At 42.2% G+C, this 72,089-nt stretch overlaps 2 protein-coding genes across 5 annotated transcripts; one reads left to right on the top strand and one right to left on the bottom strand.

Annotated features, from left to right (window-relative positions):
* The first annotated feature begins 10,928 nt into the window (after positions 1 to 10,928).
* SLN (sarcolipin) lies at positions 10,929 to 13,739 on the top strand. Its single transcript, XM_051609069.1, has 4 exons — positions 10,929 to 11,338; positions 11,482 to 11,553; positions 11,658 to 12,035; positions 13,073 to 13,739. The coding sequence occupies exon 4, from the start codon at positions 13,182 to 13,184 to the stop codon at positions 13,275 to 13,277; it is 96 nt and encodes a 31-aa protein (XP_051465029.1). The 5' UTR covers positions 10,929 to 11,338; positions 11,482 to 11,553; positions 11,658 to 12,035; positions 13,073 to 13,181; the 3' UTR covers positions 13,278 to 13,739.
* Positions 13,740 to 30,746: 17,007 nt separating this feature from the next.
* ELMOD1 (ELMO domain containing 1) lies at positions 30,747 to 71,746 on the bottom strand. Of its 4 annotated transcripts, none has more exons than XM_051609030.1 (12): positions 71,592 to 71,746; positions 55,126 to 55,220; positions 47,179 to 47,324; positions 46,994 to 47,022; positions 45,377 to 45,474; positions 40,999 to 41,128; positions 38,738 to 38,871; positions 37,463 to 37,531; positions 37,170 to 37,193; positions 35,232 to 35,282; positions 33,587 to 33,720; positions 30,747 to 32,108 (listed from the first exon to the last, which is right to left on the bottom strand). In XM_051609030.1, exons 2-12 carry the CDS (start codon positions 55,140 to 55,142, stop codon positions 31,936 to 31,938), a joined length of 1,005 nt encoding a protein of 334 aa, XP_051464990.1. In that variant the 5' UTR covers positions 55,143 to 55,220; positions 71,592 to 71,746; the 3' UTR covers positions 30,747 to 31,935. The 4 variants fall into 4 exon arrangements, with proteins under 4 accessions (XP_051464990.1, XP_051464971.1, XP_051464980.1 ...); XM_051609011.1 differs by lacking the exon at positions 71,592 to 71,746 and adding an exon at positions 71,229 to 71,268; XM_051609020.1 differs by lacking the exon at positions 71,592 to 71,746 and adding an exon at positions 71,079 to 71,156.
* Between the last annotated feature and the right edge of the window lie 343 nt (positions 71,747 to 72,089).

The following is a 72,089-nucleotide window of genomic DNA, read 5'->3' as shown; positions in this document are numbered from 1 at the left end:
GCGTTTATGGGCTGAAGAACAGAGGGGTGTTGTAAGGGAAGGAAAGCAGCACAAATAAACCTAATTTCAGAAACAGTCTCTGCAGACTGAAACTGTGGTGGGTTTTCTATGCTCTGGCCTACTATAATTTAAAATCTGTAATAGTCTGAACTTTTGCTGCAGAAGGGATTTTGGGATTAAGTTGGTAAAAAACAGTTATTTACACAATTGTGTTTTTATTTGTAGTTTTCTGCCTCCACATACATGCATTACCCTGACATTTCCAAACCGGATTTGTTTTGCCTGGCTAGAAGTACTATCCCTGGCCAAACAGAACAGTAAATCCTCTTCCAGGTACGACTGCTGACAGAATGAAAACTGATGGTGGGGTCAGTCCTGTTAAAAAATACTCATGAGTGGATGCAGAAAGCTCTGTTCTCTTCATCTACCTCCAGACATGCTCACCCCTGTTCTTGCTGGACATGGCTCCTGAGTGCTACTAACCCCTCTATAAGTACTTTGGGCCCAACACCATTTTCTAAGACATTGTGACTTGGCTGTCACCAGTTTCCCTGAATTTGAATAGGTCTCTGCTTGGCCCCTTTTCCTTGCAACTAGGTTTAATTCACTGTTTTTGTTAGAGCACTGCCATGGCAAGACCTTCTTTTTCTTCCAAGTCAAATGCCTTGGAAGAGAGTAGGCAGGCAAGGGCACACAGAGTCATGCCTCTGGGGGATGGGGAACAAGCAAGCTCCTTTGCTCAGAGTATCTGTTGCATCCTACTCCCCCTTCTATACACGTAAACACACATACTTCTCCATTGCTCCTTGGCTGACATTTCCCCAGCACCTCCCCTTCTCTCAGGCTGGTCATACCCAAGCCACGTGCTGGCAAACCTCAGAAAATAATTGGCACAGAACCAGGTATTTCTTATTCTAAGTAGGACTGCACATTGAAAACACCATGAGCTAGCAAGGTTCAGGTACCTCATTGCCCCGGTAATCATCAACAACATCAACCCTCACCAGTGTGTCAGGGTGGAAAAACTGAACTTTGACTCAAGGTAATGAAGTAACATCCCTCTAATGCTTCCTGGGATAATGAGTTTTGTGTCTGACCTGGCACGGATTGACACTTCTCTCCAAGAGCATAGTGAGCCCCACAGGAGCAGAGGATCAGAGCACGGTTCTCTGGCTGTTCCTGCTGGATTAAGAGATACTTTTATTAGCCAGGGTTGACACAGGTCAATGTCATGTCATTCAGCCCGAGCAGTTTATCAGGTGTCAGACAGTCTGTAGGTCTTATGGGCAAAGTACTGATTTTGTTAATATTATCAAGCCAAGCCAAAGAGTGTACTGATTTGCGGCCCTGCCTGACTCTCTCTGGCAGGGAGGACTAACCATGTAGTAGAAATTCCTGCTTGCTGCTAGTTTAGCCAGACTTCCTATCTGGAAAGAGCCTCCTGTGATCTGCAAAGATCTGGAAGATGGCAGGTAACACCTCTTCCAGTCAAGTGGATCTGGAAGAGACTTCAGAGAGGCAGATGCCAAAAGAGCATTCAGCCAATGCTTTCAACACAGCACTTTGAAGCAGAGCATCTTGTCACCATGTCTGGAAGCATTTTCACTGTGCAAAACGGCTAGGGCAGAGCAGTGCACCCAAGGGCCAAGGGAGGGGGTGGGCCTGGCTCCAGCTGCCATAAACACCAACTGCGTGCTGATGGGTCTGCTGCTCACTGCTGCAGGACTATGGCTGTGGCCTGGTCTAGAGAAAGTAATGCTGACAGCTGGTTTGGTAGCACCCAGGTTTGATATTAGTGGTTTCCTAATCAAGCGCTGGTTAGTTTCTTGTGTCAAAGAAGGGAAAGAATGATAACGGGTTAGTAGAAGGTATGATCCTCTCAAGGAAAGGTATGATAGCTGGGCAGGAAGTGGATGTCCTTGGATCTTTTTCCCTTTATCATATCACAGTGAAGTCTGTATGCATAAATGTAGGTGTCTGTGTACTGTTCACTTGCTGCTGTCTGTCTGCTGTTGTATACCCTCAGGTAATGAAGCCTCCATCTGCTAGTGCCAAGATGTGTTAATTGGTTTTGTAGAAAGCAAAAAGCATTTTTAACTGCTCATCAATGGTGCAAAGTGTGATTACGAAGACAAGAAGAGGGCAAGGGATATTTGTCACAAACAGAACACTTAACCTTACTGTTGTAGCTATCTAGTGTTAAAAGACTTTGCTCCCAATCCTTTACTGGCCAGTAGTCCTGTTACAAGTTGTTCACTCTAAAGGCTTGCTTTGCTCTTGCAAAGAGCCCAGACAAACATATATCTAGCAAAACAGATTGGGACAGTGACCTCCAGATGACTAATTATAACAGATCTCGATTTTGACTAAGAGGATGGGAATGCTGGGGGAGCCTAGGCTGAAGGTGCTGGTTTGGGCTGTTCACAACTTGTCTGTTCAAACTTTTTTTTCTGGGTTAGATTCTGACAATCCCTAAAGCTCAGATGCATTTGGTAGCCTAGAGCAAGTTTCTGGGTCCTGAAGAGGGAGGAAGTTGCTGAATTGTTTAGAGTATCTGTGTCTGACTTCTCATTTATTCCATAACAGTACAGTGCACTGAAAAAGAACAGCAATGTCTTTTCATTAGTTAGATACCAAACTCTGGTCTGCATTGCTGTGATCCAAGGGACATTTCAGATTTCATTCCGCTAACCCAGGGTCAATGACTGGTGTGATGAGAAAGTCTTAAGAGACCTCTTGACTCTCTGGCTGTGTAAAAACACCTTGAAGATGAAGAGTGAATCAGTGCTGAGTGGGGTCTGCTTCTGCCTCCCCCAGCCCATTGTGCCACTGCAGCTCTCTGGGCTGACTCGCACTACACAAACCTGGGTAGGAAGGAAAGTTGATTAGAACATGGCTATTTAAATTGAGATTGTGTTTGCTATTCATAGTTCACACTTTTGTCAGGAATTAATGACTTCTTCGGGTTGCTGTGGTTGCTCAGTACTGTCATGCAAACCCAGCTCAGCCTGTTGTTGGAATGCTGGATGTGGGCAAGTTGAAAAATAAACATTCAAACACTGCACTAATCATGCCAGAGCTCCTCTGACTGCCTTAGGCAGAAAAAAACATCCTGCTTCTGCTGAGGGGTGTCTCTCACTTGGTTTTGGTTATTGTAATAAAATATTTTAATATGAGGATCATGGTTTTTCTCACTTCACAGAATCACAGAATGTCAGGTTGGAAGGGACCTCAAGGATCATCTAGTCCAACCTTTCTAGGTAGAAACACAGTTTAGATGAGAAGGCCGAGCACCCTGTCAAGCTCGGCTCACAAGTATCCAATGTTGGAGAATGTGCCACTTCCCTGGGGAGATTATTCCAATGTCCAACTATTCTCATGGTAAAAATTAGTCTCACTTGAGTGAGACTAATTAATACTGACCTGGTATTTGCCTCTCCAGGTCTTTACAGCCAACCAGGAATGGTTAGCACTTCTCTGTGGCTGCCACAGCTTTGTCATGAGGATTTGGGCATGATATTATCTGTCTCAGGAGAAATAGTGCTGCTTTCTTGAAATGCAGCACCTGCTCCATGGCATTTGTGTTTGTTGTTCTGTGGTAAATGTGAAGCATCTTCTCCCATGGAAGAAGGAGGGACTCCACACCATGCTTGGGGTAAGGACATCCATGCAAGCGAGTAGCCCTCCAGCTTGCACATTCTGGCAGAGATGGGCTGTCAGCTTTCAGGAACAGGTAAAAGACCACACCAGCACTGCAGGTTGGGGGTACCAGGATGTGTTGGCACAACAGCTGGTGGCTACCTAGTAACTAAAGGCAGAGTGTCCTTGCAGGCAGTATTTACAGGCTGCTTTATAAATGTCTCTGGAGATTGAAGGACTTGCACGACAGCTGTGTGAGTTAGAGCTGAAACCTCCTCACATAGTGATAGTGCTGATATGATTGTTCACAGAGATAAAAATTGTGTTTCTACATGGTGCCAGGACATAGTTTGTTAAAGACTCACTTCTTTTCATGTAAGAGAATTAAGCCAGACTGTGGACACACAGGCACCTCTCTCTGGGGCAGAGCAAGGGGAGAACCTGCCTGACACCAGCAGCAGCTCATGGCCAAACTCTGACTAAGAAATAATTTTATAGTAACTCGCCTCTTTTTTGCAGAGCTGAGCACCCTGTGTTTGCTGATACAACCAGTTACCAGGCTGCAACCCAAAGGCTGTAAGTTAACAGACTCCCTTGTTGCTTTGTGCCCCATTCCTGTTCCAGGATGGTGGGCTGCCTGCTGGAGACTTTCAAAACGTTTATAGCTACAAGGGCATCAATCAGTCTGGGTGCAAAAGCACTGAACATCAATGTCTGAGTACAGAAAACCAACTTCTCTGCCTATTACTCTTATCCTGCTGTACCAAAGTCTTTCCTCCACCACCTGTTGAAATTTCCTCCACCACTCAGAAATGAGTAAAAAAACAATGGTTGATTGTATTTCTGATTTGAATGTGCTCCTCCACTACAGCTTCTATCATCAGTCCCTCTCATGTATTTCTCTACTAGTTTTCAGATTGTTTTTCCTTTGGACAAATGCTGACTAGATTTTTTATTCTGTTCCCTTAACATTTTGAATCTGTAGGCAGAAGTCTGCTGGTTCAAGCATAATCACCAGAAATGACACCCATTGCAGTAAGGACTTTTTACTGATATGGCAAAGGTCACGACTCTTCTGCTCCTGAAGGTGCTGCCAGAGCAGGGTCCCATAGCTGAAGGATTTATCATGCACCTGCCTGCTCTGTCTGTCCAAACAGCAGCTCCATTCAGCAGCACATTTTAAACAATGTGGGAGAGTATGGCCTCAGTAATACACATCTCTGTAACCTTGACCTAACTGCTGAAATTAGTTTTACAGACAGTTAAGCTCAAAAGCCCCTTGATAGCTTCTGTCAATACTGGCTGGACAAGAGAGTGTGGTGAGAGAATATCCCAGTGCATAGTTGTGAATCCCCTACTAGCTTTTAGTGATCTTCCAGGAGAAAATTATTAACTGCCAGGTTAGTTGCTTAGCATCATCAGGAGAAGTTGCCTTTTAATGCCTTTCCTTAAAGTCCAGTGAAAGATAAAGGTTGTGCCTAAGAATTCAACTCTGCCTCAGAACAAGAGGGAGCACATACAAGCTGAGATGTAAAATGCATCCATTTTTCTCTAACTTTCCACAGCATTTCTGTGTTATTTCACCTCTGATATTTAAGCTCCTGATTGCTATTCACTGTCTTGATTGTTCCTGGGGTAAGTGGGTCACTGCTGTTGCTGGCGAATTGATGTTTTCTTCATTCTTGACCTGACATTTAACATAGTTTGGAGACAGCCAGCTGAAAAAGACTAAAACTGAAGTCTCCTTATCTTTATCCTTCTTGTTTTACCTCTAATTTGTGGTGCCTTACAAGTAATTTCAAACTGTCTGTGTGTTCAGGGCTGCATGTTATCTTTTATTGGTCTAACTGCATTGCCATGTAGGTTTGTAGCTTGACTCTTAGTACCACAGCTTTTATCCAGTTAAAAATGTTGTACAGAAATAAGAGGAGTATTTTCTGACTCTAAGCTTGTGGTGAAGCCTGAAATTAATAAAAATAAAAATGAAAGCAATAAAATAAACCTAATAACAACATGATAAGTACAAGTCTAAAAACAGATGAACTCTGACAGAGTTCTGTGACCTGGCAACAACTATAAATGTTTGTGTGACTTGTGGCCCATACTTTGGTTACTGTAAACTTCTCTGAAATATTTTTCCTTGTTATCTTGGCCTTTTCTGGTCATATTCATCTCACATAACTGGGGAGATAAAGAAGTCTAAATATCTTCCAGAGAATGGCAAATGTCTGTTTATGTAAAATAAATTACCAGTTGGAGAACTTGTTCTCCCCACTGACTGTAGTGGGATACTAATATTGGAAGACATTAATCCCATCCATCAGACATTGAAAAATAGTGATGGTTTCCTGCCTGCTACCCATTCCCTGTTGTGTTCCTTTTGGGATCTGGCCTCACTAATGAGTCAGGGTGAAGCAAAACTAAATATGAATGAAAAAATTGTGAGAGAGAGAGCTGGGATCATTAAAACGTGGAAGTCATATTCACCAATACTTTCAGTGATTTCTATAAGAATGAGATTGGTGAGAAACAACCATCAACAATATGGGGCATGATGTTCTGCCTCTGCTCTCCACACCCAGAATAAAACTCCCTGAGACCTGAAAGACCAGCAGCAGCAGGCAGTTAGCCCTCTACCTTGTGCGTCAGCTGCTGTGCAGTCTTTTTCCCATCTGTCCTGAAGGAGAACAGATCTGAATCTAGATCTTTGTTTCCCACGTGTGTCTATCCTGGTGATCCTGCTGGAGGAATGGAGGCATAGTTTGCCGTAGTTTGAAGAAATTATGCTTTAGGATCCATCTAAGGATTTGTTCAACAAGCCCAGGTGTCAGGTCCTGCACTTGGATCACAACAACCCCAGGCAACACTACAGGCTTGGGGAAGAGTGGCTGGAGAGCTGCCCAGAGGAAAAAGACCTGGGGATGCTGGTTGACATCCAGATGAACATGTGCCAGAAGTGTGTGCAGGTGGCCACAAAGGCCAACAGCATCCTGGCCTGCATTGGGAACAGATGGCCAGAAGGAGTAGGGAAGTGATCATGCCCCTGTCGTCAGCACTGATCAGGCTGCACCTTGAGTACTGTGTTCAGTTCTGGGCCCCTCAATACAAGAAGGACATTGAGGTGCTGGAGCATGTCCAGAGGAGACCTACCAAGCTGGTGAAGGGTCTGTAGAGCAATTTTTACAAGGAGCAGCTGAAGGAACTAGGGTTGTTTAGCCTGGAGAAAAGGAGGCTGAGGGGAGACCATATTGCTCTGTACAGCTTCCTGAAAGGAGGTTGTAGCAAGGTGGCGTTGGTCTCTTCTCTCTAGTAACAGACAGAACAAGAAGAAATGGCCTCAAGTTAAACCAAGGAAGGTTTAGATTAGATATTAGAGGAAACTTCTTCACTGAAAGGGTTATCAAACACAGGCTGCCCTAGGAAGGTGGTTGAATCACCATCCCTGGAGGAGTTTAAGAGAGGTTTAGATGTTCTGCTTAGGAACATGGTTTAGCACTGGACTCTGTAGATTTTGGTTAATGGTTAGTCATGATGATCTTAAAGGTTTTTTCCAACCAGAGTGAGTCTATGATTCTGTGAAAGCACCTAGTTTACTGTAGATGATAAGATGCATGCAGATGCAGTTAATAACTTCTTTTGTGACTGGGTGCTCTGAACATCTAATGATTTCCTCTTTGCTTCTGCTGATTTGATGTTCCTGCCTATTTTATGACCTTCAGTTTGGTTTTACACTTTAGTAAGCCCCAAAGGACATATTGTTGCTAATATAAATGTCATAGAAACTGTCTGCCAGATTCTCTTGTTCCACTGGATAGGCAGTTTTGCATAGCAATAATACATGGTGTTTCTGGGCAGGAACACAGTGCCCTGTTGGTTTTGGAGGATGAAGAGTCCTATTCCTTGCACTGTGGAAGAAACTCAACAGTGCCACCCATTCAGCTTTCAAAATAAAAGGCTAAAAGTCTTACCTCAGAGAAGAGACTAAAACCACCTGTGTCCAGCTAGGCTGCAGTGTCTCTCTGCAGCCTCAAGAAAGGTTTCTGGATCTCAAATGATGACAGACTTTAAGCTTGCTTTGACCCATAGTATCCTCTATCAGCTCACTCAAGCAACAGCCTGCTGACCCTGTGGCTGGTGTGAATCCTGTTCTTGGGAACCCAGGTAGGTTCATCTGCTATCTGGCCAAGCCCAGCCTTCCTAGCTGCCCAAAACTCCCTTTGGAGGTAGTGAGTACCATCTTTGGAGTTTAGGGGCGATACATCAGACATCTAGAATAGGTGGATGACTTGTATGTATTAAGTGCCTGGTTTTCCTTAACTAACTCTTTCAAGGCAGCCTGTGCTGACTGGTTCTGCGGGGGGCTCTGTGCTGTAGTCATGCAGTCACCAAAGAGAGCTGTGGGTCTCACACCTTTCTGGCAGGTAGGATCCTGCTGCAGCTGTTGTGAATTCTGCTGGGAGCCTGAAAATGAGATGTGGCAATGTTCAGGCTCCTTCATATTTCTTCTGCTCAGTAGCTTTTCACAGTGGTAGTATCTGTTTACAAGTCCTGTAAATCACCAGATTTAAGACCTGCTGAGAAATTTTAAGTGATGGTTGTCCTAATTTCCTATAGTGAAACATGACAGTTAAGTGTGAAAAACTGTGATTACTAGTAAAGTAAATTGCTGCAAACTTGGGTTAATACAGATAAGACATTAGTGATTTAAGTGTGTCTTCTAAGAGGATATTCATTATTACACTACAGAGTAGGTGACAATTTAAAAATGAACCAATTACTAGCAGATCTGAAAATATATATCCTGCACTTAGTGAAAAATGTAATGATGAGAGCAAAAATGAACACAATCTGCTCTAATTATGTCAGAACGCCTTTGAAAGATTATATGATACTTGATTAGTAGGGTGAGAAGAACTCAAGGTAGTCACAGCAACTTTAAATATAGACTAGAACCTTAAATTTGAGTATGTAAGGCATGAAGAGGGAGCTTTGGCATGGGCCATGTGAAAGCTGAGAGCATCCCCATCTGTCAGATAAAAGAAGAAAAAAGTGCCAACAAGAAAAACTTTTGGCATGTTATCTAAACCTCTGGGTTAGCACTTAAAGTAAAACCATTTAGTTAATTCTGCTTGTCTTTCTCTTTTCCTAATCCATATTAGATCACCTGGTTAAATAAGCCATCTTTTAAAAGATACAACCCGTAAGATCTTTGGGGTCTCCATTCAAGAACAGCACAAGTATGGTTTGTTGGGGTGGGTCAGAAGTTTCAGCCTCTGGCAACTGCAGACTCTAATCTATAGCATATTGAAGTCAGGTATTCAGACATTGGTTGGATTTACAGTTAACAACAAAGCACAACCCACAGCTCAGGAGTGTTTATTAGTACCTCCTGGTCAGTACTAAGTCCTTTTTTATTTTTATTTTTCACAAGCCTTTGTATATATATAGATATTCTGTCAGATGACATCAAAAGTAAATGTAACATAGTTTGCCTCTTCTAAAGTTACTAGGGACTAGCTCTGTCAATCAAAAAATGCTTCTTGGCCAGTTTGTCTCAGTTTGAAGGCAAGAGACAGTATCACTTGAGCTGCCTTCAAATTGCTGATAGGTTGAGGGAAGTGACTTTCTCTGCTGTATGGAATATTTAAGTTTGCTATTTCATTTCTGTAGTGCTGAAAGTATCCCGTGTAGAGAAGCTGAACTATGAACAAGTTGCCTGGTCTAGAACCATTCATGGAATGAGCTCTCAGAGCTGCAGGAACAGACCCTTGTATTGAAGGGTCTGTACTGACAGTATGAGCAAGAGGGAACCATAAACCCAACTCTGCAATCCTAGTCTAGCAATCCTGATAGGCTGAATCCCAGGAATTTGAGGATATCCAGGCAAAGAACATGTTACCTTTGCTCTATTTCTATATCCTTTTCCTGGATTCCCCTACCAGCTATTATGTTGGATTAGGTGAACCTTTGTTCTGGTCCGTTAATGAATTCTTGTGATCCTACATGCTCTTCCATGATCTCCTGTAAGATCCTCAGCACCAAAAATGAGGGAAGCATTTTTGCCTGTAGAGAGAAAAGAATAATATGCAGGAGTTAGGGTGTTTGGTGTGTGTGCTGAATAGTGACATTTATAGCACTGTTTCCCTAATTTGAAGAAGGGAAGTTTCCAAGCTGTCATGGATGAAGTCCAAGGTGAAGGGAGTGAGCTGAGACAGAGTAGGAAGGAGCTCCCTGTCAGTGTGGAAGTGAAGGTGCTGGCCTAGGGACCAGAGCTGAGGGATTTCAGTGAAAGTCATGTTTCAGGTTTTCTGTTGGCAGAGTGTAAAATAAATCACAAGATCTCCAAGATGCCCAGCCCAAGGGTAGCATTTGGGCACTAATGTGCAACATTTAATACCTGGGATCAACGGCACTCAAATGTTTAATCCTTTTCCTGCTGGATATTTATGTGGTTCAAAGTGAAGTGGATTAGTCATTGCATGAGAAATCTAGAGATTTCTGCTTCAGAACATGCCAGGGAAGGGAATAGCCTAGAGCAGTTTCATAGCAGATGTGTACCCTGCTTCTCTTGGGCAAAGGGGGAGCATTTTTTATCTGGATTTCCCAAATCCCTTGTAAATATGCGACAGGTTTGCCCAAGTTTTCCTCCAGAGGATGGGCTTTCGTGCCTCAGCCCAGAAGCACATGCATTGCAATAGGACCCTGCCAACCTGCTTAGGCATCTGACACCTGAAATATGCACGGGTTAAGCCTTTGCTCTTTCATCTGTATATTTTAGCAGAGGACTCCCACGCAGCATGTTGACTTTTGTGAACATGCTGCCTGGGTGTCTAGGAGGGCAGTGACAAGGCAGTCAAGCCAATGAAAGGGAACATTTCTATGGCTCTGATCCCCCTCCTACCTCCAGGGATTGCATGGGGAGGCTATTTAGGGACACCATCCAGCAAAACCCAACCAACCCTTCCCTCCACTCCCCTGGTTACCCACAGCTATTTGTTTTGTTGTGTCCTTCATCAGGTTGGTTTCCAGCCAGCCAGCCTCTCTCACTGGGGACATTGCACCGCGGTGTGGGTGCCAGCGCTGGTGCAATGGGTGAGGCTTGGAAGCTGATGGAGGAGAATGGTCACAGCAAGCTTGGATACGCTGAGCTACACTGCCTCCCAGCATACCCTGATATAAATACCAAAGGCACCAGAATCATTAAATGGTCTGCATACTACGTGTGATGTGGCGTTTGGCAGTGAGAATAAGGCCAGCGCTGTGGATAGCTTTACACACTTAGACCTGGTCAGGATCCTCATGCTCATCTGGCAGCACCGTGTTACAGAAGTGACCTCTCTGTCTTCAGTGGAAATACTCATGTTATGCATCTGAAGCAAAGGCTCTGAGCTGAGGGAATCCACAGCAGCACAAGCCTGGCAGAGTCTGCTCCTGGTTCAGTCCAGCCTGCTCTGCTGAGACGCTCTTTCAGCTGTATCTGTTTAAAGGAAACAGCCATTTCTTTCTGCTCAGGTCTATAACAAGTTCTAGTGATGCCTTGGGCAAAGAGAAGGTGATGTGGGGATTACAGCTATCTAGGCCACAGAGCAGTGTGCTATCTGAGAAGGAATGCTTCAGGGGAACAAAAATACCTCTCTGTATGCTCTGGCAGACGAAATATTACCATAGTCTCAAAAATTAGTGAGTGAAGAATATGCAGGTGAGTCAGTGGTTCTTTAAAGCAATGGATTGTGCTTTTCTGCCCTCTTAGTCCCAGATTTTCTATCCAGCAAATGATTCTGGATTTCAGTATTCTGTATTTAAATGCAAATAATATTTTGTTCCTATTTACTGTCTTTTAAGTGCAAATAACCTTAAGAAGCTGTGGGGAATATAGCTATACAGAACAGCAACAGCTGGACTGAACTTCAGAAGGTAATGTATTGACAGGGCTCCATACATGGGAAATGATCTTGAGAGATCCTGAAATCTGCATAGACTTTGTCAAGTGGCTCTTTCTTTCTTTTTACCCTCATCAGCCATGAAGGCACCAAGGGGCCAAAAAAAATTTTTGCAACATCCCATTGAGTCCCAAGGGCCACACACAGCTCTGCTCTCAGCACAGCACCACAGCCAGAGGACTGCAAGAAGCAAAGCAACTCACAGAGCCCACTGCATGCACAGCCTTCACCAAATCCTCCAGCCCAGCTTAGCCCTTTGAAAATATTTTTGGGATGATGTCAGCACCTGGGTTGCCAGTGCACTTGTGGCTCTCCTCCCTCAGCCTACTTTAGTTCCCACACAGGGACGGGGCATCCAGACCAAGTGGGAGAGAGGCAGAAGCTGAAAGGGAAATAATATCTGCAGTGATCCAAAGTCCAAAGGCAGAACCACTGGGCTGCATTTATCTCCTCAAGGTAAAAAAAAAACTTGGCTTAGTTATTAGGTCAGATTTTCTCTTGTCCAAAGACATAAGAGGCTGGCAAAACAACTTTGGAATGTAGGAATTGTCAACTACATGCACTGGGCTTGTAATATTTAATCTGCAAACTATAGCAGTTTCTGTTTAAACTGTCTTCATTTGGTTGTGATCCTAGGGCTTCTTTTTTTCCACCATAGATGTTACAGCCTAATCTAGCTTCTCTGCTAAGATTCTGGTCTCGAGACTGAAATTCTTTGTCTAAAGCTTATGTCTTATTTGTTTAAATATTTTACATTTTACTTATATGGCATATAGGTAGGATTAGTGCATGACATTAATGAAAATTTATTATCATTATTCTGTGTGAACTCCAAGAACATATAAAGTAAATAAAACCATCAATCAACAGAAATTTTTTTGAATACCACTTGAATGGGTTTTTTGAAGTAAGAGTTCTATAGCAGCTTGAAAGTGCAGGAGAATCAGAAGATGCTTGAGAAACTGCTATTTTATCTACAGGATTAAGTAAAAAAATTTATGAGGTTCTTCAGAAATGAAAGTGTCTAACTTAAGGTTCTCCTTGTACTTCTAGTGGTAACAAATAATTCAGTTTTATGAGTCTTTATAAGATAATAGTTTAGACCTAGTTTCTTTGAAAAAATGAAAATATGCAAACAAAGAATTTAAAAAAGTCTAACCAGTAACACACTTAAAATGTATATCTGTGGAAAATAATAATGGGGGCTTGGGCATTATTTATTTGAGGTTGATCGTATAAAGCAGCTTTAATTTCAGGCACTGCTCACTCCTGCACTGTGTATTTTGGGGTGACACTGAGAAAGCTCCTTGTCAGATGCTGTAAATCAAAGAAGGTGACAAGCTGCCAGAGGTAGCTTTTACTTTTTGGTGTTCCCAGTGTTTACTAACCTCTAGCCACTGAAACAACATTTATTTACACAGATATAAATAGCTTTACTGAACTTGCCACCTGTGTGCATCTGTTCTTCACATCTTTTTCTTTTTCCTTGAAAGACCCTGTGACCTGAAGGTTGAGCTCAAGGACAGTCTCAGCAAGTCACTGAAAGAGTTTTCCCTTTGCTCTACCTGCCGACCTCTGCTCTCCTCTGATTACTCCTGAAAAATGGAGCGATCCACACAAGAAATTTTCCTCAACTTCATGATTGTCCTGATTACTGTATTGCTCATGTGGCTCCTTGTGAAGTCTTATCAGGATTAAAAGGCAATCAGAAACCCTGGGAGATGATTTAAGTGTGTCTCTGCAAACATAAGCAACACTTACAGCACGCTGCTGTGATTAGCTTTCAGTCAAGTGAGGATGTAATGAATTTTTTTTTACTCTGTTGTGTCTGTTGCTCGTGCTCATGTTTGTGATGGGTCTGTGATGCTGTAACTATTTTATTCCGCAGTGATCCACCTGCAAAATGTAAAATGCAAGATCCTTAGGAACTGTTCAACATGGCTGTCTCCTCGGGTAGTTACTGTGGAAGCTGTAGCCCCCTGCTCACCATGCTGGCTGGCTTGGTGTTGGTGTCAGGTTCTTGAGGTTGTAGAACTGCAGCTCCCAATGTCACCATCTGCATCAACCAGCGTAAGAGGCAGAAACTCACTAAGAAAAATGCAATGTTAAACCTCTACTTTCACATGCTCATTTCAATTAAATAAAGAACTTGTACAACTATTTTTGTAGCATTCCTTATCTCTCTCCCAGCCTGGCTGCTGTTCACTGAGAGACCTGCTGATAACTGCAGTCGAGTCCACAGTGCAGGTCTGGTGGCTTGCCTGCTCCTACCACCCTCATTTAAAAAAAAAAACAACAAATGGCTGTGGAGTGGAAATCTTGCAGCTTAACAGATGTGAGGCCACATGCATGAGCTGCTCAGGCCACTTTTCTGTCCAGAGCAACTTACACTCTTGGTGCCTGTGGATGTGGACTTCAGAGAGAACCTCTGTCCATCAGGCATTGTCAATAATTGCATTTTCCAAAGCTGGATTTCAGACGGGGATTCCCAGGATCCTATTTTTGGCCAAGCCATGCTTGGAGCAGTGCCTGCAGGGACAAGCCCAGGTCAGTGGTAGCTCAGTGTCCTGCTGGCTCTGAGGCCCTGCTGCGAGTCCAGGGGGCAGGTCCTCGGGGTGCCCTGTGGTGCCAGGCGCTGTGGCGCGGCCGCGCTCTGCCTCGGCGGGACAAGGGGTGGGTGTGTCTGGGTTGCTGTGATGATGTTGTCACCTGCTAAAAAAGCCTTGAGCCAGCTTGAAGAGCCCACAGTCCCTGGGCTTGCAAAACCAGTAATTAAACTCCTCCCAGGCATTCCCCATATGTTATTTTAATGGATTCAGAGAACCAATATCTTCTACAAAATACAGCTCTCTGTAGGCAGATGTGTGTCATTCTGCTGATTCAGGTCTCCCTCCCTGCCAGGAGCTGTCAAGGAGCTGGCAGCATTGCAGGGCTGTGCTGTGAGTTACCCAAGGCAGCTCTCGAGTGTGGCTGGAGAGAGCAGTGCTGGCCATGGCAGTTGGGACTTATGCCTGGGTTGTAAGGAAGATCAGCAAACTTGTTAAGTGTGTGTGTTGCTTAAAGATTGCCAGTTAATGACCTGTTGCTCTCTGTCACTTATGCTGTCCATCCAGGTTTGCAGCCACCCCCACTGCAGCTGGTGCCACCTATCCTTCCAGTCAAGAAATCCCCACTCCAGTGCAATGACAAAGGACATCTCTTGTTTACTGTTGGCTGCAACTGGACAAGGTTCCTTCCAGTACTTCCAGGGATGACAAATTTTCTGTGAGAAAACTGATATATTGACATGAACTTTTGCCAGCAGTGGATGCCACCTTTCTCTGCAGCTCACCTTGCACCAGATGCTGCTGTATTTTCACTAATCTACACAGTCAGTTTGTGTTACTAGGCTTGGCTGAGCCACACAGCAGTAGCTGGAGGAGGACATGGAAAAATCTATTTTTAAAGACAGTGAATACTTGATAATTCAGTATTAAAGATTCTCATCTTTCAGCAGTTGTGACTCCCCACCACAGCTGAACATGGTGTCTTCATCCAGCATTATCAAACCTTCCCTGTGGCTCAAAAATAGATTTGCAGACCCTCTCATGCATTGTGACTTTCACAAGGTACCTCACTGCTGTGAGCTGGTCTCACCTGCCAGGGCTGAGGTTTTTCTGTCAGTTCCAGAGCACATGGTCACTGCTCAGGGAGAGCAATGTCATGAGCAATTGACATGTTTGAGCTCACCTCAGGATAACAATGGAAAAAATAGAGGTGTGGGCTTCACTGTCTGAACCAGAAGCGGTTCAAAAACAGCTCAAGCTGACCCTAGTAATTTTCAGGTAGGAAAAAGAAATGATCTAGAGAGCTTGGGCCATCTCCAGCATTTAACCATCAGTCTTTTTGAGAGCAGGCAATATGATCTAGGTAAAGCACCCCAAACAAGTGAGAATACCAGTCTAAGTGGTTCTCTTTTCAGGCTTTTATAAATTTAAACCAGCTTTTGAATGAGACAATTATGTACAAATATGTTCAGATATGTGCAAACCCCTATTGCCTCCCCCCTACCCCCAGCAACTCCCACAGCATCTCCTGAGCTGCCAACAGTCCTGAAAAATTCCCAACTGCTTCCTGAGAGACCGCAGAGTGATGAGGGTCAGGAGAGCTCGAGCCTGGGGGTCGGTGGTGCTGGATGGATGGAGTCCTCCCTGGACACCCGCCATGGATGGAAGAGAAGGGAAGAAGAAGCAGGAAGGAAGTTGTCTTCTGTGATCTCTGACCTTCCTCTGAGCTTATGTAGATATATGGAATGGAATATGTCTGGCCAATTTTGCTGTCTGTCTAACTCAGCCTCCTACGGGGGGTCATAGATCTCCCGTAGTGTCTGAGCCGGCAGAGTGAAGGTGCAACCTTGAAGACTCAGCAGTTAGAAAAACATTCCACTGTTCGTTATCATTCATAGCTGGAACACTCTGCTACTAGTTAAAAGAAAGCTTACTGAAGGAAAAAAAAAAAAATCAGTAAAAGGAAAATTGACTTCATCCTGGCTCAAACCAGGACACATTTCAGGTGTGCTGAGCTGGGAGGAAGGGTGACCTCCCTTGGCCTGCTGGCAATGCTCTGCCTGGTGCAGCCTAGGAAGCTGTCTGGCTTCTGCTGAAATGGCCTATTGCTGGCTCATGATCAGCTTGTTTTCCACCAGCCACCTCAGGACAATCCCTGCACAGCTGCTTTCCAGCCTGTCTGGGTGCCCGGGTTATTCTTCCCCAGGGGCAGAACTTGGCCTTTCTCTCTGTTGAACTTCATGAGGTTCTTGTCAGCTCATTTCTCCAGCCTGTTGAGTTGGACAACACTCTGGTGTACGATTAAAAGTATTTACTATGTAAGTTCTCTTCTATAGCTGCAAGGTTTTTTTGTTTTATATATGTAACATATGAAAGATGTATATGTATATATGTATATTGACGTTTGAGCTGCTATAAGTTTTACACGAAGTGTGCACAGGATACTAATGCAGCATGGAGGGGATTGCCAGGTTGACACTATACTTAGCCTGTTTCCCTCCTATCTTGCCTGCTTTGTTAAAGGCACTCTGTGTGGCACCTCAGGAACTGCCAACAACAAATAAAATGGTGGTTGCTCATGACTTTGACCTGACCTGAATTAGGCAATTTTCATCCTGACATCTAAGTATAGATGAATTAGTCTTACCCAGAACCAGAAGCTCAGCAGCAGCTTTTCCCTTCACTTTACTGGGCTTTGGATCAGACCATAGCTACCTAATTTTAGATGTTCAGTTTTCAAAAGTTTGGCTCCAGGCCTGGTAGCTTGGAATTGCTAAGCACTCAGCACTCCACTCGACAGAAACTAGAGACACAGGATGTTCAACATGCTTTTGGGAAAAATCAGACCACGAGTTTGTGTGCCTGGATGCCAACTTAGAAACCAAATTTTAGGCACCAAGATTTGAAGCTTTGGCTAAATATTAGAAAATTGTTTAAAGGGGTTTGTCAAAATGCTTCTATCAATCAGAAGTGTTTTCAGTTGAAATAGGTTTCTGTCTTTTTTGCAAGAAGAGTGGGGTGTTTTTTGCAAAGAAAATGAGAATTTGTTTGAAAACCAACTGTCTATATTGCTTTTGAATGGTGTCATTACTATCATAAGCTATGTGGCTTGTGCCTCCTTCATCCCTTATGGTCCAGGCTCCAGGTAAGGCAGGTTCTCTACCCTATGTGACGTGACCAACCACTCTCATGATGTTGTCACCTCCAGGTCACAAGGTAGGAAACTGTCATACAATGAGACAGAGCAAGGAGAATGGGGGAAAAAAAAGCAACTGAGGCTGAGGAACCACATGTGCTGCATTTCTAAGTGGGTTGATTGCAAACCACTTCTTACTGACATTTTTTTGTTTTCCAAGATTCACTCAAAATTCAGTTTTCTGTGAATAATTGGCACACGTGTAATCTGTGTGTGCTGTGTGCTCAGCAGTTGATACAGAAAGAAAGGAAGAAAATGGGACAGAAAATCCCGAGTTTCTCAGCCTTATCAAGACAGCATTCATATGTATTCACATAATACATAAGTTTGCCCTGGAAAAATAAATTTGGACCAAATTTCTTTCTGGACCAAACCAAGAAAATGTTAAGCATAAATAACTTCCTTGCTATATAAGAAGTCCAGCACAGCTCTATATATAAAGTTGCATTTGTAAGTGTCCCAAAGAGAATAGAAACCCTTGAAATTCAAGAAGAATTTTGCACAATAATTACCTGTATTTTAGTGGTGCAGTGAGCTAGGAGGGATCAAGAAGACTGGCAGCTGTTGACACTTTGGGATGTCATTGCAGGGGCTCCTAAATCATTCTTCACCCACACAGCTGAGCTTGTTTGCCCCTTGTGCACCAGGTTTACCCACAGATTAACATCTCGCTGGTCTGAGCTGGAAGAGCCTTTGGCACATTTCCCAGGGCTGTACACAGCTGGTGCTCAAGCCAACCAACTCTGACCTCTTAGCTTAACAGTTCAGCTGTCAGCTTCTAAAGAGGGATGACAACATTTTCAAGTAGGCTCCATTATGCTTATCAGCTAATGCTAATCTCTACTCGAACCAGGGTGATCTGTGAGGGAGTGTAAAGAAGCATAAATTCATGCACAGTGAATGGGGATGGTCAGCTCATGCCAGTGTGCTCTCTGTACTGCACTTGTACTTGCCAGTTCTTTGCTGTAGTGGGTGGATGAGCAATGTGAGTAATAATTTGGTCTTGGCAGCAGTTGTTAACTAAATGTGTGCCTGTGCTTCCTTTTACTTCAGCTTGTACAGCAGGGTCCAGAGGGGTGTTAATATGGTGTGTGGATGTACCTTGATCTCTTTGCTTTGTTTATATGTCTCTTCTCATACCCAGATAAACAGCCAGAGCTGTTTCTCTCTTCCAAATTACTGTTCTCCTCATGTTGCTCCTCTCCCCTCTTGGGAGACAGGCAGTGGCTTATATCTCAGCCTTGTGGCCGCAGTGGTACGTGGTCTTCCACAACTGTGTCCTACCCTGTGCATGTCAGCTCTGCTCAGTTGTCCCTGCCCATGTCTACAAGGGTCTGAAATGAGTATAGATCAGTTGACCTGAAGATCAAATCAGTGGGGTCAGAATAATCACACTGACCCAGGTACCTAATAGCTTATTGTGAGGGACTTAATCTCCGGTAGAGATGTGCCTTGGGAGAAGGGCTCCTGGAGAAGATCCTGCCTTGTGTTCATATAAATCTGCACATTTCTACATGCATTTGGCCTAACTTTGGCCTGGTACATTACTGTGACAGCCTGTCCTAGACGTGTCCTCCAAAACATCTAGCGTGAATGACCCAATTCCTTAATAAGAAGTATGGAACATGCTGAGCAATAAATAATCTACAGTGGAATTTGCATGTCCCTCTTCTTCCTGCAGTATTCAGTCATTTTGCTGTTCAGCTTCTTGTCCACAGACATCTCTTGGCATATCTGAAAGCAAGGACATAATTTTTAAAATACTTGCAGTGAGGTTTCACTGGTGACTGCCAGTTTCAGTAGGATTAACCTGAGCCTTTCAACTAGGTTAGGCTCACATCTGCTTCTGTGTGCTGTGAGCCATTTTCCCAGTGGACTTCAGTGGAGCTGGGCCTGGTTATATCAGACAAGGATTGGCCCCTTTGCGTTTCCCCAGTTCTGACCTGCCCTTTGCAAAAGCCTGTTGCAGCATCACCTGGAAAACATTCCACGATTAGTTTAGATCTTTCACTCAAAGCTAGTCTTGAGTTTAAGAACTGCACTGTAAGAGATCTTACATCCTACATTTATTAAACTACATTACCTGACACCTTAATGAACATACAATTTAGAAATACTAATATTCACACTTTAAATCCATGGCTGTATTTTATAGAATAGCTTTGAATTGCTAGGTTATTGGGCTATAAATAAAATAAGTAATAACAAATAATTTGGTTTAATGTATTTCTTGCAACAAATTTATTTTTACAGTGCTAGTGGAACTTTAAATCTAGTCCAGTTTTTAATTTTTTTTTTTTAAATGGTTTGAAACTAAGTGAACTCAGAAGCTAATAAACATTGGGTGAGAAGCTCAACATGAGCTGGCAATGAGTGCTTTCAGAAAGCCAAATGTGTCCTGGGCTGCATCAAAAGAAGCGTGGCCAGCAAATCAAGAGAGGTGAATGTCCCCCTCTACTCAGCTCTTGTGAGATCCCACCTGGAGCACTGTGTCCAATTCTGGAACCCCATCCCTGGAAGTACTCAAGGCCAGGTTGGATGGGGCTTTGAGCAACCTGGTCTAGTGGGAGGTGTCCCTGCCTGTGCAGGGGGTTGGAACTAGATGATCTTTAAGGTCCCTTCCAACCCAAACCATTCCATGATTGTATGATTCTATGATTTAAACCACTAAGCCTTAGATGGATTTTTTTCACTTCCCTATTTAACTGTACCTCTGGATACTTCAGCTGCATTTTCACTTGTGTTTCAGCAAAAAGACTGTTCAATAACTACTGTCATCTTCATGTCGTAATGAGACTAAACAAAATTTCCTGTGAGAACAATAAGTAGTAAGTCCAACCTGTTGCACTACAGTCACACTCCCTTTGCAGCCTTGGTTGTGAATTTTGGTTCTTTCTCTGTACTCACCTGGGCACTGAAACCACTGAAAACTTCCTTACAGCCATGGAGAAAGCTTTTTTGCATTAAAAAAAAACCAAACTAAGTGCTGGTCAGTGCTAATCTAGCTGTAAAATAATAACTTACTGTGTCCTCTGATGAAGAACAGGACTGAAGAAAATGGCATTCAGATGGGAGAAACAACAAACAGCAATTCCAATTTAGTTGGAATCAGACAAGGCCTAAAGTTAAACATACTTTAGGGCAGAAAGCACAGTGGTCACAGGAAACTTCAGTCACTCACCACTTCCACGAAGCAGGGGATGTCAGATGGGCTCTAACTCATACTATGCTTTTTAACAACATAAATTATTTCGTGGGCAGTCAGGCATCACAGAAAGAGAAGCTGTGCAGCCATGAACAGCATACAGGATCAGGATTAAATATTACCTTTGAAAGATGATGGTGTAATAGTAACCACAACCTAAATGAGCAAAACATCCTTATGGGAAGGCCAGAAGAAGAAATAGCAAAGCACAGTAACTGTGTATAAAATACTACTGTTCAGAACACAGAAAATGAATCCAAATTGGAAAAACTGAAAAGAACTCAGAAAAGTTAAATAAAGAATCATAAGAAGGGCAAGAAAAAATGTTGAGTAACAAGAGGCCAGTTGCATTAAATACTACTAATAAAACACATGGGAAACAGGAAACCTGCCAAGGAGACTGCAGGGTCTGCAGATGATAAAAGCAGTACAAGACTGCTCAGAGAATATAAGCTTGGTACAGGAAAGGTATATTTATTACCTGTGGCAATGCTCACTGTGGTAGGGCTTAGGAGAGTTTCCACACTAGAACTTTTATCTGTAGGTGATGAGTTGGAGAAATGGTCTCAGATGAAGGGCCAGAAGCCAATAGAATGAACAGTGATATTTCAGCAGCACCAGACAATGTTCACCCAGTGATTGTAAAGGAGCTCAGATACGAAATTGCCTGCCTAGTTACTGTGGAGTGTAACTTATTGCTCATGCTAGACTGGCACCAGAGGAACAGAAGGTGGCAGATGTGGTATCAGTTTTTAAGATGACTGCAGAGGACAGCTGGGCAGTTACAAACCAGGGAGTTCCATTTCCATATTGGAAAAACACAACAACCCATAAACAACAAAAAAAAGCAAACTGAGAATTCAAAGGCACATAAGTGGAAAAAATCAGAAAGGGTTCTGCAGAAGGAAATCCTGCTTTGGTATCTATTACAAATCTGGAAGAGTCAGTGAACATGTCTGTAAAAGTGAGCTGATCAATACATTAAAAAAATTCTAAACTGTCACAGAATCACAGAATAGAAAGGGAAGTTTGCCCTTTAACTCACTGAAAGACAGAAAGAGGTGTCAGTGAACAGTAAAATTGGATAATAAAAGGGGGTCCATAAGAGACTGCATTGTTTAGCATACTTACAGGAAAAGCAGGAGGATTGCAAAATGTTCTAGTGGTACAAATCTCATAGACAAAGAGTTGTAGAGTTCAAAGCCAAATGATAAGTGATAAAATGGCAGATGACATTAAAGGTTGACAAATGTGAAGAGGGACACAGAGGGAAAAAAATCACTCTAACACACAAATAATGAGCGCAGTAGACACTGACACACAGGAAAAGTCTAGGAATGACTTCAAGAAGTCCCCTGAACACATCAGATACAGGTCAGTGTTGGAAAAATTGCTGAGGGGCAATAAAATAATAAAAACCCTTGTGGTGACTGCAGCTTGAAAAGAAATCAAGCAAACTACATTTCTTTAACTTGAAAAAAAACCCAAGGTAACAGAAGAAAGGATTATGAGCAGTAACAAAAAAGGACACATGCACTGACTATTTACACTTTCTCAGTCCATCAAATAAATAGCAAACTTAATAGGGACATATAAAACAAAGAAAGGCATTTCACAGAGTAAAATTGAACTGTAAAACTCAGAAGTACAAGGTGTTCTGGAAGAAAATAGAACAGATATGTTTAAAAATGTTTAGATAGATCTGTGGAAGGAAAAAAACACAAGTCCTGTTAAATATGACAGACTTGCTGGCTCCATAGGAAGCTTAACCCACAGATGGCTAAAGCTTAGGAGGTGTTCTGAAGGGTTCTTGCTCCTTGTTTTAGCTTTCCTAAGGGCACCACTGGGGCTGGGGGCTCCCTGGGGGGAAGCAGGGAAGGGTCATTGTTTGGTGTGCTTTGACTGTTAGCAAAGGGGGTTTTGGAGCAGTTTTCTTAGTCTAACTCACAGAGGGTACAGCTGAATACTATGTTGCACTGTTATGTGGGGCTACCAAAATCAAGAGATGCTGTCAGTGTTTTTTAAGAATGGATTGAAACATCTGTCAGAAATAGAATTATAGAATAGTTTGGGTTGAAAGGGACCTTTAAAGGTCATCTAGTCCAACTCCTCTCCAGTGAGAATGGACATTTTCAAATAGATCAGGTTGCTCAGAGTGCCATAAAACCTGTCTTTGAATGTTTCCAGGGATGGGTCTTCTATCACGTCTCCAGTCCATCTGTTCCAGTCTTTCACCATCCTCAGTGTAAAAAATTTTTCCTTACATCTGGTCTAGATTTTTTTTTTGTTTGAAACCATCAACCCTTGTCCTATCACTACAGACCCTGCTTAAAAGTCTGTCCCCAACTGTCTCAGTCTGTCTTCATAGAAAAGGTGCTTCAGCCCTTGGATCACCTTTGTGGCCCTCCTCTGCACTCGCTCCAACAACTACGTGTCATTCTTATGTTGGGGGCTCCAGAACTGGACACAGTGCTCCAGGTGGGGTTTCACGAGAGCAGAGGAAAGGGGAAGAATCACCTCCCTTGACCTACTGGCCAAGCTTCTTTTGATGCAGCCCAGGACAGAGTTGGTTTTCTGGGCTGCAAGCACACATTGATGGCCCATGTTGAGCTTCTCATTGACCAAGACTGCCAAATCCTTCTCTTCAGGGCTGTCCTCAATCCCTTCACCACACAACCTCTATTTGTACTTGGGATTGCCCTGACCCAGGGGAAGGACCTTGGACTTGACCTTGTTGAACTTCATGAAGTTTGTACGTGTCCACTTCTCAAGTTTGTCCACGTCCTTCTAGGTGGCATTCTGTCCCTCAGGTATGTCAAATGCACCACCCAGCTTGGTGTCACCTGCAAACTTGCTGAGGGTGCTCTCAATGCCACTGTCAATATCACTAATGAAGATATTAAACAACACTGGTTCCAGCACTGACCCCTGAGGGACACCACTTATCACTGATTTCCATCAGGACATTGAGCTGTTGTCCATTAATGATGAGCTTATGAATAGGTCAATCTGCACTTTTCTTCATGGAATTTAGAAACTGTTTACGTGACTTAGAGCTGTGTTTTCTAGCAGAGAAAATGCTTGCCTTGATGTCACCATTTGACTTAGGACTGACAGCAATGTTCTTGATCCCCTCTCCCTCCCACCCAGGTAGGGAAGGAGAGAGAGAATGAGAGAGAGACTTTGTTGGATTGAAAACTAAACTACACAGCTTTAATTAAACACTAATGATAAAAGATAATATATACAATTATATACAAATATGTTCAAGTATGTGCAAAAACCTCTCACCTCCTCCCCACCCCCAGCAACTCCCACAGCATCTCCTGAGCTGCCAACAGTCCCGAAAAATTCCTGACTGCTTCCTGAAGAAGCAGGAAGGAAGTTGTCTTCTGTGATCTCTGACCTTCCTCTGAACTTACGTAGATGTATGGAATGGAATATCTCTGGCCAATTTTGCTGTCTGTCTAACTCAGCCTCCTACAGGGGGGTCATAGATCTCCCCATAGTGTCTGAGCCAGCAGAGTAAAGATGTGACCTTGAAGACCCAGCAGTTAGAAAAACATTCCACTGTTCGTTATCATTCATAGCTGGAACACTCTGCTACTAGTTAAAAGAAAGCTCACTAAAGGAAAAAAAAAATCAGTAAAAGGAAAATTGACTTCATCCTGGCTCAAACCAGGACACTGAGGGAGAACAAGTGCTACAGAAGTCTTACTTCTTGCAGGCTGCTTTAGCCTCTTTGGACTCCCTCAGACCTCGGTGTGCAGGACCCTTGGGAGTCATTCTCCAAGGTGGGGACAGTCCAGAACTGCTGACTCCAATCCAGGAAGCATGACATAGAATCACAGAATAGAATAACAGGATATCTCAAGTTGGAAGGGGATCTATAGAGATCAAGTCCATCTCCCTGCTCTTTGCAGGACTACCTAAAACTAGGCCTAAAACAAACTAAGACCATCAACCAGATGCTCCTTGAACTCTGACAGGCAAACTGAGCAAAAATATCCCAGTATAGTCCCAAATCTCTGAAGGAGCATATCGTCAATCTGATTGCCAAACTCTGATTTCCACTAGAAACTCAAGCATAATTAACCTAATTTGATTAACAGAGTTTTCTTGCAGAAGGTTAAGAAGCATCCTCTCTACTACTGTTCCAGCCAAGAGGCTGAAACACAGGAGTAGATGCAAGAATAACAAGGAGCTAACAGATGGAGTTGTCTTTTGCCTTAGAGACCAGGTAGACCCGGACAGGACAGGGCTGGGCAGGGTTGGCACTGCCCGTCTATCCCTGCCCCTCTGTCCTATCCCTGCTTGTCCCATCCCATCGCTGCCTGTCACATCCCTTCCCTGCCCATCCCATCCCTGCCCGTCCCATCTCGTCCCGTCCCATCCCATTCTATCCCATCCCATCCCATCCCATCCCATCCCATCCCACCCCTGGAGGCCCGGCCTGGCGCTGTCCATGGTGCTGAAGCCGCAGCGTGGCAGGGAACGGGGGGATCCAAACCCTCTGGCTTTTTTTTCCCCCCACAAGATCAGAAAACTCTTGCTTATAGCCCAGATTTCTCGGTTATAACTCCGGGGATCAACTCTAAAGCAATTAATGTGATGCTGTTCTTCAAAAATAGGGGTGGTAGAGTCTCCTTCTCTGGAGATGTTCAAGACCCGTCTGGATGTGTTTCTGTGCAACCTGTCCTAGGGGATCCTGCTATGGCAGAGGGGTTGCACTTGACGATCTTCAGAGATCCCTTCCAATCCCCAGCATTCTATGATTCATGGTTTCGTGGTTGTCTTTTTGTGGGTTTTGCAAGGCAGAGCATCACGCCAGAGTTCCAAACTGCTGGTGGGTATTTCAGACTCACCTTTCCTTCTTACCTAGGTACATGGTCTTATAAACATTTTTGCTGTGCTTATCTCCCTCTCTGAAGTTTAGGCATTTGATATTAGGTTTATATTATTGATTACATTTTCAGTAGCATCACAGATGACCCAATCCAATGGTATAGGCTGCACTGTCTCCCACAATGCTCTACCCCAAAGGCAATTCTCTCTGATGGGAGTGTTTAACTCCCATCATTCAAATGTCTAGGAGCTGTCATTGCAGTGTCTGAAAAATAATAGAATTGAACTGTGGCATAGAAGTTAATTACCATTATGTATGAGACTCATAGGCAGTGACTATAGATGTTCATAATAAATTTAAAAGGATCACAAAAAAACCCTGTTGCTAGGCAGCAATGTTCAATTTGCATTTATAGGTGCAAATTAAGAATACATAATAAAATATCAAAGTGCCAGCATCTCTCTATGACTTGCAGTTCAGACAGCTAAAAAAAATTATTTGAAATACTGCAGGTTCCCAAATGCACTGCACAATCTTCTGGAGCTTTTGGATCTCTATTGGAATCAGAAATGTGTTTAGTGTGCCAAAAGCACTAATATTTCTCATGATAGAAAACTTCCTGGCAGGCTTTTCAAACAGTCTTTCAGGACATGAATGCTTAGTCTAGCTTGTAGTATAAGGGCACTTATACCTGTGATCAGGGAAGACTTTCTGACCCACTCAGTAGATAGCTGATGTTCTCATCTCCCTCAGACCTGCCTTTTTATCCAGCAAATGAAAGGAAAGCACCGTGCTGGGACCAGCTTGCTGGAGATCGTTGTCCCCTATTCTTTGCTGTTGCTGGATGAATTTCTTCTGGCCAGATTTGGAGTTGGTGTAAATTTGCACAGCTTCACAGCTGACAGGCATGACTTACACTAACTGAGCCTTTCTCAGGCATGGATAAAAAAATGAATAAATTCTGATCTGTGAGGTGGAAGCAGCTGATTCTCCCTGGAGGGAATCTGGTGGGACTTTGAGGGTGCTATAGGGGCAGAATAACCCGATGCACTAAGTTAGCAGCTGAGCTAGAGAAGCTCTGTGTTCCCTGTGTAGCCACATGCTCATGCCCCTCTCACACAGCCCTCATGAAAGGAGCAAAGAAGTTGGAGACAGCAGCCTAGGGATGGTCAAGCTTATAGTAACACTCCTACTCCTGGTGTCACAGTGCCCCCTGCAAGCTGGGCCAGAGTAGGATGGGAGGAGGAGGCTCACCAGGTCACCCTGTATTTGCTCAGACCTCTGCTCCTACCGTTCTTTCTCTGCTCTTTTTTTGGCCACAGCTACAGAGAAATGACACCCACATCCTCTGCAAAGTGGTTCTCTGTTAAATGTGTGGGACAAAGGGTGAAAGGAAGAGAAGCTGACGGGGTGGTGGGGACAAAGACATGGAAACTCAAGACAAAGGGCAGGTCAATTGGCTTAGGTTCAAACAAGCCCATGTGAGTGGAAAACAAGGAGAAAGTGAAGAGGCAGACGATGGCTTAGTCATAACATCTTAAAGGAGCACGTGAGACCCTCCAGAACCCAATCAGCAACACAAATACCCCTAGCAGCAAGAAGCAGCAAACTGTATCCTCAGACCTTCTGCTTCCTGCCCCTTTGGCATTCCCCACAGTTGGCATGTCAAACAGAGGCAGCTTCACTGGTGTGGTCAGGCAGGTTTCATAGGCTGGATTGGGCTGAGAGGTCCATGTCATGAGGTGCAGAACATGGGCCACTCCCATCAGCCAGGACTGAGTCAACTGAAACAGATCAAGTCCTTCTCGGGGGTCAGTCTGCAACCTGGCAAAACTCACACTTGCCTTTGAGCAGGCAAGGAGGGCCGATGTGCTCAGGTGATGCTTATTTAATCATCTTGCCAGTTCTTGGTTGGAGGTTTTATAGCTGAATCTCTTTTTCTAATTATAGTTCTATATAGAGAAGAACAGATTCCTTTACCAGAGTAAATAATGACCTGATTTCTATGCTCACAGGGGAAAGCACAAAGCCACTCCTACTATATTCCAATATGATCTTGTACAAAGACTCCTGTCTAATGTTTGGCAAGTCTTCAAAGAACCTGCACTGCAACAAACCAAGGAAAACAATGAATAATAAATTTTCTTTTCTGTTTTAGGATTATTTTCTGCAAAAGATCTATGTCAATGATTCATGATTTTTAGCTGCACCATGCTGCAAATGTCAGTGTACAGAGGAAAGCCACACTGTTATTCTCTGTGTTGCCCAAAGAATTCATTAGTGCAAAATTCCAGCCCACGTTAGACCAAATGCCAAGCAAGGAGTGAGAGGTGAAAATCAAGGCAAAATATAAAGAAAACAGAACAGTTCTCCAAAAAGCAGATGATGAATGCTATTCACAGAGGAGACTTCCTATGATACCAAAATGGTTGTATGTTGATGATATCAAGCTTGTCAAGAGCCAGCTGCAGGACAGAGGGAAGTATATACAGAGTTCCTCTCTCTCCCAACAGTACTTGCCAAACACTTGAACTCAACATTTATGAAATTGCATATGGTTACTGTTTCAGGCTGTAACTGATTCCTACCACAGTCAGATCTATCAAAGCAACAGAGCTGCAGATTGGGGTTTCCTCTAGAGCTCAGGCAGGAATTAATCCAGTGTGCAAGATCCCACTAGTAGACAACCCTGCAATGTTAGTCACCCCACAGGTCATATTAGGACAAAACTGGACAGGTCACCAAATGAAATGTTAAAAGCTAACAAAGTCCACAAAAGATGGATTAGGATGGAAATAATGATACCAGCTGCATAAAGGAAACCAATGTGCATATGATGCTATCAGTGATTCCTTGGGTCAGCAGTGGCAGATCTGGGTTCATTAACTGAGCATCAGCACTCTGTTCACATGCATCCTGCTCCACTTAACAATGTTTATTTCAACTGAGAACATCCTGAAAATTCTCCATTTTCAGCAAAGTGCTCCAGCCAGAACTGCTAAACCACTGCCACAGGCTGTGCCCCTCAGCTCACACAGCTCAGCCCACACAGGGGGTACACGTGCCTTTAAATATTGCTCTTCTATTAGCAAGGATGATGAACTAATCCCCTTTACCCTCTACACAACAGGAAATTTTTCAGCCCAGTTTCAGCATCATTCCATGAAACAGCCAGGAGACACAATTCTCCAAGACAAACTTCATAGATAAGACAGATTTTGTTTGCTTCTAAAAACACCGCATAGAAACAGCACCAGCATTTGAAAACCAGTACCTTCCAAAAGATCCAGTAAGAACCTCAGCAAAAATAATTTTCCTTTCCCTACAGGAGGAAAAAAGAGGCCAAGAAGTGATGGGAAGCCAGAGCAACCCTCACCCAGCTGCACTCAATACCCCAGGGGCAGATCCTGCCCTGGCTCACAGCACCAGCTCCAAAGAGGCTGGCAGAGCACTGAGGTGACTGAAGACAAATCAGTGCCCACCTACATTGCTGAAGGAGCTCTGGTAAAAATTTAAATTCACATTAGCTGGGATAAGGAAGTGCTATGCTATGGGGACATGGCTGAATCCAAACAGAGAAATACAGGTCAACCTTGCATAATTCTGCATACAGAATGGAAGAGCCTCAACACCACGCTTCCTATTTTTCTGTCTTTAAGGTAAACATTTCTGCATTTTAAATCACACAAAACCTGAAAATAGAATCATTGACAAAAACACAATATTGGCATCTGCCTGCCCAAAGTGAGGTGTATTCTGTACAGCATCAGCACATTACCTTGTATTTTAGAAAGGAAATGAGCAGCTGTGCCTTTATAAAACACCTAGGTTGCGTGGCTCTGCCCAGGCAAATTATTTGCCTGAGACAAATACTTGTGAAAAAGAAAGGTGCCAAAGAGCTTTACAGGCTGAGGAGGCAGCACTTGCTGCTTGTGTCACACAGGAGGGCCAGGAACAAAGCTTTCCCAGCAGCAGGCACCCAGCCAGCTTCATGGGAGCCTCCAGGAGAGAACTCCAGTAAAGTGCAGCAATCATGAGGCTGTGTGTGGAAAGCTTTTCAAAAGATCCAACCTAAATATTCTCTACTCTTAATTAAACCAAAATCTATACCCTGTGGTGAGTATAAATATTAATTATACTTTATTGAAATAATTTTTTACACCTTTTCTTTTTTTTTCTTTCATTTTCTCCTCCCTAGGGAAGGCAGCATCCAGTTCCTTACAAGTCAGTTTGGAGATATATCAGTGATAATGTAAATCCGAATTTTAAAAAAAGTTTAGGTTTGCATTGTGGTCAGAAGCCACTCCTGGGGATGAAGGAAAGCAGTGCCAGACTCCTCTCTCAGCAGTGCACAGCCAGTTTGGCAGTCACCAGGAACACTCTCTGCCCAGATTTTGAAAGCAAAAATGTCCAAGGGAAAAGCTGAAGCACAAGTGGGCAAGACAGTAAGATCTGTAGGCACCAACATGCAGGGATCCCACAGGAGGAAGAATTTTACACAGCTTCATTAAATCCATCTTCCTGCAAGACAAGAAAAACAATTGCCCAAAGCAGCTAAATAATGGTAACACAATCCGACATGGAGCCAGATGACATTTTCTGATTGTATTTGAAGTTGGCTTCTTGAGACAAGGCCTAACAACAGAGAGGACCACACCAGTAAGAAGGTTGCTATCTTCATGCCTCCCTCCCCACCAACACCATGAACTCCATTGCAGAGTAGTAAAAAAAATAAACCCACAGTGTAGCCTAACAAATTGCAGATGGCATTTAAGTCAAAGAGGAGCAAGGAAAGAAAGGGAGAAATGATTTGAAACAGTGAAAATTGTTGCTCTAAACTTATTTTAAAAGCTTAAAGAATTACACAAATAAGTTCTTGATATCTAATGATTATAAATAACCACTTTCCAAAATCGTTACAGTAAGTTAAACACACAGATTTTATTCCATGTATTGTCATGCAAAATAAGCAAGTTAGTATTTCCAGTTCCGTATTTCCAAATCCATTGGAGAAGGCCAATTATTGCAACACCCATAGAGTTTTGGTGATTAACTCCACAACAAGTGCAAAATTCCAGCCCTGCAGAGAAGTCCTGATCTCAACCCTACATTTTAGCAATGAAATGAGGGGATTTAAATCCAAGGAAGAGGATCCCAAGAACTTTAACTACTCCCATTGCTTTATTTTTTACTTATAAAGTGATGGCCCAAGCTGTAACTAGAAATGGTAGAAAGAAACTGATCTGATCAGATCAGTGCAGATCACTCTTCTAGAAAAATACCACAAAGCTGCTACATCCCCTTCTACCTGACCCATCAAAGCACTAGTTTTCTTCTGTATTACTGCATATCTCAAAAATAACACCCACAGCGCTTCAGTTTAGAATGACATATAATTTATTCATATAAGTCACAAGTAGTTGGACACTATTTAATTTAGTCTCCATATGCAAGTGATTTACACAAACATGTAATACTAAAATTGATTGCTTAGAAGGTAAAAAATACCATGGGTATGAAATGCCATGGTAGAAGCTGTTCAATATACTACACAACCTTAGTGTCAGACACTTTTATTCATTTATGTTTTTAGAAAAAAGGCAGTTTGCCATTTTTAATAAGTAGTCCAGGAAACTCAAGTGGTTTTCTTCTAAACCTTCTAATCAATTACTTCTCCCAATTCTTAGGAACTGAATTGACAATCAAAGCAACATTTTCAGTAGTTCAAAAAAATAGATAGATTTTTGCTCCCCTGAATTCACCAAGCAGAACGTGACCAAATCATGTTGCCTTCCAACACGTGACACAAAACACTAACCTCTGTATATTCAAAGGAATGTGCAGGAATTTAGACCATGCTTCAGCACAGTGGTGTTGGTGACAACAGCCTGATGAAAGAATTGTTGGCCCCTGTCAGTATCCAGTAGGTGAGAGTGTGTTTGCAGTTCATTGTGAATGTATTAGCATCACCAGACCATTTGGTATTCATGCAGCTATGCATAAACTCTTCTCACTGAAACTTGTATCTTGTAAGCCTCATTAATTCTGCATTAAGCATATATGGCTGCATGGAGAAAATCTGACTTTAATATGTTTGCCTGCATTAGATTAAATTACACACATTATCTTCTAGATGAGGTCCAAACATATATTTTGCTTGAAATGCCAGTAGTTTTCCTAAAACATACCAAGAAGTTAAAAAGCTTTCACAATACAAGATTCAGCTACTTATTCCACATATACAAAAACACAGCTGGAGAAATACAATTCAATTGTCAATGCTGAATTTATGAGGAAAGTCTAAAAAAATAGAAAAACTCTGATACCTGGACATCAATTCAGAATGTAACACTGCATAATGCCGCAATATGAGCATCCATTTAAAATGGGAAATCCCCACCAAGAGAAGCATAAGGGGATCTAGTACTCGTGACAAAAGTAGATGAATACTGCACCAAAAACATGCAGACAATCGCCATGGTCAATCAGTATGCTAGTGATGGTCTAAACAGTGATCTAACACAAGAGTGAGACAGTGCTTCCAAATAAAATGGAGTGAGTAACTACATATTGATTAAACTTTCTGATGCAGCAAAATGAGGGCAAAGAGCCATCTCTGGGTTCTGGAGCTGTTTCAAGATTCGCTTGTGAAACTTCTCTCTGACACGATTGAACTCCATTATGTCCAGGGGGTCCTCTTCAATCCAGAATTTGTGGAATTCATGCATTAGGTAGCCTACAAAAGAATAATTAAAAAAAAAAGATGTGAAAATTAAAAAGAAACCTGCAATTAGCAACTATGATTTACACAGAGAATCCTGGTCACTGAGGGCTGACATCTCACAATGCTATGCGGGGACAGGTCTAAACCCATTTTGGACAAACCCAAAAGTTGATGAGTAATAGACATTGGCAGAACTTCTCACAATAAATACAGAAAGTCATTAGTTGTCTTGACATACGGGTACATGAACTAAAACATTAAACTAATGAATGTAAAAGCAGGGGAAGATGCTGCTGACACAGTTCCAGCAGCCTTTTGTTTGTATTCAAGTTCTGCCTCACAGATCTTTCCTCATGAGAAACAAGAGTCAAGAATAGAATACAAAGATATGGGAGTCAATCATACTAGACACATCTGTTTTCAAGACCATGGACACATCAGGAATTTGGCAAAAAAGTAGAGTAAGCCTTTCAATGAAAAGATGACCTGAAGTCATAAGTGAATAATAAGTGAATATTTAAGTAGATACTTGTCTTTTTTTTTATTCATCAAGTCAACTACTATAAAAGACAAAAGCCTAGGAACTAAACTGCCTGGAGTTCCTACCAGCCAGTCTATCTAGGGCAGCAACGCAAAACTATCCCAAAAGCGAAAGCCCTGCTGCAGTATATCTGTTCACATAGGATTTTGGGTGAATGAGTTTTATTAAATAGCATCCTTGTTCTGAAAAGCCTATACTATTTAATGAAAGAGATGCACAGGACAGTAATATTTGCCATTGATCCAGTTAAGCAGTAAGAAAATATTATAGCTGCAAAACAAAAAGAATCTGTTACCTAAATAGCCAAATTTTAGAAACCCAAAAAAAAAAACCAAACAAAAAAACCCCTTTGCAATTGTCATAAAGTGGAAAATAGTGCATTCTGACTTCTTGCCTGTGTGCTGAGAAATAGTAGAAGTGTTGCTCCCACCACGCAAGGATGCACAACACGTCTGTGCTGTAGAAGGGATGCTTGAATACACGGGAAAATGCTGTGAAAGCATTATTTTGAGGGGGACAACTCTACTGAAGGGTGGAGGATAGTGCCTGAATGTAGATGAAGGTATCTTATGACAGCTGGGTTTATGGGGAAGTAATGTCTAGAGGCACTTCTAAGGACCTTTAATTTCTTATTAGTATTTAAAACCAGACTGAGAATATAGGAAGGTCACTTGCTCTCAGGCCCTTGGAGTTTTGCTTGGGTTTTTATTTGGTTTTGATTGTTTTGTTTTTCTGTTTTGTTTGCTTGTTTGTTTTACACCTTGGTTTGCTAGTGGCATCCATCACAATGAAGAACTGAAACCAAATATCCTAAAGACAGGAGAGCAAGACTAGCACAACAGCCTCTGTGCTATGTCAGAAAGAGATTATTTTTTTTTGTAATTAAAGGATGGTGCAGAAGTGTTAGCAGGAGTACAAATTACGTCCCCTCCCCACACCTGCCACTTACAGAACGTTTGCTGAAAGTGAGTGAGTGTTGGTGCTTCTGGAGCAACATTGTAGAAATGGGTCTTCAGAGCTCCGCTCACCAGCAGGTTGTAGGCGAGGTCTGTTATGTTGATGCCCACGATAGCAAAAGAATAGCTGTAAGAAAAAGCAGCAGCAACATCTGTGGAGGGTTTATGCTCTTTCAGCACACTGTAAGAAACACTGCTGACCCCAGCACTGCAGACTGTGTGAAGCTGGGTGTGTTAATGCTCTCCCTTGTGAGCTTCCAAGGTGAGGGGGTGGTAAACAAGAAAAACATTTGTCCTGCCTGCTTTCTATGGTGGAGTGGCAGTGTTTGCCTTGTGAAACAGTCACAGTGAAAACAGGAGCTTCAGCTCTGTGCCTGCATTTTCGTTGGAGCAGCACAGATTCATTCCCACAGAATAAGAAAGGAGCCCTGGCATCTCCAGGCTCCTACACTCCCCTCCGACATAGGGTGAGCACTCCACATGGTGGCTGGGTCTGCAGGGTGACCCATCATTTGCTGTTTTAACCCATCTGCCCAACTAGAATTCACTACCTACAGTTAGGGACATCAGGCTTCAATAATCAGTTCTATAAAGACATTGATATGCTTAGAAAACCTGTGAAAAAGATTAAGCTGAGTCACCTTCTATTTCTTTCTGAGAACTAGATTCACAGGCCAGAAAACAGGCAAAAACCTAAATAAAAGCATACTGGAAACAGAAATAAGTAAAAAAAAAAAAAAACAACAAAAAACCAGACTCAATCAAAACCCTGTCCTGTAAAGAGATATCAACTAGTATATTTAGGCACAACAGAACTGAGAAATTGGAAGTGATTTCTTAATTTGTGAGCCTGCTGCATAAAGGGCTTGGCATTTCTGGCAGTGACTGTTCCCCAAGAAAACATATGATGTCTCACACTGACATTTAGTGATAAAAGCAAACCTGTTTAGTTATTCAGTGATTGCTTTCTTCCTCTAAACACAGCTGTCTTCTATAGGTTACCCTAGGTATTTTTTCATTTATCCCTATCAAGCACATAAGAATATTTTTATTTTTTTGTAAACTTTGATATATTTCAGGGGTGGGGGGGGGAATAATCCAGAAGTTAACTGCAACATGAGGCCTAATGGCAAGTTTCACAGAAAATTAAATGGCATTGAAATGTTGTATTACAGATTTTCAGCTACACTTATAAGGAACATCTAGTTCCATACCCATGAATAAGGCAGCTACACTAAACCCACTGCTTAAGAAGAAAAAAAATAAAGAAATAAAATCACACTGCTGTTTCTTTCTTATTATACATCTCAAAAAGCAGATCAGAACCTGTCTCTTACAATAAGAAGTGAAACCTGATCACATTATGTGTTAGGAAGAATTAAACAGATATTAATCACTGCACTATTCATAGCACAGAAAGTTTCTCCTTGCTACATCATTTTTAGGTTATTTTTCCTAATTCTTACTTCAAGCTGTAATCTTTGATCAAAATCAAGGTGTGCTTAAGACAACACATGTTAGTATGTACTCTGAAATTTCCTTTAAAAAGTGGCCAGGAAACGCTTTTTTCCCCTCAAATGCACAGCAGTGAACAATGCTGCTGTGTTTGTGGCAGCTTTAAAAAGATGTTTAACTTACCCAATTGCCTTATCAAAGTTTTTCTTCTCCCATTCGGCTTTGCTAAATTGGCTGGGGGGTGGAGAAAAAAAAACAACCAACCAGATATTGATATGCATTGTTAATTGACTAATATCTTCAATTTCTTTGGTATTATAACTTTGACTGAACAGGGTATATTATCTCTGTTGATATGGCTAATCACATTTAACTCTGCTTTTGACTGAACGAATTGGAATAAAAAAGCCTCAAAGTGAGTAACTGGATTTATAGCAGCACTGATCAACTTGTCTCACCCTTACAAAGTATGTGCCTACATCAAAGCTCTCAGTAAAAGCCAGTTATTTTCTATACTGACCACAAAGATGATCCATCTCATTTAAGTCTGAGCTACACAAGTTTAATATTTTCAACTTCTTTTAACAAATCAAAGATGGTTTTAGTCTTTTGTGTTCTTGAGGATACACATGACGCACAGCACTGGAGGCACGAGTCACCTGAGGAGGCAAACACACAAAATACTGCTCTGCTAGAAAGTTTTTGTGTCCAAGCAAATTGGAAACCATGAAACAGCCAAAAGGAAAGAACAATATTTCCTATTATTTAGCACAATAATGCAGAGGTGTTCAAGAACACAGAAGTTCCCCTCCCTTAAAACAGAATTGCTTCTGGAACTATTTATAGGTAAAATTTCTGTTAAACATCTTCATTTAAGGGAGCTGCCTGATGCAACCAGTCAGCTGACAGCCCACCAACCAGGCTCTAATGTACCTACTTAAATGGAGGAAGTTTAGCAGCAATCACTGCCCACATTTATCAGCAGCTAAAAGCAGGCAGGGAAAACTGCTTTAAGCACTGGGCTACAGCTTAGACATGCCTGTGGGAATTTTGCCTTATTAAGGCTAATTTGAGCTTGCAGAGTTTAGATCCCAAATTACAAACAGTTGTGTGAAAGTATCTTTCTTAAGACTATACTTAAGCTAAACACAGTCCCCTGAACTTTACATATATGGTATTTAACATTTTTTGCCATTAAGTTTCCAAGACACTAGTAAGTTCATACCCATTCTGATCTGTTACCAGGGGACATCTGTGAAGACAAAACTGCTCTTCAGTGGCTTTAATTCTCTAAAATCTTAGACATCTTTGTAGGTTGTGGCATAATATCAGTTAAAAAACCTCAAGCAAAAGCTGAATAATAGAGGCAGAACACATAGGATGTGGACAAGCAAAACAGTTCAACAGAAATAGAAACGAAACTGATCATGCTCACACCAGAAACCAGCATGGCTGCTTAGCAACCACACCAGGAAGAACAGCACAAGCACCACCACCAGCATCTGTCTTCTACCAAACACTCTTTCAAGAGATAGAAATTGCACATGCTCACACAGCACTCCAAGACAGTCCTTGGTAAACAAACATGTAAATGAAGAACACAGGATTCCCTGCTTCACAGCCCTGGCACTGAAAACTCAGCATCTGGGCAGTGTAGTTTGGTTTCCCATGTAGGAGTTCATTTAAACAAAAATCTTGACTATTTTCTATAATGCTGCTTAAGCATCATTATTATCCCTGTACATCATCAGCATACATTAATAAAAATCATCCATAGGTAACACAATACACAAAGACAAGACTGGAATTGTGGGGGATGCTTGTAGAAAGAGAGTGAATGCCAATATATAAAAGAAATCCCAGATAAACTAAATTTGAGGGCAGACTCTCAGACTTTAGCTATGTCAACTGAGGTTGATTTCATTCTTTACAGGTAAGCATGCTCATGTGTATTCAGTGATGCATCACCAGCTATGTTTGAGTTAACTTTAGAGAAAGGAACATGGGTCTCTTGGTGTTGCAACGAAGACTTTTTGGTTCACAAGATGCCAAATTGTAGTATGTTTTGGTCTTTATTTACATGTAGCATCTCAAAAAACTAAAAGAAAAGAAAAAAAATACCTTAGTTCCTTCTTAGTGACTTCTCTTCATTATGAAATGAAAAAAGAAAGGTAAATAAAAATACAAAATAACTTCAATTAGAAGTAAAAACATTTAATGCTAAGTTTAACTATTTCTAAGATTCAGCATGAAAGTTTGAATTTGACCAGTTTTCAGGATCAGCACTTGAAAACATAGAGCATGTGGCAATTCCCAGGCATGTGCCCAACAAAAAGAACAGAAATAGCCTCCTCCCCAAAACACCTGCCAGCACAGAGCTCTCACAGCTATTTTTTTCTGGGCTCAAGCATTACCTGTATTTAGGTTGAAGAGAATCACAGAGAACCTGTTGAGCTATCTCAGTGTCCCATTCAGCAAAATACCTGCAGATATATAGGTTTAGGGTAAATTCTTAAAGAAACACTAACAAAAAAAGTGTAAGTCATACTAAGCTGTCCATTCACACTCTAGGTCACTAGATGTGTTATGCAATATAAGTAGCATTTAAATTATTAAATTCATTAAACTACCACTCAGAGCTCCCCAAAATGAAAGATAAAAGCAGCCTCCAATTACTAGGGCAATCCTATAAGCACTTAGTAAACGTGCAAAGTCCGCCTTTCTACCCAATCTACAGAAAATTATTACTTATTACTTATTGCTTATTACTAAAGCACGTTGCCTGCTAAGCTTAAGAGAAAAAAGAGGCCTCTTGATCTGGCAGATTCATTAATTGAGATGAGAGTCCTCACAGGAGACTAAAAATGAAACACATGGTAGGGATTAATCTCCAGTGAAAGTTCAAAGACAGAATCAAAACTCCAGATACTCAACTGAGCTTTGCTAGAGAATAAAAAACAAACAGTGGATATTTTATGTCCCTCAATCTGTAAAAGCAGAAAGTATTTCTTTTTCCTGTCATAGGGAGAGGTTGTTTTTATCAAATGTTTTTAAGTTCTGTAACTACTTGCAGCAGACAAAAGAGCTGGGGGAAATAACAGGCATTGATCAATCCCCAAATTACCAACCACTGATATGATGCCAACATCTGGCATGTGTGAGGTGGAAGGGAATAGTGATGCAAGCACACTGTTTAATTTTGTTTATTGACAGAAATTCAGTAGCCCAACTAGAGAAGCCTGACATCAGTGGCTGCATTTCAAGCCTTTTGCCTAGGAATTCAGCATGAAATTCCCAACAAGAAAGCTGAGCATTAACATAACCCTCTCACCTGCCCACTTCCAGGGCATTATGTTTAAGGAGATATAGATATTGGTGAACATATACCTTACAGTTTCCTTCTTGTGGGAAGAGAATGTAAACCTACTGTGCCACAGAGAAACTAAAAAAAAAAAAAAAAAGGCTTATCAAGTGGTATTACTGAGCTGAATTAGAAAGAGAGGAGACCCCTTTGAGAAGACAAATCCTTCAAAGATTTGACTAGCAAATTAATTCTTTCCATTTTTTTAATATGAAGTCCCTAACACTTTAATAAGTCATTCCTGCAGGCTTGCTAAAAATCTGCAAGCAATGCAGCTTTTCATTGACTCCAGACACACACACAACCATCTACAGAGGAATATACTTACACCAAGTTATATAAGCCCAGGAGACCCATCCCTCTGAAGTCTGTTTTAGGATCGTCACCTTGGAAACCAATTTCACACCACTGCTTCGAGATCCGAGCTTGCAGCGGAGAATTAGGCTTCAAGCATTTCCACAACTAGGAAGATTACAGGTAAAACAGAATTAAACTTCCACACATTAGCACGGCTTTTTCTTCTTTTTACACCAAGGTAAGTTCTGATGTAGCATCACTGTATTGCTATCCCAGCAACCTAAACATAAAATCAAATTAAATCCCTGGGGGTGAGAAGGGTGGGGGGGAAATCCCAAACCGTAAGTTTTGCAGATACTTCAACCCTTCAAGTCCCTTCCAGCCCTATCAGCAGCTGCTGCAATGACTTGCACAAAGTCTTGCTTCATTCATACTTTGTGCATCAAACTAGCATCTGCCTCCACAAGCTCAGAGAGAGGAATGGGCTGGAATTTGGTTGTAAATCACTGACAGGACAGCAGGCCATCAGCCTTCAGGTCCCTGAGGCTCTGCAGCAATTTTTTTTTCCAGCATCTTTTGCAAGTCTCTGGAAAGGGTTATAAATCAAGAGTCCTGACTTGGCTACCACACTGCTGAAAAGAAAATTAGAGAACATAAAAATAAATAAATAACAGCCCCCCATACAAGAATAGCCTGTGCCACCTTCATGTTTAACTAAAGGGTAAATAATTCATCAATCTCATACAGAAAGAGATTTAACAAGCCAGATCCTCAGCTGGAATAAATCCACTTAGCTGCACTGGTCCAGCAACTTTAGTGCCTAATGTGTTGCTAGGCACCTAAAAGCAGCCTAAATTGACGTGTCTGACAAATACTTACCTTTTCACACACCTCGTGCCATGTCACAAACTCACTCTTTCCAAACTGTAGGAAGAAATCTCTGTTCTCCAAAAACTACAAGTTGGTGAATAGAAATGCACCAAGATAAAGCCTACCCAAGGGATACAGCTGTATGCACATTTCCTAAATAAACAAGCCTGAACTTGTATTAATTTCAGCCAGGCTGAGTGCATTTAAAATGAAGTGCCTTAGGAAGGTTAAAACTTCCATGATTTCACTTTGTAATGACTGCGTAAAGCATAATTGTTTGAATTGTATTTGCTATCTTTCATGTTCATCCATTGTCAGTAAATACAATATTATTCATTAGTTCAATCACATTAAGTTAATCTTTATCTCATTTATAAAGTGCCCTCCTGGTAAACATGACTACATGATAGACATTAAGAACTTGAATTACCTACTGCAGAGATCACTTAGCAGAATATCTAGAAGGAATGAAAACCAAATGGCCTGTACTTCTCCCTCGTGGGCTGGAATCCAAATTAAACCCTTGGACATATTTCCATTTGACATGAGAATTTGCAGAAGCTCAATGTCTGCTGTAAACAAGTGCTAATACACAGGTTACACTGGAGACAGATGGTGAAACTGATACTTTCTTTGACATTACGAATTTTACAGCATAAGCTGCCCTGTTTGATTTCCCCTCAGATAAATACTCAGTTTCCATTCTGCTTTTATTCTCCTACAGTTACGTTTTTAAAGCACACGTTGGTGACGTGATTCTCAGGAACACCTAAGAACCAGGACCTAGCCCTCACAGGTTAGGTGGCCAGAAAGGAGACCACAATCAGCTCATCAGTGCTTCTCATCTGTGATCAGACCCAACTTCTTGCTTTATGGGTAGTGTAGATGCCAAACATGTTTAGGAATGCATGTGTTATTTAACAAATGGTTCAATTTGGTTTTAATTTGAAGATGTAACTGTATAAGTTATCTCCCAAACTTCCATCCCACACAACGAAAGCTAGAGGTTTGCCACTGGGATACAGACACTCTTCAGAAATCCAAGAAATTTAGGAAAAATATTGTTATTCTGATTAAGAGAGAAAAATACCCTTCACATCTTGAAGAAGCGTACACTGAAGTAGGACATCTATTTTTCCAGCACCCACAGCACAGAGCTGTGATCTGTAGTAAGGGCTAGGTACTCAGTGCCTGGGCACAGTCCAGCCAGGGGACATGCATTCATCAATCAGGGAACGAGCTGTTTGCTTGGCAGGTGTTACCCTCAGACTAGATTAATCTGCAGTACAGCCTAATCTCAAAACAGGTACCTGATAGAGGAAGGTCACAATACTTGTCAATGTTTTAAAGAGGTTTATAAGCAAAGTCATTTGGAGCTGGCATGAAAAAAGGATGCCCCACAAGTACCTCTTAAGCACCTACCTTGAGAAGCATTTCCTCATGTTGTGGATTCTCTGAATCATATGGCTCTCTGCGCAGCTTTTCAACCTCTGCAATCAGATTTCTGTACCCCACAATCTGCAGCAGGCATGCCTGAAGAGATACTCCCAACCTGAGAGGGGGGGGAAGAAGCCACATAACCCAGCTCAATCATACGTTAAACCACAAAACAGCACTACCACCTACCCACTTGTTTAACACACGAGTGATGGTACATCCATGAATTGATGGTCTAACACTTTAATTACACTGGGAGAATTTCTAAGAGATCAATACTACACTAGACAGGGCATTGTGAAATGCTTATTTGCCTATGTCAATGACTTATTTAGTGCCTTCCTTATACAAGACAATTTTGGATTTTTGAAATCTTTGAACTGTGAATTTTCACACATTGAAATCCCATTGTAACTATACACAGCTGCCCTGGAAGCCTGCAACACACACATCACTAAATCTTTCCTCTCATCACTCAAACAATGCCCCGAGACCAGAGATGTGAATTTACAAAGGGTTGAGGGGAGCGGGGGGGGGGGGACAGGGGGAGAGAACTCGGCAAAAAAGCTAAAAATATTAATTTTGCTTCTATATCACAAAAGCTTGCATAAATAAACCAAAAAAATGGAGGTAATATAGCTCAAAGATATACCACTAGGCAGCTTTTTTTTTTTTCCAGTCTCATGTTCAGAATCATCATGTCTCTCTTTTAATTATAATGCAGATTTTATGTTTCCTTTTTACATTTTCTTATGCATTGTTAAAAAAAAAATCCCACCAAACCAAAAATCCCAACCCCAAAAAAAACAACAAAAATCCACCTAACGTGTCTTCCAAGGCTTTAAATTACAAAGACTTACTTAGTTGTAGGTTAAGTTTTTATAATAATAAATACAAGTTATGCAGTACACAATTACCATGCTCATAAAAATGTTTAATTATATATGGCAATAAACCCTTTGATTTTTAATAATGTCTGAAATTATCTGAGTGCCTAGTATTAATTTGGAGGGCACAGTTAGATCTGAATCCTCATTCCTCTGTGGAAAAAAGGCTGCACTGATATTAAGCTGCACAGGTTCCTCATCTGTCCTGTTTGATATACTGAAACATTTTGGCTATTCCATAATACTCTTGCATCTTCTGAGCAGAAGGATTTTCTATGCTTATCTTTTGAGATTAATCTACAGAATCAGAGATGTCTTCATTAGGCCATTTCTAATGCTGCAATTTCATTCTATTTATGGCTACAACCCTTTTGGAATAACCTATGCAGTGTTTTCCCTCCTTTGCTGTTCGTTGCTGTTGATCAGGCTTTTTTGTGTTTGTTTTGTGTGTTTTTTTTCACATGCTTCAGCTGGTATAGCCTACAGTTTTACAGAAAGGCTGCACTTCCAAGATAGCTGAAAAGCCTGACAATACTGCCTGTGAATTGCTGTAGTGCATCACCGAACCACAGCCATCATGTTTTCAACCACTCAGTTACCTCAGAATAGTTTAGAGCAGAGCACCACAGGCAGTGGCAAAGCAGAGCCACTTCACTAAAGAAATAAATACACTCCTAAGCCCCAACTTGCACAATATCCACAAAGCAAGCTGTGCTTGCACTTCATCTAAAACCAGTCAATGTTGTTCATGGAGGGAGGGGGGCAGAGAAATTAAGTTTCCCCGCTCTCCTTTTCATTCAGCTTTTGCTCTCCTTGCCCCAGTGGCACCAAGCAGAGGACACAATGAGCTGCTGGTGCCCCATGCCTCCTTCCTGCTACGCCTGAGCTGGTGGTGGCAGATGTCAGAGGGCAGGAGCAACCTGCCCAGGCTTGCATCGCCACCTCACTAAGCTCCAGGTGCTCCATGAGATGAAGACTAGCTCAAAACTGGGATTTTTTAATGGGCTGCTACTGTAGTTAGTGTAGACTGCCCATGTTAATGTAGGTTATTCAACCTACCTGCTTCCACCACTAAACATACACACCCTTATCTCAGAGGCATTGATAAGGAGTCTCCCTCTCTTAAGGTCAAGGCAGCCCATTGCGTTCAAGAACAGCTCGGTACAAATTCCTCTGGGATGCTACCTCACCTTTGCAAAGATGTTACAGTGACACAAATGGCTGCACACAGATTTGAATAAACACACAATATGACACATGGCCCCTCCTCCTTACCACAAGAGACTTCATGTGTCTACCATGCAAGGGAAGGTCAGAGTGTCTGAACAAGATGTTTAGGATGCAGGTTTTCTTATGTTCAAGAGCAGTCAAGCCAATCGATTTTCCTCAGTCCTGTCTAAAGACAGAGCTCACCTTGTTCTGCTGAAGTTTCTTCAGAATAATGTAGTATAAAATACATGGCTCACATGTAAAACTTCAATGCAGATGCTTCAAGTTTACCAGAACTGTGATTAATTTAATATAAGGAGAATCTTCGTGGCAGGGTGTATTTCTATGTTCGTGGCAGCACCTTGCATATCCCAGACCCTTAATTTCTCATTGTTCTCAAGGCAGGTTTCAGCAAACTGGAGGGGTAGGGTGTGAAATACTCAGTCTCATAAAATGCTGAGTTCATGGGTTCTAGTCCAAAACCAATTAATCTTTAGTTCTTTGCTAAGCATATGAAAACCACCTGAATTAAACAAAACAAACAAAAAAAGATTGTGGTTTTTTTATGTTTGTTGGTTGGTTGGGTTTTATTTGTTTTATGAGGTTTTTTTATGTTAGTGCCAGATGGCTCAAAATGTAACTTAAGGTTCAGACTCTGATTCAGGAAAGCAGAAATCATTTGCACTTCTATGCTCTCATCTGGAAGGCAGCATTTCTTCAGAGACCAAAGGCAATGCCATGAAGAGAATCAGATGGTGATCTGCAGTGTCATACAAAATACTATTGTAATTAATTCCTTGGGATTTTTTAGAATTATTCCACCCAGGGGTAACTACCCAGGGGTCCAACTCTGAGAAGTGAGGATGTGAATCAGCCCGACTGCTAACATGCAGTTACTGATGTCCATGGGCCAGGCTCTGAGCTGTGCACCTCACAGTTTTTCATTATATGTCCCCTTGACTAATTTTGCCATTGCTTATTTTTTCCTGAATTTCAGCTATCAGCATCCTGTGAGTACTGGAGCTGTGACACCCTCCTCAGATGGGCAGATTCTCAGCATGCCTCACATGCACTTGAAACAGCTGCTCTTTCATAACCTCCCCTTTGAAGGTCATGTGGACAAGTACCTGTGAAGCAACACCCCTGGAAAAGCCCTGGGCCCACTCCCAGAAAAATTTCACAAGGCTTCTCATGTATGAGAATGAGGAATTTTCTTTGTTCTGTTTCTCTTATTTCCTTCTCTTCTTTAATGGTTGGGTTGCCATTTTTTCTGTCCAGGTGGACAGTGGTGATGTCCACAACAGTTGTCTCTCAAGTTAGAGACACACCCAGTGTGCTTAATTTCCTTTCTGATCAGCAAAGGCTCATTTTAAGACTACCCAGTCACAGACCTTTTCACTGGGGGGTGGGGCTGGGTGGGTCATTCCTACAACCAGACCCTGAAAATTTATGTTTTTGCAGCTGAGCTTTTGGGTTTTGTTGCTGCAGCAAGACCTTGGTGCCACCTCACCTGTTGATGCAGCTGACCACTTTAAGAATAAAGTGGCTATCAATTTATGGATGCCCATTTTAGATTATGCACATCAATTTCAAGTTCTGTAAGTGGAGTGAACATCAGACTTTCACCTGAATGCAACAACCCTCAACATTTCTCCCACTGATTCCTGATCTAGACCACCTTGTGCTTTAAGGTAGGGGCTGAGAAGCAAGGCAACCACTGAAGTGTTCTCACTTACTCCTGAAATACATGCTTGTAAATTAATGGCTTGTTGTCAGTCTCTTCTTAGCACTGACATCTTGTTGCATTTAAAGAGTATCAGCTATGTACTTCTGTTTGGATCATTAAAGGCAATTTAAAAATGTAAACCAGTACACAGTTTATATCAGTTACAACAGGATAATTTCTTCCCTACACAAAAGCCATCACTGCTAATAAGCCATCACTGTCACTGCCAGGGCCACCTGCCTTGGTGGTATTAATGGTGGCCCCCATAAATCAATGCATCGACAATAAACTAAGACAGCATGACTCAGGAAGCAGCTGGATAAAGAGACTCAGGACTTGCCTATTACAGTCACCATAAAAAATAATTCATTTTTCTATCAGCTTTTTGACAACAAAGCTTAAGTTGGAGTTTTATGCCGAGAGACAGAATTCATCTTCAAATTGTGTGCCACAATAGCTATAGAGAACCAGTTCTCTGTGGACCTAGGCACTAAAGAAATCAATAATTCCCATTTGTTTTGTAAGGAAACAGTGAACTTACTGTGGATTTATATCTGGATTTATCCTTTTCAGCTCCATGATGTCATCTATGGTTTTTTCAATAGCATCAGGGTGAACACTTACTGAAGTCTGCAGCCGCTAGAAAGAGGTTTTAAACAGATATTAATTCTTATGGAAGCTATTACTCAATAGAAGTTATCAATGGTAATTTGACACCCAAAAGCTTCCAGATCAAGTACCCAGAAGACCCAGCCCAATACACATATATAGATACACACCTTTCCAGTTTATGTAACCCCACTGACTAGATTCAGAGTTCTAGCCCTGTAAGAACTGCAATTGCTTTGCCATGCCCTTGCAGTCAGTCCATCACATTTCTGTGGCAGCTGCCAATAGAGATGATCTGCACTGAGGCCTTTGATCAAGAAGCAGTTTCAGACCACCCACCTACCTAATTACACTAGAGTTGCCAGCCTTCATTTGAGACCCCCTTGTCTAACACACAATAACAATTGTTCTCTTTCTCTTGCATGACACTGCATTTTGTAATGCTCCTTGAAGTTCAGTATTCAAATATCAACATCCAAAAAATTAAGAGGATGAACTTCCCAGTGCTTTTTCTCAAAATAACACAATTGCTTTGGTGTGGACTTTTAAATAAGATTCTGCCTTTCTGTTTGTGAAGGACATTTGGAAGCACGATGCAGAACCATGAGCTATGTGACATAGAATCATAGAATGGTTTGTGTTGGAAGGGACCTTAAAGATCATCTAGTTCCAACCCCCTGCATGGGCAGAGACACCTCACACTAGAACAGGTTGCTCAAAGCCTCAACCAACCTGGTCTTGAACACCTCCAGGGATGAGGCATCCACAACTTCCCTGGGTAACCTGTTCCAGTGTCTTACCACCCTCAGAGTGAAGAATTTCTTCCTAATGTCTAACCTAAGTCTACCCTCTTCCAGTTAAAAGCCATTTCCCCTTGTCCTATCACTACATGTCCTCACAAAAAGTCCCTAAAGACATCATTTTTGCTAATGCTGAGGTAAGCTTTTCAACACCAATGATTCTCATGCCAAATAGAAATGAGAAGTGGAATGATGCTATTCAACATGTACACAAATGTACATGCTTTGTGAGAATAATTTAGTTTAGCACAGCCAGTGCTACAGGGAAAGGATGAAGTGACAGAGGCTCTTCTCCATTAACATATTTAAAAGGAAAGCAGAGAGCAGAGTTGTCTTGGCTAACTAGGTACTGCTGCCTTCAGACTCTTTTCTCCCTGCTTTCCAGACAAAAAGCCTGAGGTATAAAGAGTGTAATTGACTGACTGCAGATTACAGAAATTCTAAGACAGGATGAGGAATCAAAGAAACCCTACATTACAACACATCACCCTCCTCATCTCCACCATGGCCTGTTGTCTGCCCTTCATTCCATCAGTGCCACAGTGTATCTGTCCTTGGGGCATGGGACACTGTCCCTGACTTTGCAAGATCACCTGCTATTGTGGACACAAAACCATCTTCAGTAGAAGATGCTTTTGATGTAAAATCATAACAGTAAAGCAATTTTTGGGGGTGAGCAAACAGTAGACTGAACAAACCAACTGCACAGGATGCAACAGAAAAAATGAATGATGGAACCTGTCACTCACCTTACTTTTTGAACCTTTCAGTGATGCCTCTGAAAGAGAACAGTATTTGAAAGCATCATGTCAGAAAAGGTAAGTTTATATTGGACCCATTTAACAATTTACTTATTTGTAACAATGCAGTCATACTACTTTTAGCACATGCAGAAAGGTACAAAGGCATGCAGAACTAAGTCTTTTGCAGTTACCTATTTTCATAGTTCTGGCAGCTCCAGGTTTGGTGTTGTAACAGATCCTTTGCAATTCGCATCGACCTGTTAGTTTCCTGACCAGGAATTTCAGGCAGCGCCACAAACATTTGCAGTAGAAGTACAGGCATACCTGGACAAACATCCTGGTGAAAGAAGAAGCCTGAAATAAGACTTGAGCAGGACTTGTTACAAGAAGGTCACCACCCAAACAGAAGGTACTTCCTCACCCGAAATTCCCATTGCCTAAGGGCACCTTAAAAGCAAAACCAGCATTCACACAGCAAATGTTTATCCCAGGAAGTGTTAAATCTTGCTTTTCAGTCCCAGCCAACAAAACACCCACGCACAAAACACCAGAACTGGAAGCATAGAACAAGTCAACTCTGGAATTCTCAAAAAGGTTTCTAGAAAAGTATTTGTCCCCTCAAAAGAAAGGTTGTATAGTCCATACCAATGCTTTGGGGCAACAGGACAACATGAGAAGGGAGCACAGATCACCCTGTTGTCATGGCTGCTGGATTCAGTGAGCCACTATGCTCTGGCTCAGCTTTGCCTCTGCATCCAGCTGCTCCAAGCAGAGTGACTGCTTATCCTGACAAATACAGAACACTCATGCCAGGTCCCTAAGGGTGAAGAGGGACAATTAAGGAAAATAAAACTCCCCCCCTTTCAGGAAAAAAGGTGTTTCAGAATCTGTCCCGAGGACTGCCACTTCTTGCCAAGATCAGCTTTCATACAGCACTGATGCTGCACAATTTCTCAAAGTACAGAGTTGACAGTAAGCCAAGAAAGCCTTTATTTAGATACTACATCCAGTGTTGAGCCCCAGCAATATGAGACAGACTTTAGCAAGCTGGATGGATGTCAGTGGAAGCCCCTGAGATTGTAGAGCTGGAACACAGACCCTGCCAGGAGAGGCTGGGAGAGCCAGGCTTGTTCAGCCTGAAGCACAGATGGCTTCAGGAACACCTTACAGCAGCCCCTGGTGCCTGGGGGAAGATCATGAAGGAAACAGAGCTGGGCTTTTCACAGTGGTGCAGGGCAGAAAGACAAGACACAACAGTCATAAGCTGAAATATATGAGGCTCATCCTGGATATATAAGAAGTTGTTTTTTTCCCCCATGAGGACAGCCAGGCAGTGGCACAGACTGCTCAGAGTGGCTGTCCAGTCTCCTTCCTCAAGAGTTTTTTAAGCCCTGACTGAAAGAAGCCCTGAACATCCTGGTCTGACCTCAGAGCTGACCTTCTGCGAGCAGGAGGTTGGACCACAGGCCTGCTGAGGTCCCTCCCAGCCCAAACTACCCTGTGATCCTCTGAAAGCCTAAAAAGGCTGTGTACATGAGAAATACCCTATTTTAAAGTTTATGAGCATTTGCAGCTACTACCAAAGCCCACATACTTCTCCCACAATTATGTAACTTGCCCCAAAAACAGATTTCATAGGCTGTAACTTGTATGGATAAAATTTAGCTTTCTCATTTCTACAGCTATGAAGACACAGATCCTGCCATGGGGGTGTACCAGAACTTGAGGTGGAGCAGGATCCATGCATGGTCCTTGGGTTCATGAGCACATCTCAGAAAAGGCAAACTACAAAGATCTGAGAACAGGAACACAGGCATCTGGACACAGCCCTGGGCAACTGGCTTTAGCTGGCCCTGTGAGAGAAGAGGGGGATGGACTAGATGAACTCCAACCTTGACCTCTCTGTGATTATATTCTGTGCTTATGTTATGGGACAACATCAATAAAGCTTTGATATGCTATCTTGCCATTAAATGGTCAAAAATAATTTGGTTCATTATGTTCTAAGCCTGTGTGTATGCTTATTCATCCCATTCATCTCCTCCTCCACATGCTGCTGCTGCTTTCAAGAGTTATTTGTTGGAAGACTCTGTTATCCTTTTCATTGTAGTGCACTGGTTATTCTGAAATACTGAATTCCAGATACTCAAATCAACTATAGCTTTAATAAAGCTTGAAGAGCTCCATCACTTCTTAAAACATCCAGAAAGCCATGGTGTAGAAGGACACTCAGGAAAGGGAAGATAAGTTAACTCATGTCAATGTCCACATGGGAGTTTAATCTGCTTTATGTTCACTTCAGCTTAATCCCCTTTGAAGGACGATTAAGCTAAAGGAACTAAACTCATTTTATGTCTAAATAGAGAGCATTCACACAAGTATTTAGCATGCTTTAAAAGCATCCACTTTATCTTCACACTTTTAGTTAATTCACTTAACACTCCCAAATGCCTGCACACAGGCAACTCCCTTGTCTTTATGCAACAGGAAGCCTCTATTCTAGATACAGAGTGAAACTTAAAGCATGGGGAATTGCTCCCACGCTGGAAGCAAATTTTAGACAAACAAAAATGTTTCAGATGCTGACACTGAAATATTTGGGTATCATTCCCCCCCTCCCAAGATGTGCCAGTAACCACCACTGTGAGGAGTCTGTACAGACTTTGCAGGAGGGGATCATCTTCAGCATTAAGAACAAGACCAGTTAGCAGGAGGCAAGTCCATAATCAGCCAAGCAGCCATTGTTTCCAGTAGTCAGAAGCGCAGCCAGTTAAAGAGTCAATCTTACATAAAGTCACTACTAATGCCCTCAACTGCAACCTTTAACTGCAACTTGAAAAAACCCACAGGCTAAAACTGGGTATTTTGGTTTTCCTGTTGACATTTTATATCAGCCTTCACAGACCTGACTCGTCCACCATCCCTGAAGCATCCAAACACAACCTACAGCCACCCCTCAGCCTCCTCAGCACAGCTCAGCTCTACACCTGCTGAAGGTTCAGAGAAATGAACACAAGAGATTAATGCCAAACTGGAAGGTGGAGTCTAGTAAAACAGAGTTCTGGGTTTTCATCATATATTTGTAGTAAAGTCAAACTTGCTTTCTTTTGGCCTGCTCTGTTTCCAAAGGTTAGGTCTCTATTAGAGCAACTCAATACTTAGAGAGCTTACTTACATGGAAAGAAGGGAGGAAAGACTCACTTAGTTTCATGTTAACAGCTCAAGTGAGAAGATTTCCTTCTGATGAGCAAGGTAGCTCCCAAGAAAATCCTACCTCCTTTTAGAAAGTTCATGCCTATACTTAATTGCCTCCAGGGCTGAAACGTCACAAGCATTTCATTACTTAAAACCTTGTTTCTTACTGTAGTGTGTGATGGAGATCCAGGGGGGCAGAAAGGGGGGCAGAAAGGGGGGCAGAAAGGGGGGCAGAAAGGGGGGCAGAAAGGGGGGCAGAAAGGGGGGCAGAAAGGGGGGCAGAAAGGGGGGCAGAAAGGGGGGCAGAAAGGGGGGCAGAAAGGGGGGCAGAAAGGGGGGCAGAAAGGGGGGCAGAAAGTCGTTAGGTGCATTTGAATTACATATTGCTGCCTTTAGGCTCAATGACAGATTTGCAAATCAAAGGAAAAGAACTCTAAAAGGGATAGAGCTGTGATCTTCCATGGTCACAACCACTTTCCCAGCTGAAGTTTTGCTTTGGCCATAGTTCCCACAAACATTAGCTGATAAAAACTCAGCTACTAAAAAAATGTCACCACAGCAGACAAACACTACATCTGTGATTCACTAAAATATACTTAGCAGCTATTATTAATGAAGCAGACAAACACTAGTTTTGACTAGGTAGCTAATTGAAGGAAGTCAGCTTTTGTGGATACCTTCGATTTTCTACTACTCGGCCATCTCAAGCTTACAAGAGATGAAATCTTCTGTTTGTAACATGGACGGACGGCATAAAAAGTAACAAGTTTGGTTTCAAGGGCTTGCTCTTTATAAAAGGGAATTCTTGCTTGCAGAAGTCCTGTAATAAAAGCACACTAGTCATTAAATAAGACAAGTTTTATTTTAGCCACTATGCACTTCCAGTGAATGAAGAAAACGGTTCTACAATTGCTAGAATCTTTGCAAGACATAAATTTAGAACCAAAAAGAGCACAAATAAGAGCACTGCTGCTGCATTCACAGCACTTCTGCTCTCCATAGCACATGCTGCTCTGCCTGGGGTAAACAAGCACAGGCCAGCAAGAAGCAGGAAGAACCAAGCATGTTGTTTCACACTCAGACATTGCAAAGGGAAGGACAGAAGTGGTTCTCAACAAGGGGTCTCAAGGTTTGCCCTCAACTAGCTCAAGTGAAGGGGGTCAGTGTGGTGGGGAATGGCAAACAAGATGGATATTACAATTTACATCTCTCTCCAATGACAGCACAACATCACATTTTCATGAATTCTGGCTTTTTAATTAATGTGACTGACCCTAGCCAGCCTTCCCCATGATAAACAGGCAAGAGTGAAATCAAGCAAAGTTGTCTTATTATTTCTGAGACACTCTTTCCTGTGTGAGCTACGTTTGCCTAAACAGCAAGATATACGTGTAATGCTACAGAGTATTTCACTGACAGGAAGGGAAGTAGAGATAAATTACTGCACAACTTTTTGGAAACTAATAAAATAGAAGGAACATGTTGCCTCCCCCTGGTAATTTCAGAACCTTCGTATTTTCAGAGCTAGTAAACACAGAACAAATACTTTGGGCAAGATGTAAATTTCAACTATATACTCAATGCTAGAGACTGGATTTAAAATTGGGGGTGTGTGAAGGGAAGCAAGCAAAAACCAAAGCACAACGAACCCTTCCTCCAAACACACTAGTGTAAAAGAATGAAACAAAAGTCACTGTCTACTTGCACATAATTTTCTTTTCTGTGTATCCTGTTTTAGGTCCTATGCATAGGAAAGACTCTTACACAACTATTTTTCCTGAAGAACACATTCAGCTCAGAAAAGAAAGCACCACACATCAACATTTAATTCCTGAGAATTCTGATTACAGCTTAAGAAGGCAAGGACACACAAGTTAGTTATGGATGACAAACTGTCCACATAGGTAAGCAAGTGATACTACCCTGTTAGGAGCTAATTAACTTGACTATCTCAGTTTATTTGTATAACTTACAGTTTGTATACAAGGTCAACCAAGAAGTAACGTACCAATCACTGCTTCTGCCATAGGCAAACCTGCTATCAGCTCCTTTAAAACACAGTAATTTTTTTTTCATTCTGTGCCTTTGGAGACTTGACAACTGAAATCCACCTTGTCTTTCCATTTAGACACAAAAGCAAGTCACCGTGGCAACTAAGGAAGACATAGGAGTAGTTTTTAACAGCAGCTTTCCACACTTTCCCTGTTCCTGCATTTTGCTGACTTGATTTTCATTTTATCTGGTGAGACTCCAGTAATACAGAACTTATGCTTAAAATGTGCTAGTGCTTACAGTAGATCAAGAGAAGGTGTCAAGTTTGTAGTATTTATTGAAAAAAAACAACCAACCAACTTCAGTATCTGTGACAGTTGGTTCTGCAAGTTGTTATTATTTCAGATATTTAAGATAAATTACAGTCAAAGTGGAAGTGTCACTCACAGGGTCCTCAAAACTCCTTTACCAAAAAAGAAAGCACTGAAAAATTAAGTATTTCACTGAGAAACAATTTTATTATTTAATAAGTAGTATTTCAGACTTTAGGAATAATTCATATTAGAGCAACAAAGAATCTATGGCATCAGCATCAGCTACTCCTGTCTCTGCTCCACGCTGAGCAACAAGGAAAACACTGTGCCACTGAGCAGTCCCTGCCATCAGTACACCACATTCAGCCCTGCATTTCATCTTCACAAACAGTTAAGGATGTCTTCAGCAAGCTCCTGGGTTGCTGCTGCTACTGGTAACACACAAACCCCAAGGGACACAATATATGTTAACTTGTTTATTTTCCACCTGATTTCCAAGCTAGAAGGCTTCCTTGTCTTCCATACAGATCTCCCTGAAGCTCCAAACCTTACTGCTATATTCCCTATCACACAAACCTGCAACCACAACACATACAACAGAACTAACCCTAGTAAGAGCTTTTCTTGGAGGATGACCCCAATTTGTTTCTTAGTGTCCCCATATTTCTTCTATATTTACAAAATATTAGCAACATAGTACTCACACCAATGCATGTCAAAGGATTAACATAAGAAAATGCAGATAAATAGACAGAATAGCTTTCCTGCTTCCACACTGTTTTCCTATTTGAGGTGCTCTGTATTCCCCCCATCCCTTAATCCAAGTTTTTGTTCAGCATTTAGAATATTGGATATAGCATCACAAAGTCCTAGACGGTGCTATCTTCTTTTCAGAAGATCTACCTTGGCTACTGAAGAGAAGCTAACACCATCAAGATTTCTCAAAACTTTAAGGATTCACTGATTTTAGAAATACTACAAAAAGAAGCAGGAGGTAGTTTCTTCATGACAGCCTCAGGAATCTAAATATTGAAAACAGCACAATTTCTCCAACATGATAAAAAACACCGAGGGGTCAGGACAGCCAAAGGAGGGCAGAACAGGCATTTTAAAGGGAGAAACAAAGTGTTTATTGCAGTCAAGGAAGAGCTGGCAGCTCAGAAGTTGTCAGCAGCTCAGCTTCACCACTGGGAGGGAAGAAAATTACATTATGCTCAAAAGATACCAGGCCATTAAGGGAGCAAGCTGCAACACTTTCTGTAGCCCCAGCTGAAGGCTCCCACTCCACCCACGAGATGGTAGAGTCCCATTTATGCAAGATTCATGGCCCAGATTCCACATGGCACCAATCTGTGACCTTGCACCAGGCTGCTGAGCAAGTCTGTACATAAGAAAAAAAGGTAAAAACTCTAGAGGCAGGACTGCTGAGAAGGAAACCATTAGCAGAAAACAAGAAAGAAGGCTCTAACAATGGGACATTAGAAAACTGTAATGGGAAAAAGCACCATAGGGACATTAGCCAGGCTAGTTGTTAACCATCAGGTCACTGGAGTTGGTGGAAGACTTGGGACCATCCAGGATCAGTGTCACAGAGCTGCAGGGGTCAATCCTCCCTCTCCTGACTGGTGCCTATGAAGGTGGTGAGCACACTAATGCTTAGCCTAATGGCTGATTACATCTTAGCTGTCTTTTGTGGGTCTTAGCAAATAAATAACTGCTTTATACTTTTCCCCTGTGTATGTCCTGCTTACACACTCCTTTTGCAGCTGGCTGAAGATACCTGAGGAAACTGACCCAAACACTCCACAGAAATGCTTAAGCCAAGGCTGACTTGGCAGCAAAAATCATTACAGATGATCAGCCTAGAGGCAATGGTGATAAGATGCAGTGTATAAGATTCTTTACTGTCAAACAATCTAAAAAGAGAGGGAAACATAGTGACAGATGCTCTATACAAAAGCATATGTTTCAGCTCTCTGGAAAAGGTTTTCCCCAACCAGACAGAATATGATTTATTTGGTTTATACACAAGTTAAGCTCTTGCTCTGTATTAGCTTCTAGGAGTGCTAAGCTCTCCACTGACCACAGAACAAAGACAACATGGGCTTTCTGGACCTACAACTGGTGTCTGCAGGTTGTCCATACTACCACTGGGTTATAGACAAACAACTCCAAGTCACACAGGAGCAAGTAATAGACATTTTTCCCCAAATTGAGCACAACTGGCTTCAAAAACTTTTGCACACCTTTACTGAGAATCTCCCCTTTTCTGCTTTCACAAGTAATACTCCAAAAATCCAGACAGCAGACATGAATGGGAAAGAAAAAGAACAGTGCTTGAAAAATACTGGTTTATTTTACTGTTTCTCCCATTTCCCCCGATATATCAGACATTACTGATTTGATACATCCCTGCTCCAGTCCCATAAGGCAGTTCCCACATTCTTTGCTTTTATAAAGAAAGAAAATTTTAAATTAAAAGTGCTTTAATTAAATAGTGAAATCTAGGTGAACATAAAGCAATCTAGTATAAACTAGTTCACACCTTCCGTACTCCTGGTAGCAGCTAGAACACTAACTGCAGCACAGAAATAATTAGAATAATTTACCACTTTTGAAAAAATACAGAACAGTTACCTCAGGAAGTGTTTCATGGTGACAGTTTGGTTTATGTTGCTGGAGCCGTAATCTATTGATCTCTGATGATCTCTTCCTTGCAGGTGATATCAGTGCTGTAGAAATGGAATTGAGATTTATTTACCAATAGAGAAAAATAAGTGGTACTTAGTTTTCTAAATTGCTTTTGAAACAAACATCTATGGAAATACACGTGAAAGATGTTAAGAAATCTCAATTAGAAGACATGTCAAGAAAAACAAAATGACAGGTCATAATTTGTTCACACTCCAGCCTCAGCACCCACTTTAATCAGACTATACTATCCATGTCTCATTTCAGAAAAGTAAAAAATTTGAGTAAGACCACAAAATTAAGTGAGAAAACTTGAAGAAAAATTTATAGTTTCAAATAACTTCTTGCATTCTTAAAACTCCTGTCTAGTTCACAGCAGCTTCCAAGTGGCAGTTTCAAGAGACACTGGGCTCACTCTCGTTAAAAGCCCTCTGTTCCCCAGAATTCCCAACAGCACTTTGAGACCTTGGGTACAAGTAGTACATAAGCAAAGAGCTACTAGTGGGTTCCCATCTAATTCGATCGCTGTAGAGGTCAAGTAAACAACATTCTGGTGACCAACTTTATTAAATGATACATATGAGGTCTTAAAATAGATAGTTAATCAAGTTACCTATCTGCTCTGAGATCTGATGGCCTACAGTTAGTTTTTATTATTATTACCATTTAGTTCCAGTGGAGTGGAGGAACAGGAAGGATTCGGGAAGAAACATCATAAATATTACCCTGTCCACATATTATAGACACTCCCCAGTCACCACATCTTTAATTCAAGTTTCTAAAGTGGAGTATTCATGTACATATGATACCTAAGAGATGCAGACTACTCAGATTACTGTACTTCATATCCTGTAAATGGATATAAAACATCTTTACTTGTTGTCAGAAAACAGTACTCTTACATGCTTGTTATTGGGACAGTTTACTGCAAGACTTAAAAGGAACAAGACCACATCTAAAGCCTGGAGAAAACTGGGGAGACCTAACAGCTGCTTTCCAGTACCTGAAGGGGGCCTACAGGAAAGCTGGGGAGGGGCTTTTTACAGGTGCATGTAGTGACAGGATGAGGGGTAATGGCTTTAAACTTGAGGAGGGGTGATTTAGGTGAGACATTAGGAAGAAACTCTTCATCGTGAGGGTGGTAAGACACTAGAACAGGTTTCCCAGGGAAGTTGTGGCTGCCCCCTCCCTGGAAGTGTTCAAAGCCAGGTTGGATGGGCCTTGGAGCAACCTGGTCTAGTGGGAGGTGTCCCTGCCCATGCAGGGGACTTGGAACTAGATGATCTTTAAGGTCCCTTCCAACACAAACCATTCTATGATTCTATGACTTTCAAGCTCTGTACTAGTACAAACTGCACTTGAACAAAAGCTGGATGGTTAATCATTTAAGACCCCATTTTTCACTAGCACTGAATGCAGCATGCTGTAAAGCAGCTGAAGGCCTTCAAAATCTGGCCTCTTCTGTCACAAGTTTATAAATCTAGAGAACCTCAAATCTATTTTTTTTGCAGGACCTACCAGCACTGGGGGGATAAAAATCTTCCTACCCTACCTTGGTCTCATTCTTTCCCTCAATAACCTGCAAGTTTTACATTATCCTGTTGTTTGCTGATGGGAAGAGAAGTTTAGAAAAATTAATCTGTCTTGTTGGATTACATCACATACAGCTTGCTAAAAATATTATATATCTGGACTGCAAAAGGTTTGTTCATTTATACTGTTTTTGATTGGCTGAATCATATTGCTGTCCCCCGAATACAGCTGCAATTGGTGCTGGCTGCAGTGACACCTGCTTGCAAGGGCTAACATTAAACTCTGCTTCATTATTGAACAGAGTAGGCAGGCTCCTAACACTTCCTGCTACAGCTTTTGATAGATCTTTGATCACAGCAAGCACAGGGAGCACAGGTAAAACTGGAGGGCATATAACCTGTTCCCCTTCTCCAGTCTAATAGTTTGCTGTTTAAACGATACAGTTCGTGAAAGATTCTCACAGCTGAGTCTCAGCTTTTTAGCATCAACTTCAACAAAGGGAGCTTCACCACAGTATTTGACCCATAAGGGCAGCAGTGTAAGGAACATGCCAGAAGTGCCAGGAGCTGTCAAATCAATCCCCTCTAAAAGTGTGTGCTGGCCTCAGCCTCTGAGGTCAGCTCCTTCTTGATTCCCATCAAAGTCCTTGCTGAAAATGATGCTGCTTCTTTATGACTGCTTTAAAGGGAGAGAAGCTCCCCTTGCCTGAACTCCAGAATTGGCTCATCCAAGTGTAGTATTGTAGGAGCTTCAAGATACTTTGCCTTCAATAACAGCTACCAGTTACAGCCAATTTTAAATTAATTTTGAATGCTCGTTAATCATCAGACTTTTTCAGAACTTATATTTTAAGAAGACAACATTGCTGTTCATAACCCCCTGCTTTCCACTGAGAAAGCTAAACTCAAAGAAAGGTTGCTGGTTGCAAAGAAAAATCATAATTGACTAAAGAAACATGACAAGTGCTTAAAAGCAACAATTTTGGATCTCTATAAAGCCCACCCTTGGAATTACGAGACTAATTGTCCTTGCTCTCTCCCCTTTAATTAAAAGGGGGTGGGCGGGGAAGTCAACACAAAGAACTTTACAGCTGAAGTCCTGATGCCTCAGAAGTCAACATCAAAGCCCTCCAGCTTGGAGAGAAACAGTTCAGCCTGCAGGCTTCAACAGCTAGTCCCCTACAGCACAGACCCAGCCCATAACCAAGTTAACAGAAAGGCTAAGGCCTCAGAAGCAGTATCCTTCACTGGAGCAAAAAGCAATCAAGTTCCACTTGACTCTACCATGAAGGTTTTCAAGACTTAGAGGCAAGACTTCCACCACACAAAAGTGCAGAGAGTCTATGCCACTGTCTGGCAGACAGGCTATCATTTGCTAAGCACAGGGACTGAAATTAACACCATGCTCTGTGATTCTTGCAACATTTCACCTCTGTGGGCACACACACAGCATTAAGCTATTGACATCCAGGCTAGACTGGGAAGCCAAATCAGAAGATGAGAATTTACAGTCATCCTTAAACAAGTAGGACTGACGGGCATATACGTCCATAAGTGATCCTCCAGAGGAGTTCAGTAAAGATTTCCTGTGAAGAATATAGTGTTTAAACTCTTTTAAAAGATTTTGACCACAATTTGCTGCTAAGTTCAACTATTCATAAACCTGTAGAACCACAAGACCTAATTTCTGTCAACTTCTTTCTCTCTCAAAATTAAATAAATTTATTTTAAGTGAAACAAATCAAACCAAAATCCCATACAAAATAAACTAGCACTCTATTTAACTTCCAGTAAAGCTGTTACAGCATCTTAGGGAACAAGAAGAGTAGCTATAGCTTTGGATGACATTTACACCACTTCAGGGTTTGCTTGAAAAGTTTCAGTATATTGCCATTAGGTGTGCTTAGGAAGAGAGACACATTTATGGTCAGGGAGAGGCACTTGATTTATGTCCTCCTGTTTTCTTAAGGAGAGTTATCCTAGCAAGTTGGATGTTTACAGATCAGGAAGGCTTTTAAGGTCCACTTGTGGGAAAAGAAAATGCAGGAGAAACAATTTTCTACAAGTGACAGAACCAGGGTAATGAATGTTTGTGGGCTTGTTGAAAGAACTATACCATTTAGCTGAGAAGTTGACAGCAGTCATGGATTAGGGGAGACTAAAGTTTCTGAAGACTCAACTTCCTGCACTTCCAAAATACCCCTTGAGTCAGAAAGTACCAGACTCACAGCAGGACACCAGAGCCAGCAGGTGCCCAGCAGGGAGCAGCCTTTTAGCCACAGCACCTTCCCACCACTCAGAGCCTTTACATGGTGTCACTCACATCAACCTGCAGCAGTGTTTTTTTCTACAGCCTAAGAAAATGTTCCAGCTTTAAACTACACACACATTTTTTTCACCGAGGAGATACTTCCCCTCTTCCAATTTTGCAGGCAGCTTTTCAGCCTTGTCTAATTTTAAATCATGCAGCTGGAGTAAGTCTAAAGACAAGTAGGTTTGACTTTGTTATTTATCTTTCATTAATCCCCTAGGAGCAGCTTACACAAACAACACAGATCCACCACTGAAAACCTCTTGGCTGAATGTTTAAAGTCTGCTCTTTGGCATTGAGAGACTCAAGTTCTAAGGCTCTAGATTGAGGATGATGAAACAAGGACACGGTTTGGATCTCCCATATGCTCAAGTTCCTCAGCATGTTGATTTTTATCCCATGCCACACCACTTCCACAAATCAACCTTCTCCTCCAGCCCACAACACACCCACGTACCTATTCATTGCCAATTGCTTCATCTAGTTCATCTTAAACCAGACAAGAGGCTCCCCTCCAAAAGGTAGCTGCAACTTTTCTTGGAAGAGAAGCAGTATTACTACAACCATACAAACAGCAAAACTATTGCAAGATATACCTCAAAATGTAAATTAAACTTTCCTTAAGTAAGCATTACGTACTTGAATTCTTGTGACTCTATGATCTTTCAAGAAGTATAGAAAACATGCATCAATCTGAAAGGTCGACAGTTGTCACACACTGAAAGAAGTCAAGAGTAATCTTTAAAAGTCACCTCTTCATCTGAAGCTAAGGGTTTGCTTTTTTTTTTTGCCTTCAAGAAAGCTGCAGATACATCTGAGGGAAAAAGTTGTGTTATTTGATATATATCACCATGTTTGCAAAGTAAATTATATAACTAAGGTTTTCTGGTTTCTTTCACAATGTTTGTCTTGCAAACTTAATGACTCACCTGGCATATTGCAAATGTTCTTAGGTGGTTTATATTCTAATTATAAAGAAAGAATAGCTGTGCTGAAGAGACAAACCATAAGAACCATCAAGATGAGTAGGCTGAATATAGCACTTTGTTTATGTAGACCATTACATTATGGTTGATCCAAACTTAACTCCTCACAAAAAAAAAAAAAAAGAGATATATGTTTGAAATAGAAGACAGTAATTGCATCAGTCATCTTGAGCACATAGAGAAAACAATACATTCATTTACTTTAAGTTTTAGTTGTTACAGTTTCAAAGTACATTCTTTTGAGTTGAATGCCACTAATGATGATGATTTCAGGTTGCAACTTTCCTTTATGTTAGTGTCCTAGGTTGCCACCTATCCCTCATTTACCTCAAAAGCCTATGTATATTTATTTATTAGGGACAACAATTTTAAGCCATATGTCATATGTTAAGCCAAGTGTTATGCTACTGTATATGACTTTTTTTTTTTTACTGATGAGCATGTTAACGTATCTTTATCCTGGACACCAATCTGCCATGACTAGAAATAGAAATAGGAAGAATAGCTGATACATGTTATAAACTGTCCATCGAGGTCCTGGTAAATAACAAGCTGGCCACAAGCCAGCAGTATGAAAAGACAGACAACAGCAATCTTGGGCTGCTTGAACACAAGCAGAGTCAGCAAGCAGACTGAGGGAAGGGATTACCTTCTTCTACTCAGCACTCTTTGAGTCACATTCAGACACTGTCTCGTTTTGGGCCTCAGTGATACACAAAAGATACCAATAAAGTGGAGACAGATAAACTCTTCACTGAAGTGCAGGGCAGGAAGGTGAAAAAGAACAGGCATAAATTTAAACAGCAGAGGTTCAGCCTGGATATAAGGCTAACATTTTTCCCCAGGAGGACAGTGGCACAGGTTGCCCAGAGAGGTTGTGCAGTCTCCATTGTTTGAGGTTTCAAGCCCTAGCTGAATGGAGCCCCAAAAAACTTGACCTCAGAGCTGACCCTGCTGTGAGCAGGAGGCTGGGCTCCACCCTCTGTGGTCCCTTCCAGCCTTTGATTCTTTGCTTCCCCCACAGTCACTGTTATGGGTAGATCTCAGACATCCCTAGTTATATCCAAGTACTATACACAACCAGAGTGCCCAAGTCCTTGCTGTTTGATTAGAGCCTCTCACTAAAATCCTGTGCAATTTGCAGTGTTTCCCATTAAACAAGCTCAGCTTGAGGATGGAACAAATTTACTACTTCTACCTCATCTCTCCCCACCACTCCCACCCAAAAATACTCAATTTGACCTTAAATAACTAATTTTAAGGGACCTATAATTCAAGAATAAGAGCCTACAAGAGCCCTGCCAGTATCAATATAACACACAAAACCCCCAAATAAAAATAAACCCCAAAAGACTCTAGGACCCCAGTTTGGTCAAACTATACTAATTCTCAGCAAGTATTGTTTATCAGACAATTTCAATAGACATATATGTGCTTGCACCTTCCAAATTGTTTTCATCTCCAAAGAGGGAATAAAAGTCACTTAAAAATGTTACAGGGAGGCTGGGATGGAACTTTTTACTAGGGCTTGTAGTGAGAGGACAAGGGGTAATGGATTAAAACTGGAAGATGGGAGATGTAGGTTAGGCATTAGGAAGGAATTCTTCAGTGTGAGAGTGGTGAGACAATGGAACAGGTTGCTCAGGGAAGCTGCAGAAACCCCATCCCTGGTAGCATTCAAGGGCAGGTTAGATGTGGCTCTGAGGGCAGATTAGATGTGGCTCTGAGGGCAGATTAGATGTGGCTCTGAGCAACCTGATCTAGTGGGAGGTGTCCCTACCCATGCAGGGGAGTTAGAACTAAGTGATCTTTAAAGTCACTTCCTACTCAAACCATTCTATGATTTGATGATTAAAAACCCAGTAAAAACAGAGGATCTTTGACCATCTCAGCTGCAGTGCAGGCATTTATAGGTCTTTGAATATTACAGCAGGAAGAGTGCATAGACCTCTCCAACTCAGAACATTTCCTGAGAAATGGCTCCATTGCTGAAAAGGCTCTCATGAACAAGTCACCTTAAACCCCAACTCCATGAAGTTCAAAACCACTTTTAGTTGGCTCAGAAGTGGCTTTGCCCAACACCAACAGATACAGCCACTGGCAGGACCCACCTTAAAGACCAACAGCAGATGCCTGTTTTGTGTGAGCTCAGTTTCCCACCTCAGAACAGATTTTTCATTTCTGTGTGCCTGAGATGAGGCTGTATTCAGCTTCAAGCATTCTTTAGAAGTAAGTCTTGAAAAAAAATGCCACACTTGATTGATGAAGCTTAATAAGCAAGACTTGACTTCAGTCACACTGTCACAGGTAATAAGATTTTTTTCCTCTCATCATCTCCATCACACATTGACATTTTATTCTTCTGTATTTCATTACAAGTGTGAGGTAAAGGCTAGATAAGAAGTCAGAATTTTAGTCTGGCTAAAAGAACCTGTGAGCATTAGCACACAAAACACAGTTAAGCAGTAATAATTAAAAAAAAAGCCCCAAATAAAAGCTTAAAATCACGACAAGACTGGAGAGAAAGGAGTGGTAAAAAACCTTCTTCCCCCAAACCACAGAACAGTGCTTTGAAAGTCTCCGATTCTGTAGTCCTAACTTCGTGCTTCACTTCAGTCCATTACTACATCTTTAAAGGGGCAAATAATCTCACAAGTATAAGCAGAAACAAGGAGGCAGCCAAAGGGTCATGCAATGACTAACAGGCTGTCAGGTAGGGATGCATCTGGCTTCAAGAAAACTTACTTGCCAAATCTTATAGGGCAAGTGACTTTTAACACCATCCATTTAATGTTACCCCCTGCGATCCCTCGGAAGATTTTTGCCCAGTGGCAATTCACAGTTTCTGCAGGTAACATTAACCCAAAACTCAGCATTGTAGAAGCATCTCCACAGTTCAATGTTAATGTCTGTCCTTTAAAATAAAAGGGTTATTGCTCTGCACCTGACTTTTTAAAGCAAATGAAATCACCAACATTCAAAGGAGACACGTATGAAGACATATTTTGCGTGCAGAACTGTGGTAATCTACTTTTACCAATTTCTGTTAGCTCTGCTCTATTACAATGTTGAAAGATGTTAGGGAAAAAAAATAAAATTGTATTAAGTCACTTAAAAGTGACCCGTGAAGATTTGACTGGATATATTGTATTTCTACAACCAAATATAAATTTAAAAAGCAGAGAGAGCGCTTTCTACACCCCATAGTACTATTAAACCAGAGGGACCTTGACAGGCTTGCAAAGCGGGCCCATGCAAACCACATGAAGCTCAAAAAAGCCAACTGCAAGGTCCTTCCCCTGGGTCATGGCAATCCCAAGCATAAATACTGGTTGGGTCATGAAGGGATTGAGGACAGCTCTGAAGAAAAGGATTTGGCAGTCTTGGTCAATGAGAAGCTCAACATGAGCCAGCAATGTGTGCTTGCAGTCCAGAAAACCACCTGTGTCCTGGGCTGCATCAAAAGAAGTGTGGCCAGCAGGTCAAGGGAGGTGATTCTTCCCCTTTCTTCTGCTATCCAAGTGTTATCTCTGTCTGTAATATTTCCATCCTTAATAAGGATGGAAACTTATTGAGGAAAGTGTACTTTTCCCAGAAGAGGCCCAAGTAGCTGATATATCAGCTAAAACAGACGTTTCCTGCTTGCAAGTAGCCTTCAACCCACAGTAACTTTTTCCTCTCTTCATGTATAAGAGAAAGGCATAATTTTTAACTGCTTCTCATGAAGTTCCCCTTGACCCCAATGAGTACACCCAGGAGAGCAGCAGCAGCATCTGGGGGGCTCACGTGTGCGCACAAGGTTTGCAGCGCAGTATTTTGGCCTACTTGCTCTGTTTCCAGATACCCTACAACAGCTTGTACTGCCAGGAAGCCCGTTCTAAATAAAACATCACACTTTGCAGCAACATTCCTTCAAGTTTGGAATAAATCTATGAGACTGGATGCATACAATCCAATTATGCTGCAGGGTTAGCTCCCAGACTTATTCCTGCAGAAGCTCCATGGAAAAAAACCCTAATGGCTATTTCCAAAAGTGAATGACTGATGCTCTTTTCCTTTCCCTTTTTGATTTCCACCTCCATTGTCTAGATTAGAAGATGGTACAAGGCAAAAGGCAAAGATTAAGTATTCACTTGCCACCAAAATTAATTCAAGTCTAGATTTGCCTTAGAGCCCTACCAAATCCCAACACACAGCAGTTTATGGGAAGAAACATCATCCTATCAATCAGTCACAAGCAGCTCTGCCATGTCAGTAGAATTACACCAGAGATGCTTGCTGTAACCTTTCCCCTGCTCTTCCAACATCTGTTATATTTGCTTGGATCAGGTAGAGTTAATTCAGTCATCAGATCAATACAACCTCATTACCAACTATCACCTTGAAACCATGTAGAACTAAGGACTTTCATATTTATTTTGTTAACTGATGTACACAAAAAAAAATAAATCACAAGGACCCAGCTGGGATAGGACATAGGCTAGACTGTTCTTTCAGGCTAAAGGAGCCTAAAGCAATTGATGTAGCTGAAAACCTGCTGAAGGTCAGATAACAATTCATACTGATCTAATAGAAATTTGTCTCATGTGGTGCTCAGTTTTACCATCACTGCATCCACATTACTTTGGCATGCAAGCAGCAACTTTTCCAAGGAGCTTGCCAAGACAGACACATAAGAGTAGGGTACATGAGTTTCTGCATCTCTTTCTGCAATTTTACAGATGCACTGTTCCCTAAAACAGGGCTCAAGAATAATGATGTCATGAAGCACCACATTTATGAAAATGAGCATCTTATAGGAAGCAATATGCACCAGCTGTTAGCTGCCTGAAGTCCTGCAGTCTACAGAGGGACCACAATAAATGAGCAACACACTCTGCAGTCAAGGGAACTGAAAATCCCACTGCAGTTTTTTTGCAAACTTCATGGCCTAGTATTTCTTCTCCTGCTTGCTGCTCAGTGACATACTGTGCATCCCAAGGGGTAGGAAATCAGGACAGCTCCAAGTACATGACCTTGCTGCAAGTTCTGGTTATGTGCTTGCTGCCCAGAAGAACATGTGCAGGGTAGAGTGCTCTGGTTTTACCAATGTCTGGGGTGAGAAGTGGAAGAAAGAACCTATTTATCCATAGAAACCATAAAATTTTCCTAAGTTGCTGCAATAAATAGTGCAGACTCCATGCTTTGGTTGAAAAAGGCCTAAGGCTTTCTTTAGGGAAAAGTTTGGATGGTAATATGGTAAAAAAAACAAACAACAAAACCAAAACACAGCAAAAGTCTTTCAGGGGCATCTTCCCAAGTCTGTTCAGACAGGACTTGTACCTGCAGCCACCAGCTGACTCTTCATCTTGAAGATTCACAAGATTCTTACCAAAGTTTAGTTTCCATTCACAAAGAGTAGTGGAGAAAGTGAGCTAAGAGGAGTTTGCTGTCAGGGACATTCACAGCAAGGAGGGATACAGTAACAAAAACACCCCTCTAACAAGATAACTCAGAAGGAAAACATGATGAAAATCTGCAAAAGTTAAAAGATGGAAAGAAAAGTTTGAAGGTCAATAAAGGTATACGAACTGGTAAGCAAGACTGATGAAAGAAACTTTCAGGCATGACCCAGGAACCATCCTCTGTGGTAATTGCACAAGATGCCCTTTTACAACCAAGTAAGGAAAAAGTGGCAAAGGAAGGGTGAGGTACCATGCTGCTCTCCTTCCCTCTGCCACTTCTTGCTTGGTCCTACCTGGTCTCTGCGTTCTTTTAGGTGCCGCATCTCAGATAGGAAAAGATGGTGGCAGAGATTTTATATCAGAAGTTTGGAAAGGGGGGAGAAGAAAATGTGGGAAGAAGAGAGAGACAAAGACCATTAGAAAAATGTTACTGCAACACCATTAGAAGAAGAACAAATAGAGCCAGGAAGAATATGAACTAGGACAGGGTGACTGGCAGCATTGCCATAATGAACCTATTCTTAACACAATGCAACACAAATGTTGTCTTCTTTCAGCATCTCTTTCTACTTAGATTAGTGGAGCATACGTTTTTTTTCAGTCCTACCCTTTACCCCGTAAGTGTAAAGTGATAGTTACAAAAAATTATAAAAGAAAATAAGTAATACAAGTTTCCAGAGCACTGGCAGCAGACATACCTTGAGATGGTAACCTGTCTGATACAACACAATGTGCAGATCCACGTTTTCTACAGATTTAATGGGTTGGTTGATTTCAGTGGTGTTTTTTTATTGTTGATTACTTGATTGATTTTTTGACTGAATGGTGACCACAATCTCACCTTTAATGCTTAGATCTAGTCCTGAATTGCCTGGTTTGCATGTGATGTTAACTGCACGTTCAAGATGCAGAAGAGCAAGCGCACTCCCCTGCTCATGCTGCGCGACTCAACTCCCCCTCTGGAAGAAAATATCCCTTGGTTTTAAATAAACCCTACAATGCAATAAATAAGGGTGAGTTGGGAAGAAAAGCCACTCCAACTGTAACAGCCTACAGTATAAAAAAATTAATGCCAATAATTTTTTTGCTTCCAAAGGATACCCCAATCCTGCAGTTCTTGGGCATCTCCTTCACATATAGGTGCCTAAAGATTTCAAAGATGGTGTATAAAAACAACAAGCCCTGACCCAAAACACTTGTACTTTAGGTGGTGAGGACAAACACGATTCAAAGAAGAACATGTCTATCTCAGATCCTTGGGGATACTGTTGTGGACCCCCACCAAATAGCTGGAGAAGATTGTATGGCCTTTTCTTAATTTGTGCTCTTCCTCTGGGAACATCATGTCTCCTCTCCCTTCCACAAATGGTTCAGCAAGAACACCTCTTTTGCTCCTTCATTCCATCTGTTCTCCTCAGGCTGCTTTAACACTGACAGCATGAAGGCCTAGCAAGCCCAAATTTAACAAACCCCACATTGATCTTAGTGTTTCAGAGGCACAACCTGTTTCATGGCACACATCCAAGCCAATGTTGATTTGGATGTGGCTTTGTGAAAGCTGGGTGGGAGAGGGAATATGAGACTTGCTGTTACAACTGCCTGCCAGAGCCATGGAAGAGGGTTACAGTTTCCATGGCCACAGGAAACTGCTGTGTACTAAGGTGCCCAGTTCCTATCACCTGTGCGCCCACCTGATTATGCAAACATTATCAGTGCAGTAAAAAATTGTTGCTACACTGTGGAAAAGTCTTAATATCTGACACTTTCTGGAAGACAATGAAAGCTAGGGACTTTTTTTTTTTTTTTTTTAGATATATAAAAGACTCCTAAAAAAAACCCCAAACCTAGAACAGGAGCTATAGCTGCACCAGTGCCTTAGCACAGACCAACACAAGTGGTTCTGCTGAGGAAAGCATTTTAAATTGAAACTATGTAGCTGGGGATGGGGCAAGGAGAGATGGGAAAAGACTATTTTTAAACAAAACAACTGGTAACAGTCACTGGAGTAGCTCTACCCTGAATACTAGGTTGCAGTTGGTGTGCTCTCAAAACAGACCCTCCCATGTATTCTCAGGTGCTCCAAGACTACTTGTCCATAAAGAAAGGTGAAGAACAAAGAGCTGGGACAACTGGGACATTTGTTTTAGAACCACACTCTCCATCTCAACTAAAACTTATATGTAGACATGTCTATTAAGACTAAAGACATCTGTGAAGTAATTCTAGGTAAAATACCATTAGGGAGGGGAACACTCACAGGTATGCAGTTTCCTACAGACACAGGCATGAGGACCACAGTATCCTGTACCTCCTAAATCTGCTCTAACAAGCTGCAGTTTCATCTGCTCAGTCTACACTTGTTTACAATTCCAGTCTTTGCACCTTTTGTATTTCTCCTGTTCTCCAGACTCCTCTGTACACCTGTGACTGTAGCTGGCTGAACCAGCATGAAATGCTCAGTCTGAGGATCTGCAGACACGCTGGGACATCTAAAAAATATCATGTCCAACCACTTGGTTCCACTAAAGTACTATATCCCCTATAAGTGCTGGAAACTATCTTCAAGGGCATCTCAGCTGCAACAGAAAGCTGAGAAGCGTTTGCTTACATTTTGCAGGAGAAAGGGACATAGTACTCCTTGAACAGCCAGCCAGAAGACTTTGAAGCTAACAAATTTGGTGTGGGGCTCTTCATTATTTAGCTTATGCTAACGTGGATGAGAACTGCTCACTCAACTACAGCTGCAGGGTTCTTTTAACAAACCAGTATCTTTCACACAAGAGTCAGTTCACTGACTGGGAGTGCTTCCAGAGCAGGACCCCAGCTTAGTTTCATTGGGAGAGGTCAGGTCTCTTGTAGCATCAAGTTTGCTCTGAGACCTGAACCACCACAAGGCAACTGGAGAAGGTCTCCAGAGAACGCGTCAGATACTTAAGCTGGACACAAGCCAAATTGCTAGTGTAAACATATCCATAATTTGCTTCAAGACAAAGTCAAACAGGTCAGTTTACCACTAAAACAATTGCTTTGCCTTGAAAAAGAAGAGTGCTCATGTAGCCCCATGTACCCCTGAGAAGTGACTCAGGAAGCTGCTCCCACAGCCTCTGCTGCCAGGCTCCTCATTCCACTGCCTGGCAGGAACAAGCAGCATTTCCATCTCAGGCTCTGCAAACCCTGTGGTGCAGCACAGCTCAGCACTCGAGCTTAGTTACATGGCTGAGCTCACACCATGTTACATGGATGCTAAGCCTAACCACGACCTCAGCCCTGCACTACAGCAACCCTTCTCCACATCTCTTTACAGCAGTCTCATTTTCACATTATCCTTCTTTCCTGATTGGCATCTCACCACCTGGCTTCCTTCCCAGTAGTGCAGCAAATTCTAACCTGGAGTTTACTCTTCTTTCCTCCTTCTCAATACTTGCATTCAAGGAGGGTAATATATTTCATGTAGTCTTTTGGCCTACATCACTGAGCAAAAGATTTCAAAGGAATGTCAAATGAAACAAGCTTTCCAACCAAAAAGGCTGAGCAGATGTTCATTAAAATAATAATAATAAAGTCTCATAAGCCAGAGAGCATTACATCCAGCAAGATTTGATCTCCAGGCAGCCAAAACTTGCTCTTCTTGAGATTTTTAGCTAACACTTCAAATGACCCCTTGGGAAAAATAAATCTTGCCTAACTCTGTACAGTACTTATGCCCTGTTTGTACAACTAAACAGAATTTTTGTTAACATTGGTTACAACTGATCACAGCTTAACTGTAAGCACAAGTTCTCTGGACAGCTTTAAAATACAAGATGATTTCAGTACTAGCAGCAGTCTAGAGCCCTACACACTCTAGCATTTTTGCAACAGCATTTTCTCTGCTTCCATCACTGCAAGCAGCAGCAAGACTGTTTGCTCAAGGGAGACGATAGATCACAAAATAACCACCTAATGCAACGTAGCCCTGAAGTTCTCCCACCTCAGAATAGCCTAGCTCAAGGGACTGTAATTCCCTGGCAAGACTGACAGAAAGATGTTTGATCACAACAAAAGAAAGATGTTGGGTCCACAAGAGTCAGTGCAGCTGATGTGATGCTGTTCCGTGGCTGGTGAAGCCCTGTCTCACATGCTGAGCAGGCAAAGGATTCACAGACACACTGGTTATCTGCTCAGCCCTAGTAGGCTTCTACACTAGCAGAACATGTTTTACCATACATCAGTGAATCAGCAGAAAAGTTAACAAATATCTTCTGTTACACTATTTCCCATTGTTGAGTGCTTTCCTGGAAGTCTTTTCTGCTGGTTTTCAGTCTAGAGTGATACATACAGCATCTGATGCTGTCACATGATTTCACTCCTGAAAATCATCAGCCTTCTGTTTCTGAGCATCTGTTAGACTTGGTAAGTCAACTGCTACAGCAACGTGGTTCTGCATTAGTTTCAGCTGCAATATCACTTGAGATGATGTGCAAATTATAATAAGTGAACAAGTAAAAAGATATTTCTAGATGCAATTCCACCTGTTTGGTTTGGAAATGCAGTGGTCCACATTTTTTAATGAAAGTCAGAAAAAAATCAGGTTTACCTAAGAATCTGCAAACCTCTTCTATACTTGCACTTGGCTAAAAATACTACATAGAAATAAGCGTGCAGCACCTACTCAATTACTGCACATAATGAACCTTTTGCTGTTCACATCTTCGGGAGATGGGATGTTCTTATCACAAGCACACTCAATTGCTTCAGCTACTCTAGGATCTACCAGAACAACAACAACAAAAAAATCATTCTTTAAAAATGTATAATTAAATGTTTGAAACAGAATGCAAACAGCAAGCTTGCTGTAGTGTGTAGGGATGATACAGGACTTAAGAGATGCCATTTCTTCCATTCTACTTCATTTTAGGATTAAGATTGTGAAGTAAAAGGAGGGAGAGAAGAATGAAAATCTGGATTTACTAAAACATGCAAAGCACAAAATAAATTTATTTCATTTTCTAAAATGGCTCCTATGTTTCAAATGCCTTTGTCTTAAAAAAACCCAGCTTCTTGTGATCTGACTGTTGAATTGACTGAATTGGGATAAAGGTGTTGTTCTCCACCCCCCACCGCCCCCATTCTGACATACACTTCAGCTACTCTCTTAACTATTTTCATGGACATGGTAAGAAAAGAAGAAATGGGGAGGACAAAGAGAAACATAAAAGACTACAGACATCAATCCTAGAGTTAGCTGAGGAGCTAGTGTAACTTCAATACAGAACCACCATGGGGGCGGATGAAGGGGAGGCAGGGAAGAGGACCGCTCCATGACACCACACATAAATGAATAAAAAATGACTATCATGTCCACACGTCGCTGTCCCGGAGGTGCGCAGACCCGAGGGCAGCTGCGCGGCGGGGCAAGCCAGGCCGGCGGCCCCTTGCGCAGGGCGCGGAGCTCACTGCGGAGCCGCGGAACCGCAAGCCCGGCTGCCGCCCAGCGCCGGCCTCCTCCAGCCGTCCCCCCGCGAATTACAAAGGATGGGGGCGTGAAAACAAACAAACAAACCCCACGATTAAAAAAACAAACCCAAAATCCCACAACCAAAGACGCAAACCACCCAGCGCCCCCCCCTCCCCCCAGCTTCCTTACGCTGCAAGGTCTTCCCAGGGAGAGTCCCGCATTCCGAAGGGGCAAAACTTCGCTCCCGCGGCCGGGCGGGGGACAGCGATGCGGTGCCCGCCCCGCCTCCCGTCGCTCAGCGCCCCGGGGCCGCCGCCAGGCCCCCCGCCCCGCACTCACCGCTCCGCGCCGCTGCATCCCCGGGGCGCGGCGCCCGGCCCGGCCCGGCCCGTCCTCCCGCGGCCGGGCGGGTCCCGCGCCGCCGCCGCGATCTGGGTCACCCGGCAAAGGTGAGGAGGAGGAGGAGGAGGAAGGCGGGTGGCGGTGCCGCCTACCGGCCAGCGCGGGGCGGCTGCGGCGGGGCCCGAGCCCGCCCGCAGGGAGGGGAAGAGGCGCGCTGGCTCCCTGCTCTCCGGCTGCCCGCGGTCCCCGGCGCGGGATGCGCCTCTCCTCCCCTGCTGACCTTCCCCTGTTCCAGAATGAAGCTGCGTTTCCGAGACTTTCCCTCCCGTCCTCTCCACGCTCGCCGAGGAAAGGCGATACCTGCCTGCGCTTGAGGGGAGTCCACCCAAATGGGAAGAGTGAAGGTCCTACAGGAGAGCGGGGAATATCTTCAAGGCGTCAAGGTCCCGGCTAGCTAGGGTAGTATCCAGCGAGTCAGCATCCTTGCCTCCATATCCCATCCCACCCACCTGTCAAGGAGAAGAGCGCCCTTTCCTCCCCAGCGGCATATCCTGAAAGCTTTTTACCTTCAAAGTTTAAAGTCTGCTGATCAGCATCACAGGCATGCCAGTCTATTTATTACTCCAAGAGAATAATGGCTGTTGTCTGAAGCATCCGCAAAATCATTTCACGTTGCCCAGCACTGTAACTACTGCCAACAGGCAAACAGTCTCTGCTTCTGTTCATCCTTACTGCTGCACTCATCTGCCCAGATGTTCCTTCAAAGCTGTAAGCAGGCTGTCAGGCCACACTGGCATCCTCACATTGTCCAATAGTCTTGGATTTTACATGTCCTTTGAAACCGGTCATTAACCTCTT

This window comes from Apus apus, chromosome 1, assembly GCF_020740795.1.
Source record: "Apus apus isolate bApuApu2 chromosome 1, bApuApu2.pri.cur, whole genome shotgun sequence".
Lineage (NCBI taxonomy): Eukaryota > Metazoa > Chordata > Aves > Apodiformes > Apodidae > Apus > Apus apus.
The sequence above is the reverse complement of the archived record's forward strand: the minus strand, read 5'-3'. Positions and strand labels throughout refer to the sequence as shown.

Bases quoted from the DNA above. Each gene is read 5' to 3' on its own strand.
- SLN (XM_051609069.1), top strand. From the start codon at position 13,182: ATGGAGCGATCCACACAAGAAATTTTCCTCAACTTCATGATTGTCCTG.
- ELMOD1 (XM_051609030.1), bottom strand. The intron at 41,129-45,376 runs GTAAGTTCACTG...CCCCCCTCTCAG, and splicing joins AATCCAGATATAAATCCACA to GTTGGGAGTATCTCTTCAGG. The intron at 37,532-38,737 runs GTAAGTATATTC...ATATATCTGCAG, and splicing joins CTGGGCTTATATAACTTGGT to GTATTTTGCTGAATGGGACA.